Genomic DNA, 72089 nt, shown 5'->3' on the forward strand with positions numbered 1-72089 from the left:
ATTTATAAGTTTCTCACATCAGTAAAATATATTCTTCACAATGAGCAAAAATTTTTCTTGGTTCTTAGGTATTTTTTATTTAGATAATATTAACATAAATAGGATTACAGTGTTTAGAATTCTTTATTGTACTATATAAGGTTAATAGACATTTGAGGTAATACTTTAAAAAATAAATTATATTTTATTTGCTGTTTTATTAAATATATTTTATTGGTGCCCACTTTGACTTAAATTTATGATCATAAGTGGATAGTAAGCAATATGCAGAGGAGAAAAATAAAATATTATAAAATAGATTGACAAGAATTGCAATTAAAATTGTTTCAGTTTTCTTATTTATATTGAATTCTAGTGCTTTTATTGCTCCTGGTTTATGTACCATAAGTCATATAAGAGATAAATTGCATCAAAACATTTATCTGGTTAATTTATTTCTGAAATTTTAAGCAAATATTGACACTGGCATTTAGTCATCAGTCCAATAAAAGCCTTTGCTTTTTCCAAGGAAGATAATTCTTTTTCCATTCCTCTTCTGTATCAAGGAATCATTAAAAAAACTCAATATGATTTCTGTTTTTATTCAGTTGGTGCATATTATATTCTACAGTAGTTATGCTATTTTTCGTCTTGCTCGATTACTCTTCTATTACTTCAGTGCAACCTATAACGTAGTTTTTGTTTCTTTTCTGCCATGTTCTTTCATCAATCAGTTTGGGACGTTCAGTTTTTCTGAGTGCATAATGTCTAAGTTTAGAAGAATTGAAGGTTTTGATCGACAGAGAATCAAAAAGTTTAGGTGACAATAAAGTACCTAGTGTTCATATTAGGCATTTACTTTCAACATCTCAATCCTCAGAAGCTAATGTCCTGAGATTCTTGTAGGCATCTGAGTTTATGTTCCCAAAGAAGCATGTTAAATACTCTCAGGATCACCTGCTGCATGACTATGTTAAACAGCTAAGACTGACAGCATCTTTCTTTTAAGTCCCATTCATATTTACCATATAAATATTTCTTTTTCCAGGTTGCCTTAAACTTGATTATGTTGCCACATATCTGACTTCTGTCTCAACTGGCACTATAGTTCACCTTTGTCAAATTAATGAGCCCTATATGGGTAGTTTTTGAAGACATGGGCTATTTCCCAGATCTATTGGCTGTGTGAACTACATAGTCACCATCAATAGGAAGAGATTACACAGTTATCTGACACATGGCATAAACCTTAGAGATATATAAATGCTGGTTTTACATGTTTTATTATTTTACCTTTCTTATGTTCTGTAGTTAGAAAGTTGCTGATTTTTGATTTTCATCCAATAAAGCTTAGCAAGTTAGCTTTAATAATATACAACAAAGATGATTATTAATCGAATTAATGAAATAATTAGCTATGCAAAAGATTCTAATCAATTTAAAGCACTCTGAAAAATATTGATCTATTAGATGACTGACACCAGAGTAAATATAGCATTTCACGGTATTTAGGATATTTTTAAAAAAGTATTGTTATATGGTATTCCTTCTTTTTCCTCTACTTGTTGCCTCTTCTCCCATCTCCTGTTTGGCAAGTTGTCCTTTTTCATTTTATTTGTAGGATTCTGTGGGGAGAGGGAGTTGAGGAATGATAAGAACCAAATTAACCAGTGAAAATATCCCAGTGAGTAAATAACCCATCCTTATTCCGTGGTAAACTATTGCCTATGCTTTCTGATACCAACGTATTTATCAACAGCAATTTCTGAACCTTTCTCTGTCACAACAACCAACGAATTGCGCTATTTGTGCATCTGGCAGTTTACTGAATGCTCCCAGATTAATAGTGTAACTCATACTATTTGTGCATCTGGGATTGGGATTGTGACCAGACTTACAGTGTAGACATTCTGTTTGTTCATCTGGTACCTTGCCAGCCTTACACTGTCAAATTACTCTAAAATATTATCTGTGAAGGTCTCCCAGGGACTCAGACAGATGGATAATATACCAACAAAGAAAGGGAAAGCCTAGTGGCCCCCAGGCCTGCTACATCTTCAGATAACCCAGAAAGCAAGGAGGTCTCCCTTTACTAAATTTTTCCATGACATTAGACCATCCCCAAAACATTTTCCTATTTTGCATTTCTTCAAGAATAATTTCCAATTACAAACTTAACATAACCTGTACTGATACTGCCCAAGGGACAAAAGGTAAGATGTTATGCTTTAATGGAAATACAAAATGTTTGAAGGATATAGATAATGTCAGGGTGGATGATAATTTTGTGCACCAGACAGATGCACAGTGTAAAATAAAAATGTATAACAGCAGTTCAGGTTGAGAGCACACAGTTAGAAGGGAACAGGCTTTCACAGAAAGAATAATAGGCTTTCACAATGGTCCTGCTGAGCAAGAAGATGATTTAAAGATACTGAAATCACTTAGGAGAGACTACTTGCCTTGCAATTTGGCTTTTCTGAAGATCCCCTACCAAATCTTGAGTCCCATAGAAAGAAAAATTTCTTTCAGACCTTTGGTGCTCCACAAGACATCGATGGCAACTCACATCAACCTTTGAGTACAGCTGTCAAGTTTATGGAGTGGAGGTAAATGAATCAGTAAACCTAAAACACAGTTTTCAATTCTAACTTTAACCACTGTCAATACACAGTGGTTTCTCAGCATGGCATCTTGCAAAACAGCATAGAATCTTTAAAGATACTTTTTAGTATTGATGTTCATTTCTGTAGAGCTGAACTGCAAAAGGCTGCTATAAATGAAAAAAGTATAATTGTAACAATGGCTGCATGAAGTCAGAGAAACAAATCAATGTTAAATTTATGCAAATAAAATAGTTTACATATGTATATAAATAAGGTGAAAGGCATCTCGTTTTCTCTCTTTAAATATATGATAAGTACAAACAATACTTATAACATGCATTCAGTGCAAATCCTTACATCTATATTAAAAAATCAGCAACTTCAACACTAATTTTGCATTCTCTAATTTCAGCACAGTAACATTCCTTTTGAATGCCCGTTCCTTACAATACTGCCTGGTAAATGCGAACAGTGAAATTAAATTAAGTGTCTTAAGGCAGGCAGAGATCCAAATCAGGTCATTCTGCTCCTGCTGACTCCTGTTCTATTCAGCTAGACTGTTTTGGTATGGGAGATGGAAGCAGGAAACAGTTCAGACACTTTTTTTTTAGTGATAATGTTGCCAAGGAAAGCAAGTCAATGAATGGCAATAAAAACTGTACATAGATTTGCACATCAGGTTTTGTACACTTCAAGCTGAAACTCTAAAGTGACTGCTGAGGTTTTGTATAAACATCCTTATTGAGAAGGGATTTGAGGCTTAGCAGAAATCCTGGAAGGTTATTAAGATAGAGATCAGCTGCTGCCCTAGAATACAGAATCCTGAAAAAATCCACATCATCATCTTGATTTTGTAGCATCTGGCTCACATCTTGAATGCCTCTACCACTGTCATTCAGTGAATTGAATACCCTGTGTCAGGAAAATGACCTTTAGAAATAAATATTCAAGGTGTCAGAATGATGAGGGTTGTGAAATAATAATAGGAAAAAAAAAATCAATATAAAAATGTATGCAGCTAATTTTGTCTATTTTAAATAAATGGCAATGAAATTTGGGATTACCTGAAGGTAAGCCTGATAGATCCTAAGGAGTGTAGGAATAACTGTTCCCTATTTAACTGTTCCTGACTATTTAACATCAGCAGTATTGGTATATTTCTTTAAGTTCCTTGGGGCTATGCACAACTGTACCACACTGCTTTTGATACCAGCCTTGCATGTCAAAAGCACTGTTTGGACTATGGTTCCTTAGACTTGTAGAAAAAACTGGATATGTCTTTGCTGTGGGCTGGTATTTTGGCTATGTTGGACACCTTGTTCTTGGCAGTGAAAAGAACAAGCAAAATTTGGAACTTGGTTTTCCTGGCTTCTGGAAATAGTTCAGATGTTTGCAATTTGTTGGTTTCTGGGACCAGACTAGATTAGATCACTGTTATTTAATACTGGCAGCATATCTGTAACTTCTTGCTGGCCAGGATACTGTGTTCTGACCAGAATTCTCCATAGGGGAGAAAAGCTAGAAAAAAAAAAAAAAAGAGAAATACAAATTCTTTTTGCTCCTTTCCCTCTTCCCTTGCCTATTCAAATCAGATTGCACATGAATTTGACTTGAATCTCTCTTAAATGTGATCAAAAAGTATTATGGGGTCATTGCCCCACACTTTGTAGCATTTCAAAACTTTTTGAGTTTAAATTGGAGAGAGTTTAAAAGGGACACCGTTGAATAAGCAGTTATATTTGGTCTGGCTGAGATAATTTTCCTTGTACCATCCCTCATAGTGCTCTGCTTTGCATTGGTATCTAGAAAGGAGATAATAAGACACCAGTGTTTTTGCAACTGTTGAGCAGTGCTCAACAGCATCAGGGCTGTCTCTCCAACTTTTTCCCTTTACCAGTAGGCTGAGGGTGGGTAAAATTTTGGGAGTGTACATAGCCAATACAGTCAACTCAAACTGACCAAAGAGATGTTCCGCTCCATATGATGACTGCTGAGATATAAAAGCTAAGAGAAAATAGGAGGAAGCGGTGGGAGCTTGGGCACTCATGATTTATCTTCGTCTTTCAGAGAAACCACTGTGGGTACTGAAGCCTTACTTCTTGAGAAGAAGATGGACATCATCTGTTGATGGGAAGTAGAAAATAAATCTATTGTTTCCTTTTGCTTCCACATGTGCAAGCTTTGCTTCTTCTTTATTAAACTGCCTTTACCTTGACCCATGAGTTTTTTCCATCTTATTTTCCCTCACCCTGTCCTGCTAAGGAGAGATATGATAGAGCAGCTTGGTAGCCACCTAGAACCCAGCCAAGGTCAATCCTCCAGAGTAATTCTTTGTTATAAGAGTGTAAATGAAACATCATAAATGCCTTTTGACCTCTACAGCTGGTGTTGCAACTGCAGAGTCTCTCATTTTAGAGACTGCAGGAGAGGTTGGGACAGGGAGACAGAGTTGGTAGCAACCAGAAATAATGTGCTATTACATTGACCATGCAGGCCTTTGAGGTCTTCAATATCAAAGGGTGTTGCTTCAGCTTTGGTCACATAAGGTTGTTTTAAGCACTTGACAGATCTTTCTTTTTATAGATTTTAATCTTATTGTATTTTCAAAAAGGCTGTTGGAAGCAATGGTGAAATAAAGGAGTATGTATTAACTTCTACTTGTCGTTGTCAGGACTCTTAAGTGCCAGGGACTCCATTGTGCTAAGTATTAGACAGAAATATAATAAAAGATACTTGCTGCCACAAGGACATTTATAGTCTCAACTAAAAGACATAATAGGCTGGGAATGGGCAAAGGTGTATGAACTCATTTTAAGGCAAGTTGCTTTGTCCACAGTGTCTGGGTGCAATGAACCATCAGCATTGTTCAGCACACACTGCATTCAAAAATCCAGAAGGCTTTCAACATCATCACTGGCATGTCTATACTGCATTGCCTTTGGTAGCAGATTTATGATGGTGGTGAACTCACTGTGGCAGCAGAATTGCTTCTCTGTTTTTTATCTGGCAATTATCCCTAGCCTGGCTTTGCGCCTGACACTACCTTCATCTTCTAGGTAAATGTATATGCTCCAGTACTGTGTACCTCAGGAGGGTGGGGTAGACAGGCAGCAAGATGATATGTGGGAGCAGCAGGTGGACCTCCCATCCCTTCTCCTTTGTGGAGTCAGGGAATGTGCTACTGCTGTCAGACACAGCCATGGACTGAGAAGGGCCAAATATGAGGAAGGAACAGGTTTCCTCGCTGTTTGGCTGTGGACTAGCTTTAAATTCTGCAAGCTACATGGTTTCTCATGGTTATTCTTGCAAGTTGGTAATAATGCAGTGATTGGTGATTGGTTTTGACTGAAAGTTATATTCTCAGCTTGAAGCCATGCTTTGTGTATTTAGTCTTATGTTGCTGACAACTTAGTTGTCTTTATATCACACTTCATGAAACAGAGTACACATATGCTCGAGTTCTGTCTTCTCATATGAGGAGTGAAATTTTTCTGGTGTTCCTTGATAAAAGTGTCAAATTAGCTGTTTTTATCTAAGAATTTTCTCAAGAATTTCAGACAATTTTGGATTGCTCTATACTGATATTTTTTCTGGAAGTAACAAGTTTTCTGTGACAAATGAGTTTTGTTTTCTGTATTTTCTAATGACTATTAAATGTTTATGTTCACCCTGGATCATAATATAAACTGAACAAGATAAAATTGCATTTACAGTATTTTTTTAAATTTGGAACTGTAGTTTGATTTTGGCATAAATTCATCTAAGATTTCCATAGGCTCAATTTGCAGAGTATTTTTGGTGCAAGTGTATTACTTTATAGAGGAAACTAAATGTGATTCTTTTTCAGTTGTATCCCAAAGGTGGTCTAATCTCTAATAAGGGCATATATATTTTTATTTCCTCCTGTCAGTCAGTTGTATATATTGATAAGATCACCCTGATTCTTCTCTTCTCGATGCAGAACAGCCCCAGCTGTTTCAGCCTTGCTCTTCCTGTCAGATGCTCCAGTCCCTTTATCATCGTTGTAGCCCTTAGCTGCACACACTTCAGTTTTTCCATGTCCTTCTTGTACTGAGGAGCCCAGTGCTGAACACAGCAGTTTAGATGTGTCTCCTTGGGACCAAGCAGAGGTGAAGGATCACTTGCCTTGATCTTCTGGGAACACTGTGCCTATGGTAGCCCAGGAGACATTGGCTGCCTTTACCAGAAAGGCACACTGCTGGCTCATGTTCAACTTGTCCATCAAGACACGGAGGTTCCTTTCCTCAGAGCTCCTTTCCAGCCACTCAGTCTCCAGCCTTTCCTGAAGCAAGAGGTCATTACCCCCCAGAGGCAGGATATGTCATTTTCTTTTGCAATCGTTGTTGCATCATCATTTACACTTTGTTTGTAAAATTCTGTGTAACTAGTGATGTTTTAGAATAATTTTTATACCGGCCAGTCTTAGGTTTCTTTACTTTGTTTTACTCTTTACTTCATTTTACTCTTTACTTTGTTTTACTCTTTTCTAGATTACAGAGGTTTTATTCACTCATAATGCTGCAAATGATAAAATTTACAATACTGATTATTCAGTGTAGGTTCTTAGATTGATGTTTCCTAAATAGAAATTATCAATACCTATTGATTTATCAGTAAATTTTCTATATGATAACATCACAACAATTTTTTTTGAATATGTACAAAAAATACTTTAAGTATGAAAACAAAGTATGTATTTTTTCTCTGTAGAAAGTTCTATAGATTATACACTATGTTTTACACACATTTTAAGGGATATTTCACTGGATTATGGTCATCCCTTAAAATATACAGCATGGTTTTCTCATTTTTAACCTTTCTTTCATACTGTCTTTTGAATAACATATATACATACCTAACGGTATTACCGAGCATTTTACAAGCCTGGTGCCCTGAGGCAGTATATTATCACTTAGTTTGAACACATATTGAGCTTTTCCTTTTCTTTGTAGTTCAAGTGCAGGTGTTCTACAGTCTTCACCAAGTTTTTGTCATCCTTCCGGAGAGCTATCTAGGGCTGCTTTTTTATTCCTGAGGGAAAGGTGGAATTGCTACCAACAGTTTTTCTTTTCTTATCTTGACCTGGTGGCTGAGTGGCTTCTGTGATGTTACCTGGTGCCTTTCATCCCCACTCCTGCTGTGAGAGCAATGCTGAGCATCACCTGCAGTGTCTCTCCCCAGTCAGTTGCTTCTGTTCTTTTAGCTGAGTGAGAATAATTACTTCACTGGGACAGCTCCCACTGAAGTCAGGGGAGCTAATAGAATCTCAAAAAGGGAATAGAAGAACAGCTTTGTTTCATGTGAGGTTAAATACGATGAAGTTGAGTCAGTGTGATACTCATTTCAAACAACAGTACTATGACCAAAATCAGCTTCTGGGACAGAATTCTCATTTTATTTGGTCTGTGTATTCCTAGGGATCCATTTCTCTGATACTACTATAATTTGATATTGCAAATAATTTAGATGTGTGTTGATTGGAAGTTCGAAACTACTTGGAAAATAATAGTGGAGAAAAACCTTTTTCTTATTTTCCTTTTACACATTTCTAGTTAGGACTGTCATATATCTTCTTAATTGATTATGAACAAAATGTATATAAACCATCACATTTTTCTTCCCAAAATAAATAATATGAGAGTAAAGTAAAAAAACCCTCCTATTTCAGAAAAAAAAATTAAAATAAGTAAAATAAAAAATATTTTTTTTCCTGTACTCCATCATGTCACCCTCAGATAGAAAGTCTGACAAAGATAAAAAAAAAATAAAAAATGGCACAATGAAAAAAGAAATGTAAAGTTCATTATTCTGATGTCTATTTCCAAGACATATTCAACCCTACTTAAGGAAATATATGGTTTTGCATTGCATTTTCTATTTGAATTGAAATATGAGTGCAATTAATAACTTTTATACTAATTTATTAAATTATTTAAAAAATTAAAATATCTCTACAGATACATAATCATGATTGTATATACCATTACTATATAAAATGATGTACATAGGAGTGTATATATTTGCATAAGTTAATTGGAGTGCACAGATATACAGATATTAAGTAGGAGACTTCTTCACCAAAATCCACAGTGTTTCAAAGCTATCAATGAAAGTAAAAACAGCTAAGGAATGGATTTGTGAGATCAGGTAAACATTATTTTCCTTTTTTTATACTTATCTAGTTGTAATCAGAGTTCAAACTCTCTATGTTAAAATATGTAGAAGAGGAAGAGTAAAAACTACAGAGAATTATTTATTAGCAGTAAAATAACTTGTGTGGATCATAATCCAGAAACAAATATAATCAGACCTTCAAAGGCATCTTTCCCATATCAAAGTTCATAACTCCATGTCCTCTTGAAAGGACACATCACTGTGTGATGCTGCTTTGCTCCTGTCAGGAAGAATGATCTCTGGATCAGATGCCTCAGATTCATTTTATGTGCAACTAACGAATGCTTCAAATTTTTTAATCCAAGTAGACTCATGGACACAGAAGCATACTCTCTGTAAAAGAGGTAGAACAGCACAAAAATATTTCTTCAGTGTTAATATGTTTGATGCCTCACTACATTTGCTCTTCTTAATTCTTGCTTTTCCCTTTAAGTCATTAAAAAACATTTTTTTTTGGTCTCTATAGGAATCATTTAAGAAAATTTAAAGTTAATTTTCTATTAGATACCTATAGGAACCACTCCCAACATTGAATTTTTGCAATGAAATCACTTATTTCTGTATTATTTTTGCCATTACTATAGCAGTTTGGACTTGACCCCCCACCAAGTGCCCAACACCACACCAAAAGCCCTTCCCCCCCCTTTTCTTATGAACACAGTGGAAGGAATTGGAAAGGAAAAGCTACCAAAAAACTGAAATGACAAAACCAAAGCAGTATATATATATATATACATAAATTACATTTTTATACAGTTATAATACTATAAACATATAAAAAGAGAATCCCAAACAGCCCCAAAAAGAAAAAAAAAACAAAACCAAAAACCAAAACCAGATATACACAGTCAATAAAGAGCTAGCAAATGAAATCGCAATACTTTCCTTGAGAAAGCAGAAACATCCCAGCCCACAATCACCGCATCTCTTCTCTTGAACTCGGGGAGAAGGCAGTGGCCTCTCGACAAACCACAGGCCCACACCCCCACAGGTGGAGGAGCCACAGGGAGGCTGCTTTCTCCAAGTCTGCTGGAAGAGAAGAAGGACTCAACCTCCTCTCCCTTCTATTTATATTTCTGCTTACGTAAAGAATAGGATGGAATACTGGGATATGGATACTTCCTTAATTTCAATCTGGTTGCCAGGAAGAGGCCTAAAAACCAAACCATTACAATTACCAAAACTACCTCCATGTACTACTCTAAAAAGAATCATAAAACACATCATTAATAACAGTTTATTGTGATTTCACATTAGAACAGTGAAAAACAGGAGTTCAAATACTTTTTAGATGGACATTTTTCTGCGTGAGCTGGACAATAAATATTAGAAACATGCCAGTAGAAGATTATGAATGTGAAAAACATGCTGAATATGGAGAAAAATCATTAAGTATGTTGAAAAGGTCTTGTGAAATTCCAGTTTAGTTGGATTTTTTTTATTCTTTCTGTTCTTGTTTACTAAGGTCTTGAAACAAATGCTAACTGTAGAATGGTATGAAATTAATAATCCAAGTAACATAAAAGTTTCAACACAAGGTAAATAGCATAATTATACGACACCTGTCAATGTAATTTTCTGTCAATTTTCTTTCTCCATGTGAAGACCAGGACTGGTGTTCAAATAGAACTGCAGAATCATTTAGATTGGAAAAAATGTTTAAGGTCATTAAGTCCAACCATTAACCCAGCACTGACAAGGCCACCACTAAACCATGTCCCTAAGTGCCACATTCATCCATCTTTTAAATACCTCCAGAGATGCTGACTACACCTACCAGTTTCTGGGCAGCCTTTTGCAATGCTTGACAGCCCTTTCTACACAGAAAATTTTCCTAATATCCAACCTAAACCTCTCCTGGTTCAACTTGAGGTTATGTCTTCTCATCACTCACTACTTGGGAGAAGAGGCTGACACCGACCTTGCTACTGCCTTCTTTTAGGTAGCTATGAAGGGTGATAAGGTCCTCCCTGAACAACCACAGTTCCCTCAGCCACTCCTTAAAAGACCATTCATCAGCTTTGTTCCCCTTGTTTGGAATGCACCAGCACCTCAAAACCTGATACATCACTATGTATAGTTTGCTCCAAACCTGATATTTACATTAAAATCTAATTACTGTGAGTAAAAATAAATTTAAAAGAAAAAGGAACATGGAAGCAGTAAATTTTAATCATCCTTAGAGCAGAATCTCTAACTATATAAATTATTATTTTAATGCCCAGGAACAATGCGGCCAGATGGTGTCTTTCTGGTGCCAAGTTATGACTAGAAGCAATATTTGACCAATAGCCTTTGAACTCGCTGTTAAAAGTGAAAGTTTATCTGTGAACCTCTGACACAGCTAGTACTACATCATAAAATTGTTGTAATATGTCTGTTGAATTTAATGTAATGTGGCACTAAACTGGCAAAAAATGACCTTGTTCAGTAGGCAGCAGGTTTGATTTAATCTGTGAGACAATGACAGAGAAGCGGATACAAACATTAAAAATCTTCTTATTCATTTTAGTCCCTGTGAAAGCTGAATTTTATTGTAGAATCAGAAAGTACATACTAAAGCACCTCAAGGAATGGGGGATGTCTCATCTTCTGGCTGCATTAGGACTTACCATCCCCTTTTCACACACTGTACATCTGCCTGAAGAGCAATATTCAGTCATTAGCATGATCAATAACGGCAGGGAAAGTCACTTCCTATTAACATTTGCCTCACTATGCTTATAGTTCTTGTGCCTGTAGATAGTTCTCTTTCTACTGACAAGTCAGTTTGGCATGAATAGTTTCAGGGAATCTTAGCTTTGCCAGTATGCCTTCTTGTAAAGTTAAATGCCTTCTGCTGATCACTTTTTTTTTTTTCATTCATTGACTGCCTTTGCCTTAATTTTTTTTCTTATTATTTCTTTGATAATTTTTTTCTCCTAAAAGTTACTAGCTATTGAAGAAAAAATTTGAGAGATTTGCTTCTGTTATACTAACACCACTCTTGCTATACTAACACGTGGCTCATGTGACAAAGTTGCTGTAATTCTAATGCATTATATTTACCTAGAGGCAAATAAAAATAAGTGGCACTGTTGAGACCCTGGTAAAAATCAAGGGGCAAACAAATAATGCAGATGTCATCATGGGAGTCTACTATAGACCTCCCAGCCAGGATGATGATACTGATGAATTTTTCTTTGAGGAACTAAGATACACTTCCAAATCAAATGTCATTGTCCTTATGAGGGACTTCAACTTGCCAGAAATTAACTGGGAGCATCACACAGCTCATACAGCCTAGGCCAGAAAATTCCTAAGAAACCTGGATGACAACTTTATGGAAGAGGTCCTAAGGAAGCTGACTTGGAACGTTGCCATGCTTAATCTACTGCTTGTCAACAGAGCAGATCTCATGAGCAAAGTGGAGATCAGTGGCCATCTTGGCGATCGAATTTAAAATCTCAGTTGACAGGAGGAAAAGTGCCAGTAAAAACTCGACTCTGGACATGATAAGAGAAGAATTCAGGCTGCTCAGAGAATTAGTATGTGATCCCCTGGGAAAATGTTTTTGCAGGTGCTGGGGTCCATCAGTGCAGGTCACTTTTCAAACCTCACCTCCTAAGGGCACAGAAGGAGGCAACTCACAAGGGTGAGATATCAAGCAGGCAAGGCAGAAGGCAGGCTTGACTGAGCAGGGATCTTTTCTTGGAAATAAGACAAAAAAAGAAGGGATATGCCCAATGGAAACAAGGTCAAGTGACATGGGGAGAATACAGAGATGCTACTTGGTACTGTATAGAGAAAATTCATGAGACCAAAGCTCAACTGGAATTGAAGTTGACCAGAAATGTGGGGAACAATAAAAAGTGTTTTCTCAAATGTATTAATGGAAATAGTATAGAAATATCATTAGCCTGTTAGAGAATGAGGATGGTCACCTCACAAACAGGGACAGAGACAAGGCAGAGGTGGTTAATGCTTTCTTTGCCTCTGCCTTCAACAGAGATGACAGACCAAGGGGGTGTCAGTGCCCTGAGCTGGAGGACCATGACTGCGAGAATGATCAGCTTCCAGTCAACCCTGAAATTGTGCAGGATCAACTGGTGCAGCTGGATCCCTACAAACCTATGAAGCCTGATGGGGTTCACCCCAGAATCCTCAGAGCTGGCAGATGTCATTGTAAAACCTCTCTTGGTAATTTTTGAGCAGTCTTGGGAATCTGAAGAGGTCCCAGATGACTGGGAGTTGGTGAACGTTGTCCTGATTTTCAAGAAGGGCAAGAAGGGAGACCCAGAAACTACAGGCCTGTCAGTCTCACTTCAGTGCTTGGTAAAGTTGTGGAGAAGATTATTCTGGTAGGTATTGAAAAACACCTGAAAGACAATGCAGTCATTGTTCATAGCCAGTATGGCTTCATGAGAGGAAAGTCCTACTTATTAAACCTGATTTCCTTTTATGACAAGGTAACCCCTTTAGTTGACCGAGGGAAGCCAGTTGATATAATCTTTTCGGATTTCAGTAAAGCTTTTGATACTGTCTCTCATAGGATCCTTCTGGACAAAATGTCCAGCACACAACTGGATAAACACATCACGTGGTGGGTGAGCAATTGCCTCACGGGTCAAGGACGGAGAGTAATAGTGAATGGGATAAAACTGAACTGGTGACCTGGCACCACAATATGAGAAAGATATTAAGCTATTAGAGAGTGTCCAAAGAAGGGCAAAGAAGATGGTGAAGGGCCTTCAGGGGAAGCCGTGTGAGAAGTGGCTGAGGTCACTTGGTCTATTCAGTCTGGAGAAGAGAAGACTGAGGGGAGACCTTATTGCAGTCTACAACTTCCTCATAAGGGGAAGAGGAGGGGCAAGCACTGATCTCTTTAGTGACCAGTAACAGGACCCAAAGGAATGGCCTGAAGTTGTATCAGGGGAGATTTAGGTTGGATATTAGAAAAAGATTATTCACCCAGGGGGTGGTTGGGCACTGGAATAGGCTCCCAAGGGAAGTGGTCACAGAACTAAACCTGTCAGAGTTCAACAAGCATTTGGATGATGCTCTCGGGTACATGGTGAGACTCTTGTGGATGGTTCCGTGCAGGGTCAGGAGTTGGACTCAATTATCTTTGTGGGTCCCTTCCAACTCAACATATTCTGTGATTCTGTGAAGTACATTTCTCACTGTGATACCCAATATCACTTGTCTAAGAACTAGTTCTGGATTGTTCTGGATTGGAATACATAATGCAGAGCAAGACGTCTACCTTGTCTATAGTTAGTGGTGAAAAATCAATCTTTTGAGAAACGGTTCATTGCAAAACCTAGTATGCAACAGAAATACTTCAACTGTCAGTAGAAAGTGCTAAAACCGTGTATGATATTCTTCTCAGTAACCATATATATAACAAATAGTAGACCTATAGGTGTGTCTTCTATATCAGACAGAAGGCTCAAAAACTTGTAGTGAATCTAGCTGGATGTTCATCTAAATGCAGCTTTCACATGATGAACAGCCATCACATTTTTGAAATTCTTCTTATTAACTGTTGGGTAACAGGATCGTGGCTTTTGAAAGATCTTATTTATCTCGGGATGCACCCTGTGGAGACAGTTATGGTGTCCAGACCTCAGTTGGCCATATTAAATTATATTTGGAGGTAATAAAAATAGCTGGTCTTTCAGATATTGTTTCAGATATTGTTTGTTTCTTATCTGGAAACAAATTAATGAAGTAAAACAATTAATTCTCTTTTGAATTTCATGTTTTCCCCATTTCGTAGTGTAGAATGATACATTTAAGTGCAGATATCAGTTGAATCCCACCTTTTTTGTCTGTGAATGTTTCCAATTCCTGAATCTGATATTGAAGAATGAAAATAGAAGAGTTTTTGGGAGGGTGAGTAGGAAAACAACCTACCTGTGCTAATTAGTGATGTCATCCTTCATTATTTTCTGAGAAGTTAATTCATTTAAAGGAAACAAAGAATCCTAGAGACTAATGATCAAAATCTAGCAATTTATTGTCCTAAGAAATCTTAAGATATGGACATTTAGAGAGGAATAAGAAGAAAAAAATAAAGAATAAAGAAAGAAAAAAGTAGAAATTAGTATAACATCTTAAAACTAAAAGATAAAAGAGAGGAAGGGAAGGGAAGGGAAGGTTTGAAAAGGGAAGGTTTGGGAAGGTTTGGGAAGGGAAGGTTTAGGAAGGTTTGGGAAGGGAAGGTTTGGGAAGGGAAGGTTTGGGAAGGGCATCAACTATCTCTCTAGGAGGCCTGTTCCAGGGTTTGACCACCATCTCTGTAAAGAAATTCTTCCACATGTCCAGTCTAAACCTTCTCTAGTTCAGCTTTGAACCATTCCCACTCTTCCTGTCTCTGGCTTCCAGGGAGAAGAAATCGCATCCCTTTCACTACTTCCCCACCTCAGGAAGCAATGAGGTCACCCCTCAGCCTCCTTCTCTTCGAAATAAACAAACACAGAGTCCTCAGCTCTCCTCATACGACACTCCTTCCAGCCTTCTCACCAGCTTTGCCATCCTGCCCTGAATGCATTCCAAGACCCATGTTTCGTAAATTGTGGAGTTCTATGCATTTGGATTGCAGCATTCAAGTCAAATTTATTAAGTATATTCAAGAAATATATTCAATAACATATTCACTGGCTTGTGTGTGTGTATGTGTGTTTGTGGGTTTGTAAGAGACTATCATGATAAGGCAGAACAAATTTGTAATCATCATGGATTTGCATGCTACAGCAATAACTAAGAACAAGATCATATGCAAAAATACATGTGTGTGAATGTTTTGTTGATGAAAATAAAAGCTGTATAGAAAAAATATAATAAACAAGAATGAGTACAATGAAAACATTGAGAATCATGTTAATTTTATGTATATTGTATTACACCTATAATTTCAACAGCCCATTCTAAAGCATTACTTCCATTCTCATAGAAAGATAAACTGACGAAATTATGTTTATCTATACAGAAAGAAAGATACTCCACAGTATTAAAACAATATGATTTGCTCCCTTATATGCTCTGTATTATTTTAAGAAATATGAATACTAAAATATTCATATTTTAGTATAAATCTTCTTTATTTTTAGCTGACTAAAGGAGCTTTATGGATTAAAAATTAATCCCTGCAATACACATATTTAGTACGTTCTTTATTAAGTAAAGTGTTTGTGAAGGAAGACATACTCAAGAAGTAGTTCTCTTTCACAGACTGTCAAAGCAACTACAGCATATTCTGAGAATGTTTGAAGAAGGTATAGTATCATTCAAATGAAATATGATTTTTTGCCTAGTCTGATTATCACAAAACTTACCTACTGAATTTTTGAGACATCTGGTTAATTTATCGGCAAAGCTGAAGAACACTTTCATGTGCTGAGTCGGCTAAGTCAGGTTGTATCTACAAAGGAACAGAAAACACCATGTTTTGTTTTCTAATACAGATATGACATAGCAATTTCACAATCCCTCTTATTTCAAGGACATGACATCACATTATCTGTTGCTCTGAGTTACATAGATATTTCTACTCCTGAGCTGGTTTTCACAATATCTTTTTAAAGCATCACCCTGCTGCTATGTGTTAGACACAACTTATTAAAATGTAGGAGGTACTGCCATTAGTGTTCCAGGTGTATATCTGTGTAACACAACTGTATGAGTGTCATCAATAGTTTGTCATTATATTTAGAGTCTGTATCCTTCTATAAAATCATCTCCGGGAGCAAGTGTTCTTTTTCATGGAAACTAAGGCATCAGTAAAGCAAAATGTCTGTTACTTCATTTCTACTTAATACAATACAGTAGATATATTTATTTTATCTCTCAAGACTTCTTTGTATTAGAGAGCCAAGAAATATTTGAAACACTTCAGAAACCTCACTGAGTTCATGTAGCCAAAATATTGATTTGCACCACTGCTTGCTCAAACCTTTTGCATTTTTATAGATATCATGCTTGCTGTTCATGGTAAATAAGCTTGATTATGATTCATTCTCATTATTTTTTTCACTTTCCTTTTCTACTGAGAGTTGTTGTGGTTCTCTTTGGTTGTTTACTCAGTAAGAATGCTCATGATTTAAAGACCTTGATTTTATTTTTCCTGAATAAGTCTTTGAGGATATATAGCTTGGGTAGGCAGTAGGACTATAAATAATCTCTACTATCATTGTCTTAACCACTAAAATTCAAGCATTCAGAAGGAAAAAAGGAAGAAAATGTTGTTTGCAATTTTAGTTTTTATAGTATTATTATGGGAAACTTTTTATTCTTACATTCCTTTGTGAGAATTCATTATCATGTACCAGATACATTTTTCTTTTTCAACCAGACAATTTTTTAGCAATGAAACCACATGGGACTCAACTGGTGAGGGATTGAATTCTCTTATTAAGTCTACTCCCTACCTTCTTGAATAACAGGTAATGAAAAAATAAATATATATTAGAAGAAACCATACAGTATTTACAAACACAGTATTTATGAACACAATATAATTCTCCCCACTTCATATGAAATATAGGTACCAAAGTAAAACGTAAAAAGCTGCATTTATTATGTGTTCCTTTTAAAAAAAAAAACAGGTTAACATAGGGAATTCTTCTTATTATTAATATTATTATTACTAAATATAAAATAATTATAAGAAATACTTATTTTAAAAAATCTGTGAAATTCTGATTCTGTCCTGATTGATCTGTGGTCAATTTTCAGTGTTTTATAGGAAGGCAGGAAATACTTGTTTTAGTAGGAATCAAGTTTTCTGTGCTTGTAAGAAGGAAAGTAGAAGAAAAGAATGATTCTGAATTTGGTACAACCTTACAAAATGCAGTAAATTTTTTCTGTGGACTTCAGTTTAGTATACTTGAATATCAAAAACTATAAAATGTTCTTAGATGCTTTACTCTCTTTACCAAAACAAATCAGTGATATTCATGCAAGTATTTAGCTGTTCAACAAAACTGAATGCAAGACGGGGACAGAAAATCTCATAGGTGAAAGCTTAAATATTTCCTAATCACCAGCATCAAGACAGGTGTAGAAAGGGATTACTGCTGTGTGCTGTGGGAATGAGAACACTAGTTATTGAGTTCTTATTGTGTTTCCCACGTACGTCTTAACTGTAGTCAGAGTTCAGTGATACCATTGACAACCAGCGATCCACTTGAGTTCACAGCTGAGGTTGTTTTCTCATACTCTGAGGAGGACCACCAGATTTGTCCCATATAGGTTTCTATTCCATCCTTCCACAGAGGAGATTGGTAGCAGGTATGGTGAGGATACAATAGTAACATGTACTTCTAATAATATTAATTTCTAGCTAAACTGAATGCTTCTTAGTCTTCCCTCCACAATTTATCACAAAATGACGGATAGTCAGTCAATTCTGATTTCTTTTGAAAGGATTTAAAATCTGGTTCTCAAATAAATATTCATTTTTTAATTCTCTGAAATGCTGACATTTGAGCTTCTATAAGAGATTAGAAGTACATTAAAAGTAAGAAGCACTGTGTTCTATGTTATCTTGTCTTTTTTAATTCTAAATCGCTTGTGGTTTTTTTCATTTTTACATATATTATTATATTTTCTAGTTAAGCTCTGAAATATAAAACAAAAAAACTTTTTAAAAAAATGATTAATGAGTTTCTTTCTGAGTATGCATTTGCTGCCCCTATTGCTTTATTGTCATGAAGGCCAGTGTATTCTAGAATAAAATTACAAAAAACATTTAAACATAAATACATCAGTGTTATGTTATGAAATATTTCATACTGATCATATTATTTCTGTGGCTTTACTTGTTTAATTATACTCAGTGCTGTAAAATATGAAGTCTAGTTAGCACTCCTAACAATTCAGTGCAAATATATCTGCAAAATCATTTGAGAAATACACTTCGATAGTTCTGCAAAAAAAATAAAAAGCTACATATCAAAATTCTGGGTTGTATAATCCTAAATATAACTCTTTAAACAGTAAGACATTTTCACCAGTTTTACTAATAACAAGGTGGACTGGAACAGCTCTGTTTCCAGTAATTCTGTATTTGCCTTTTACCTCAGGTCTATATTTTTATAACTAGGCAAACATTGAATGAATATGAATCCATTAGTTGTTTGAAGAAGAGTAATCTACTCTTACCTACACTGAATTAAAATTTAGGAAACAAACCTCTTTCAAGACTTCCAGACTACACAGTCACACCTCTATCTCATCGAACAAAATCAGTTAAATCTATTATTGTTTAGTCTACAAGACATTTTCCTGCTAGTACATGTTCTATTAATTCACTTGGCCATCTAAAATCTACAATGGATCCTTGGGAAATAAAAAAGCACATATAATCATACATTTTGTACATTATTTTTCATCTATCTTTAAAATCAGCTAGTCAGACAAAAATATTTGTCTCTACTATAGTGCTTGTCTACTTCAACTTCCTCATTAGGATTTTTTACAGGTTTTTTTTTTTTTAGAATGTGCCTCAATGACCAATGATTATGAATACCAGTGCTGAAAAGTAATAGAGTGCAAAAAAGATATGAAGAAAAAGATTTTTTTTGTATCTATTATAGAATTAATAGCACTTAAAAATTCCTAACATGGCTGTCAGAAAAAGCAAATTTTTCTGTAGTTCCACCACCTATCTCTTTATTCCAAAGCACAAATAAATAGAACATTAAATTTAGCTGGAAAATATTTAAGAATAAAGATTGTTTAATATTTGATATGAATTCAGAAAAACAAAATGAAGAATAACAAGATGAATGCATAATAGGAGGAGTAACTATTTCTTCATTGCAAGCGACAGCATCAGGGTACAATCATCTGTGTAAAATGTCCAATTTATTAATAGCTCCAAATTTTGTGATGCCAAACACAGAAATAATTCCTGGATTTAAAAATGCTTACAGGAATGGTCTTGCAATAAAGAAGTAGGAATAGGGAAATCTTACAAAATTTGTGATTGAGAAAACCCTGACATCTTGGAAATCTGTGGTTTTGAGTTTTCTCCAGTCCACAGTTATGATGCAGTCTAATTGGGGGGGGGACAGAAAATAAAATAAAGAACAAACAATCAAATAAAATGCACAAGAGATATTTACTGTCTTTCCTCAGTTGTGCCAAGCCTAGAATCATTATATTTTGTGTTGAAAGAAACAGGAGAAATCGTTATGTTTTGTGTTGAACAAGCAGCAGTTCTGATTTACTTTTATGTAGACACCACATTCATTAAGTCTGGTGTGCAATTAAGACGATGAAAAGGATTCAGTGAGGACATGTCAATTTGTTATTATTGAAGGATGAAGTAGTATTTATGAAAGAACCAATAAAGAGTATGACTGGAAAATAATATTTCAGTTCTTTTCCTTCAGTTTTCACAAGAATGTGTAAAAGGAATCTTGAACCATATCAGCTTTGTTCTCCTTTGTACTGATGTGATCCTGCCAGTCCCAGAGAACATCCAAATTAACAAGGTCTAGAAATAAGTTTGAAGATATAATAATATGTAATTTTCAGGTACTCCACAATAAATACTTTATAATTCCAGGTACTCTGCAGACTGAACTATATGACACAAGCTATTAATTGGAAAGCTAAATGCCCATTAAGTGACACTACACCTAAAACATTTCAGTAAAAGCAATATCCAACCTTCTACTCTTGAAATCAGTGAGTGATGATTGTCAGGTTCCCCACCCAAACCACCTCTCCACCACAGCTTCCCCAGCCTTTTATTTCAGGGCCAGTTCTTCATTTCCAATCACTTTAGAGGACCTTATTTTGACTGAGAAGAGTTTATCCTTTTGAACGAGATGTATCCCATTAGGTTCTGTGGACTTGTAAGGATCAAAAATGCTCAAGATTAACTGATCTACCACCATAGGAAATTTATTCTTCTTCTTGAACCCTATCTCAAGGCACAAACACCTGGAAAACCTTTTTAATAAAGGCTGAGGTAAAGAAGGCCATGAGCACCTCAGCCTCATCTGCACCCACTGTCACAAGGTCACCTACAACTCCTTTTCATGAGGACTCAGTGCCTGACTCAGACCACATCTGTCACCCTGACCTGGGTGACATCATCTGTCTCTCAAGCACAATGTGAGTCAAGGCCTTTTATGTGCCAGGGATCTTGTCAGCTGCCTGGAAGGGAACTTCTAGGCCCCTTCACAGCCACCACCAGCTGCCAAACCTTGTGTTGCATATGCTCTTGTATACCAGTGAAACACCTGTCACCCCTAGAGATGGGCACAGGCCTGATATACTCAGTGTGAAAGTCAGCTATAGTGTATGGCTACCCACCCTTTTCAGGTAAGAGTCATTCTCCTAGGAGGGAAGAGCTGACAAAAAATGTGGGTTGCAGAGACCCTAAGGAGCTTCCAGTGGCAACTGCAAACAGAAATCGTGATTTAGGGGAAAAAAATAAAAAGAAACAAGTAGGTAGGTGAATAAATAAACAAACCAACCCTACAAACAGAGGGAGGAGCATGGGAGTGGGATGTTAAAAAAAGAAGAAATATTAGTCCTGTGACTGAATTCCCTCGGCTCTTGCTTAAATAACAATCTGGAAGAACAAAAAAGTCAAGAATAAATGCCACCCAAATTGCTACACAGAAAAAAAGTGTCAAGCCACTGGAAAACAAAGCAAAACAAAAAAAAAAAAAAAAAAAAAAAAAAAATTTTTGTAATTTTATAAAAATGGCCTTGGATTCTTATATTTTGATAAATGATTTATGCCCAGAAGTCTGTAGTTAGTCCACACTTACCTCTGAGAAAGTTAACTCAGTATTTCATTAGAGGAAACGAAGAGAAAATGGACATTTTAGGGTTTGACTCGTGAACTATTTTGGATATCTGCTTTATGAGATTCCACAGAGGTGCATATTTCATCACTGACTGTAAAGAAGTGATGAACTAAGATGAAGAAATCAGTTATAGACTTTTAATGTTAGATAAGATTACTTCATGATCTCTATCTGGAAGTACCTATACATGTTCTGTCCCACATTTGTTACAGCTAAAAAAACCAGACAAGCCCCACTTCAGTAATACATGGAAACTCTGTAGGTTGTTTTTATAGCCATATAGTAATTGCTTTTTCCAGCAGATGAGGAGAGATAATAAAATTTTCTGATACATTTTTCCACTATCTTCTGGAGAGTTCTGAAAATTATAGAAGTCTCTGTGACTTCTGTGCTGTTCTGACTAGCTTATCAAATTGAAGATTTTGTCACATTGTATAGGGGCTATAATGAACTCCTAATTGAACCAACAGATCATTCTCAAACTAAAAAACATACAAAGCAGCTTTTGAAGTGAATGGGCTGGCTGCAAACACTCTGATCTGCCTGCATTTTATCAGAGAAAATAATGATGTCAAAACCTGTGGTGAATCTTTTTTAAGAAACATCATTTATTCACAGGTCACACAGACAGCAACCAATTTTTAATGCATCTGTGAATAAAAAAAGAGTACCCTGTAGGCAACACATCATAATTTGTTGTAGACTTGGAACTGGCAATGAAAAGCCTGCCCTATATTCATGCCCTGTTCATTTGAAATCCACAGTTTAAAGCAATTGAAAGCTACGGGAATGGAGAAGCAAGGCAACATTTCTTCTTTCCTTGCTTATACCTGCAAAGTTGCTGACATTTTTGCTGGTTGGCTACTCAAGTTTTAATCATCAGTGGATTTAAAAAGACTACAGATGCATCTGTTTCAGAAAACTTCTATAACATTTCACTCTGTGTGTAAGGCATTAGGTTCCTAAAAATTCACTATCAGGATATTTCTGGCCAATTTTTCTTCAAAACAGTAGATTTCAGCACCTAAATGCACAGTATGTTCTAGATGTTTCATCTACTATATTGCTATTTGTGTATGAGCAACAATGGAAATTTACTCTTTCCTACAAGAAATGTGAAATTTCTGGTAAAATTTTCACTTTTTTCTCATACATTTCCAGAACAATTTTTTTTTTCTGATAACAGAGTCTATTTCAGAAAGCTTTAACCAAAATAACCCCAAAAACCCCAAACAAACAAAAAACAAAACAAAAACCGACCAACCAACCAACCAACCAACCAAAAAAAACCACCAACAACAAAAAAACCCAAAAAAACCCACCAAACCAACAAAACAAAAAACCCCCAAACTCCTCAAAAAGTCCCAACAAACCAGTTAGATATGGCTTCTTATTAGAGAAACCCAAAGTATTATCTTCACTGAGTGATAAATACATGTCTTCACTGAATCAGCATAGTATCACTTCCTTTCTAGTCTAAGGAATAGAAGCACATGAATAATGATCAGCTACTGATGTAATTCAGTCTCATCCGAAGGATGTATCCTAGTGAAAGAGGAGTTGAAGTTGTCTCAGAGAAAACAAGGGAGAGATGTTAGGGAGTACAAGACACAGTGATGTCAAAAAGCAAGCTACATGGTTGTAGGGCAACTTAGTATTTTTCATAAATCAGCAATAACTATTTTAAATGTAAAGAAAATGTTCTTATTATTTACGATGCTAAACAATATACATCAAACAGAAGACACTACTCAACAGGAAGAAAAAGACATCTACATCCATTGGCTAAAAGGCATGTCTACAAAAAGTGGGACCTAAGGAAAGAATTGCTATCTTTAGAACCATAAGCCGCAAAAACCTTCCCTAGATGTCGCATAAAAGCCTCCTTAGTTTCAAAGAAAATTTATAATAAACATCTGAATGCTAACAAGTACTTTGTTCCTACAGTGTTTGCCAGAATCATTCAGCTTATCTTCCTTAAGTTGCTCAAACTGCTTCCAGCCAAACTAGCAGATCAATTTCTGACAAAGCCAATGGCAGCTGTGAGTACTGCTACATTTATTTAGTACTGTACCTTGTTTATTCAGATCTTGGCTCAGTTTTCTTGTCTGGATGGAGACAAATACATACAGACCTCTTGTCCCAAGTGAATGACATCCACTGGGGGGAGAAAGAATGGAAGGTAGAGTCATCCTAAGGTGTAAACCAAAATACATTCTGAAAGAGACCGTACATTAATCCTCAGGAGGTCTCATGCCAGATACTTTAAGTCCATTTTGCAACTCTGTATCACATACCTGCAGAGTCAAACTCTCCTAAGTCGTTATATAGGCACAAATGATCCCTCAGCATATGAATTTTAAGAGCAAGGTTAGGACAGCATACCCAAACAGAAATGTAGCTCAGACATTTCTGTGTGTGCAAAACACTCTGACCTTCCAAAAACATCAAAGGAAACATTCACAGCTTCCTTGTGGGGCTATTTTATTTTATACCATGTCATAAAACAGCAGGCAGTTCTCTGTAGTAAATGTTGGGAGCACCAACTAGGGGTTAAAGGAGTCTTAATTTCAGTTATTTCTTGTCCTAAAGTAGTTCTGCATTTTAATATTTTGTAATTCAGATTATATTGTATTAAAGGATATTTTCTGTAGATAAATCATCCCAAAATGAAAGAATTAATGGAAATCCTAATTTTTCTCATAAATGAGTGCTTTAAACATGAGGTGAAGTGTCACATTACACTTGATTTTTTTTTCTTAAGAACATAAAATTTTCTAGCTACATATCCCTTTAGTAGCAGAGCTGAGGGTACCTTGTTTCACAAGACGATAGCATACCTACAGTTTCTTTCTTCCAGGAGTTTAGCAACATCTAGGTACCTCCACAATATTTCTAAGGTGTTTACAAAAGGTGATTGAGAAAAGAGAGTTTATAAGTATTTATAAGGGAGTTTATATTTATAACTAATATATAATTGTGCATGCATAATTTATACTGCAAGTTCATAAACTTGCAGTTCATAAAAGGTTGTGAACTAAGAATTTAGTATCTGAGCAAAAGAAAGGTGTCTTGAAATGAAATTCTACTTTATGACCTCCCCAGATCTGAGAAGAGAAAAAAAGTTATTTTTAATACTTATGTTTTTAAAAGAGTGGTTTAAACACTGTGTAGGAGCAAGCAGGAAGCAAGCTAACATCACATAGTACAGCCTGAATAAGAAGGAGGCATTCCTTGTCAGTAATAATGCTCCAAAGACATAATGGAGCACAAAGGTGGCCTCCTTGAGAGCCATCAGGATATTTTCTACTGTCCAACTTAATAGATTCAGCTGATACTTCGACTGTGGTGTATTAGACAGGGGCTTATCTTTGAAACCCTGTGTTGGAAGTTCAGGAGTGTACATAGGACAGACATCTAAAAGATGAGGACTGGAATCAGTATGAAAATGGTTAGGGCCTAAATCTATTGCTGCATTTTAGATATGTTTCCTTTTTTAAAGAAAAATAAAACAAGAATGTTTCTGTGCTGGGTTCTAATGGGTGTTCACTGATTCAAAAAGCATAGTTCATAAAATAAGTTAGAAGACGAGATGATTGCCAATACAAATTCATTATAAACTGTATTTCTATTTTTACTTTAATGAAAGAATGAGCAGATCTGATATACATAATCAGAGGGATAACCTTGTATGTTGATAAAAAACTATCTAAAAATAGATATAATTTCTAACTCCATTACTATATTTTCCCCCTTTTATTTAAATAAAAAGTGTTATTTAAACATAGGATGTCTATTCAGCTGACCAGCTTCCAGGCTGGTGTGACCAGCTGCAAGAACTCTGTATGGGCAGAGGACTCCAGCAGGTCCAGGTGTCTATATTCTGTCTTCTGATCTGGCCTTTATACAGAGCTGTTGCAGACATGTGTGGATGTGTTTTTTCAAGGGATTCTTGCTCTCTCTAAGGTAAATGTAAGTTAACAGAGTTAACAGTCTCACTAGATTAACACTAGATATATTTTTACACTGATATACCTATAAATATGGTGTATTAAGTAGGATGAATACAATAGATCGTAACTTCACTAATTATATGTGGATTTGCATATATGTGAGACATCAGGTGAGCATGCATAATTGAATGGGTACATAAAATTTCTATAAATAAGAATTGATGCAGATTCTGGTTCCACAGAATTCAGTCACTAGAATCCACTCACATACAAAAACTGAAATAAGATGCCAGTTTGCCAGTTTCTTTCAATATCTGTCACATAGGAACGTAGAGATGAGGTAGCCCCAAGGACAGAAACGTGCTAATCAATAACATAAAATCTCAGATTCACTTGCTAAACAGGATGGGCATAGTAGGTGGATAGTGATTTCTGTTCTGCCATAAACATACACACAAACATGAACACACTTGTCCTATAGAAAACATGTTGGCACTGATCACAACATCCAGACGAGTTGTGACCAGGTGCAGAAACTCTGTTTGGGCAGAGGATTCCAGCATGGCCAAGTGTGTATGTCTTGTGTGCCCACCTGACCTTTACACAGAGCAGTGTCAGACTTTTGTGGATATATTTCCCCAGGCGACTGTTGCTTTAACTATATATGGCTTTCTAAGTTAAATCATTGGTATAAGCCACTAAGAGTTTTGTTGTTTTGTTTTGTTTTGTTTTTGATAGTCACTCTAAACTATCATTCCTTTTATTATTTAATTTGAATTAGCTGTTATTACATAGGTTATTATAAGCTTCTTGTCTCCTACGCCCAAGAATCTATATGGATTAAAGTTGTTAAGAGTTCATTTGTATTTCTTTGTTTCTTTCCTGTGCATCCCTAGAAAATGTATTCTAATGTTTTTGGGTAAACCACATCTCACCTATAATCATTATCTGTGTTTTGTTTCTTTTCCCAATACATATCAGAATCACCTCATAGGTTATACCTGGGCAGAGGTAGTCAAGGTCTTACTTGTCTCAGCAGTGCTTCTGAGTAATCTTTCTTCCATGAAGTCTCACAGTAGAACAAGAATAATATAAAAGTAACTCTTTTATACTGTTTTTGCTGCTTCCAACTATATAAACACTCAGAAAACACATTTTCTAGTTATATAAAAGCTTAATTCTGGGTTTAGCAGCAGTGAATGAATAATTTTGTGCATTTTCTTTGTTTTAATGCAGACCAATTTTTGTTGGTTATTAATAGCTCTTAGAGGGCCACCAAACTTCAGTTTTCTCACTGAAATTCTGAAAAGTATCCTAAGGACCAAAGAAGGTTCTCATACATAATTGCCACCAAGAAATGCCAGGCAGTCTGGCTTCTACAATGTATTAATAAATTTCAGTAAGCAATCTCCATTTATCAGCAAAAAAGATAAGTCTGATTACACTATATGGTTAAGGAATGCAAGCTCAATTTAGCTTCCAAATCATATGAATATAGAATCTGTAAAATACAGGCAGGTTAGTCAAATCTAGGAAGATCTAGTAGTCAAATATAGTCAAATCTGGAAGCCCAGCTAAAATAAAGAGTTCACTCTTTGTGGAAAACTCTGAGGAATATGGTTTGTTCTTGAACTTTACACATGGATCAGTTTGGAATAACTGAAAAAAAATGGGAAATACTTTCGTATATTGTACGGAAGTAAATTGAAACAACAAACTAGAATATAATTATTACCTCAAGGTCAGAAAAAAAGCAAAGGTAGCAAAATAATTTACTAATCTTGGTAAAATGCTCAAATTTTCAAAGCACTGTAAAAATACTAATTCTTATGTCAACGAATGCTGAATGTGCACATTGTTTTCATTACTTTACTGTTGCTTTATCATGTTTCCTGTAATAAGCTGCAATACTTGTTCTAAAAATCTTTTTAAGCTTTGAAGAAGGAGCAGAGGATTTAACTCCTACCAGGAAACTGAATATTCTGGCCTAAATGACACACTGTTTTAACTTGCTAGAGCAAAATTATGATTCCTCATGCACATGATGTAGCTATCCAACAGACGTTAAGGCAGAGCAAAGCTTGGATTTCCATTACTTAACATACCAAAAAGATCTCCAATTACATTACTTGTAGTCTACAATAAAATAAGTATATCAAAGATGCTGAATCATACATTGCAAAATCAGTTCGGTCTTTAGATTAAAAAAAAAAAAAGGAAAGAAAACAAAATTTTGATAATGAAGTCATCCTTAAACAATGATTTAAATTCATGTCAGTTATTATCATGTTCATAGATACCAAATTTTTCTAAAGAAGAGTAGTAAATATGAAATGCGATTGATATATGTTTGAATATATTAAGTAAATGAGTTACTATTTACAAAGTTTTGTCCTAAAACATTTTCAAAAATATATTATAAAGTAAATAACAAATGAAGGATTCAGGGAAAATATTTAGCAAATTTATTCAAGAAAGTGTTCCCAATCTTCCACATGTTTGAAAGAAATTGAGGGATAATAACTCTGTACTGCAATTCTAGCAGTAGTACAGATGTTCAGCTAAGCTCAGACTATAAGTTCAGTTTTGTTATTATTGCTGTTATTACCTGTATCTCACAGTTTTATAATCAGTTCATACTGAGAAAAATCAATGTTATCTGTCAACACACACACTTTTCCTATAAAACGAGTCAGCAGTCTCTTAAACCTCCTTTTGATAGTCAATCTCTATCCTAAATTTCCTACTAAAAAATATTTAATTGCAGCCAAAGTTTTAAATCACTCATAACAACTAATTTGGATGAAATTCATACATATGTTGAGATATCTTGCTTTTGCTGCTTGAGGTAACATAATCTAATTGCTATCAATCCAAAGCCTGTGAGATTTAAATCATTCAGCTTAGCTTTTCATCTTATCTGATCATCAATATTTTACGGTTTTGTCAGCAGCTGGTAATTTACTTACTTTTCACTGAGATAATGTTTTCTTTTTTTCCTTCCCTCTTTTCCCCTCTTTTTTGTTATCTCACTCTTCCGCGTTGTTTCTCACCTCTATTTGTGTCTCATTAGATTTATGGCATCTTCTGTAGGGGCAAAGACATTAAACCTGAAGCAAGGAACTGTATGCTTTCAAAGTTATTTTAAATGTGTTTTTACAGAGGGAAGCTGCAAAGATGAACTGCCTTTCTCCCCAGTAGAAACAAAATTCCTCAGCCATGCTAGATGACAGTGATAAAAAATTGCAAAAAGAGGAAAGCTATTTGCAGGAAAACTTCTGGCAGGAATACTCTCCTCTTGTGATTCATATCTTCAAGGAAACCAAATAAATCCAGCAATGCACAGGAGACACTAGGATATTAGCAATGCTATAGTTGCATGTAGTATAAGCAATTTAACATCAGTTTATACTTATTAAAGACTTTTAAAAGCATAGATATTTAGATTTTATAGTAAAGAATATGCTGAAGTTCATTTTATACTTAAAAGAATGTGAAAGGAAAGGTGTTTCCTTTTCTTCTGTGTGTTAAAACTACACACCTAGGATAATAATAAGGTACAAATCACATTCAAAGACATCTCTTTTGCACAGATATTGTACATAAGACAAAAAAGCATAAATTAACCTATCAATAAATTACCACTTCCCTTCACAAAAAGCACATGAAGACTTTAGGTACCATAAGACAAATTTTTCCTAGATGCCAAATATGCTACCAAGTATCCTGTTGGTTCTTCTTCCCAGTATTTTTCAGATAACCTATGGGATTGATGAGGGGAAAAATACTTATAAGAGTAAGGAAAAAAGGTCTATTTGAGTGCAAGGTGAAGAGATGTTCTGCAGGTTCTTCCAGGGGACTAACATGGCTCCTGACCCCAGATCCTGATTCTCAGGTGAGGAGTGCTTCTCCAATAAGGAGCAGCAATCTTTTTTCATCTATACACATACTTTATAGCTGTTACATTTACTGTCCATCTGCATCTTTTACAGCCAAGAGAAATCCCTGTGTTTTTACATCCAGGTGTCAAGATGATGAATTGTCTTTCAACATTCGCTTTACGTAGTTGCAGGCTATTAATCCAGAACTAAGAAGGATTACAAGTCCTGTAAGTAATAAGGACTAAAAATTCTGAAAACTTGTCTAAGGCAGTAAAGGTAGACTCTCATCATGTTTTTGTTAATATGTTTTAATGGTAGTGTAAGTTCTCTACTATGATACCAGCATGAGTACTCAAAAGTCAAATTGATTAAATACTGCAAAGGAAGTCATAATGGACTTATTATTCATAATGAACATGTAGCATAAATTGTTTAATAGAAAACTTTATTTTTTCCTAGAAAATCTATTAAACTTTATTTTTTCCTAGACAATCTATTGTAAAATAAGTGCTGAGAAAAATTCTCACAACATGCTACATTTCCTGTCTAATGTAGTAGGATAGGATAATTCAGTTTGGAAGGGACCTCAGAAAGCCCTAGTTCACCTAAAGCAGGACCAGCTGTAGGGGCAGAGGGCTCAGGGCTTTGTTCATCTGAAAAGCTCCAAGATTGGAGGATTTCAGGGACAAGAGGTGGAGAATGATGATGGATGGACAGGATGGAGAACACATAACCTTTTGAAGGCTGGGATGTTCCAGTGCTCCATTATGTTTATGGTGGTGTTTTTTCACTCTTTTATCTAGGCAAGTAATCTCTTTAATGCATGACTTGCCTCTCATTCTTTCACTATGAGCCTCAGTAAAAAGACAAATCCATCTCAATTATAACTTTATAGATGATGAGGAGCTGCTGTTTGGTGCTCCCAAGGCCATCTTTTCTCCAGGTGAAGCAGTCCAGCTCCCTCAGCCTCTCTTTATGAGTCATGTGCTGGAGCTGCTTGATGGTTCCCAGCTGAGCTAATTAAAATTTATCAGCATCCATCTTGAACTGGTGGGCTCTGGACTGGATACTGCATTTCCAGTGCAGTCTAACATGTGATATGTAAAGGGGAGTAACAATGTAAAAGAGAAATTGTACTGTCTCCCTGTTGATAACACCCAGGGTGCTGTTGTCTTTACTGCCAGGCCATGATGCTGCCACCTCAACCCCAAAGCCCTTTTCAGCAGAGCTTCTTCCTAGTCAGTCACTCTTCAGTCTGTTTCACTACAAGGAATTAATCCCTCCTCAATTCTTCCTCCGGATATGTTATAAAGATAACAGAAACCACGTAATAGACTTCTGAGGAACTCCACTAGGAAATAGAGACTTTCAAGTATTGATAAGATAAAGGTAAATGACATCCATGGCTCTCTCTTTATGTCCAGATACAGTCAATTCAGGTCATTTCATCGTGGAAGGCAGTGAGATTGATTAGGTGTGATTTAGCCTTGGTACCTCCACGCTAGCTCTTCCAGTCACCTGCTCCCTCATGTGTTCAGAAATGTGTTCCAAGAGTATTTTCTCCATAATTTTCTCAGGGACTGAAGTGAGAATGACCAGTTTGTATTTCCTATTTCCTCAGCCTGACCTTCTTGCCCTTGTCTGAAGATGAATAGAACATTTGTCTACCTGCAGTCACCAGGAATACAGCCTGAAAGCTGTGACCTTTCAAAGACATTAAAAAACCCAACCTTTCAATGATAGCAGCCAGCGCGCTCTGCAACTTCAGGTTCATCCTTTTTGATATACATATATGTGTATATTATTCTGAAGGAAGTTCACTCAGCTGCTTGATTGCAATTTCTCTAATTTCTCTGTTTTTTCATTGGAAATTTATCATCTTCTCATACGGAACTAAAGAAGGAGATCCCAATCTGAAGTTTCATGGATGCAGAACTCATTTCTCCATAATCAAGCTAAGTGAAATGATCACGTAAAAGGAAAATGATGGCATATGTTGATTACTTCATTATTGTTGTATTCATTGTATTAACGATCAAACAAAGATTCTATTTTCCCGAGCATTTTAAAATGCAGGAGCAGTCCTGTCCTGAAGAGGGGAAAACTGTATTTTTACAAGGTATCTCTGCAAGACATCAAGAGTATGAAAGAGTATAAAATATGCCATTATATAAGTAGCATACAGAGATCATGAAGCTGTACTAGATATTCTAAGGATCTATGATGAAAGATAAGAATGTAGAGAAAATCATACTTTCCTTGTTCTCAGGGGCTCAGTATAAAGATGTTTGTATAAATGTGTATCAAATACTTGGTGCAGGCATACAGGTGTTGGATTCATTTACATCAAGCTTTCAATATCAAATGCTATAATGACAAAAGAGCTGGTAATGCATAAACCATCTTGGATTAGAAAAAAAAGAGACCTGTCTTTTCAGTGTTTTCAGGTTCAGTGGTTTACAAACACAACTATTCCAAACACTCCCAAGCTTAGCTGTGTGGACAGCTCTTGCCTTTTCTGTCTGTGATGCTTCTTTTTTCCTCTGGACAAACATGCTTTGTATTCTAATGGTTAGAACAAGTCCCTGATTGTTGGAAATTCATGAATGTTACTGAGTTTCTGTATGAAAGATATATATTCTGATGTGGTTACTGTGCATATGCATATACATATTTTTTTTCTCTTGCTATGTTTTGAAACAAGAATGAGAAAACTCTGTGAGGAATCCCATCCCATAGGTTGCTAACTTCAGATATAAATTGATCTAGAAATAATTCCACATCTTATAAGAATCTGAGACACTAATATTAGAATACATTACACTCATGTTTATACAACTATACATGCATATTTGTGTATATAATAGATATTTATAATTTATATATTTCTATATGCATGCACATACATATGCATTTTCACTCTTCCATTTTATTCTTTTTTAAGTCTCTAGGCAGATGAGGAAATACACGTGTTCTGTTTAATTGCTGTATAACTGAACATTCTGAATTACTATTTACTTACTCTTAGTCTGGAAAGATATACTCTGATTCAGTAACTAACCAAGGGATCTGACTCCAGCTAAGCTCTCCATAGCTATGATGAGCAAAAGCCAAATTCAACTGCAGTTTCTCTATAGAGATTAAAAAAAAAGAAAAAAGAAAAGAGAAAGAAACTTCTAAGCTGTTTCTGCCTAATTTGGCTAATGTGTTCCTCATGATGTATATCACATCTGTATGGAGAGAGCAAAATAAAATCATTCCTCAGGCAACTGGAATGGTTTGTTGTTGCATTGACTGATCAATCCATATTGCTGAAGAGAGCAGGGAAATGGGATTATAATCAAATAACCTTGTTCCTTATAAATAGAAGTGTTAATTAGCATTTTAATTGTGGGACTTGTGCACTGCGAATGGCATGTTATATTGTTCTCAGCAGCACAGCACTGTTTTATTTTGAAGTGCCCAATAAGTTAACATTAAATTTAATGGCTTGCTCTTCTCATTATGCTTATTAGTTTATGGAAAAAAAAATGAACAAAAGATATGGATAGCTCAGGGCAAAACACATTCTCCCATCTTGTAGAACAGCAAACTTCTCTTACATTTGATATATACTGTGAGAACTCAGGAACTATTCCAGTCTTTGGGTGAAACACGGTGTCTTCCTTCTTTACCTGACAGTTCTATGCTTTTCTAGAGAGGGTCTAATTCATGTCTCAAAAACCTCCTCTCAGAAGTCTGATTCCAACCAAACACAGAACAACTTCAGTTCAATGTACCTACCCCTTAAATCATGCATCTAGATACAGTGTTTCATGTGAGGATCTACACTGAGAAATTACACCAAACAGGACTCCTTAGAAGAAATCAACCACTGTGTGGATGAGTTGTTTGGTTAGTTGGTTTGGTTTCGTTTGGTTTGGTTTGGGGGAGGGTTAATTATTTTTTTTTTTTTCCAGCTTCTGAGATCTTACAATAGAAACACAAAGAGTATAGATGAAAAGAACAGAATGCTTACTCCCAACAGCTGAGGTCATGTTGCTGAAAAGAGGTTGGGGTCATTTACAGTAAAATATTTGCCAAAATTATTATCAAATAAAACATTGCTAAATCTGTTTGACTTAGTAGGCTTTGGTGTATAAGTAAGGGTTCTGCTTCCATTTATTGAGATATATCTGCCTTAGCCTGAGAGTTGGCACATATTTCAACTAATGTTACAGCACTCCCTTCCAACAAACATAATGGATTAGAGTCAAATGAATCTATACAACCTATGAATGATGAAGATAAACAAAGGTAAACCTTGTCCTACCTTGATTGCAGTGAACTTCACTGTACTGACCTCATACTAACAACTATGAAATAAGTTTGTGAAAGAGAAGTAATTGGAATTCACAGGGACACTTAGATCATTGAATGGTTCGGTAACCTTGGCATTAATTTATAAATTGCTTTTGCTTTCAAAATACCACGCACAGAAGAGAGACTATTCAAGTAGCTTAGGGAATACAGCTGCCTTCACCCACACTCTTTATTTAAAAAGATCTGACCTTGCTGTGATGAGAACCTGCCATTAAGGTTACTAAAAATCTGAGAAAGGACAACAAGGATTAAAAACTCTTATATAATTGTGAGACAATGTATGTGCTAATTTATTTTCTCAGAAAATAAATGTCTATTAGGCTCTAGCAAGCTTTTTATTCAACTCCTTTAGACTGTGCAAAAAGAAAACAATGTCTTACCGGACTGTTAAAAGATACCTTGCTGTTACTTACATGTTACAGCCAGAAATAAAAAAGAAAGCAAGTGTGGAAAAGCACTGATTCTAACAAAGGAAAGTTTGGAAAAGACATCAAGGAGGTGGCCAGCTACAGATGCAGCACCCTCAGAAACTTTGTTTACTTAACAAAAAGTCTCTTTTACTGGAAAACAAAAAAAGAACATAATTTAAGGAGTAAAAGTAGAATGGAGATATAGACTGGAAAGAACCTCTGCAGGTCACCTATCCAACCTTGTTCAATATACAGTCAAATTCAGTGTTAGAACAGAGTACTCAAGGCCTTGTCCATTCAAGACTTATATTGCAAGATTTCCATAGATCCTTCCAGACTAGGACTTCCCGGAACTTTTCTCTGGTTGTATGGAAATAGTAATTTCCCGTATCTTTTATTACTGCATTCTTCATCCTCCTGAGCTTTGGCCTAGTTTCTTTAGTTTTCCTTTTCTGTATTTACAGGTGCTTTTCTTGCAGACTCTCACATTCCATATCAAATCTAACTCCATCCCTTCACACATGAGTAAAGTCTCTGTGTTCTTCTTATGCGACAAATCCTAGAATTCACCTTCTATGAATTTCTTTTTCACATCTCAACCCAGTCAGGATTTGCCTGTACAACCTACCCTTCTGCTACTCCTGCTCAACTTCTACATAGCAGAATGGTCCCCTTCTGTGCTCTGATGAGACTGCCCAGCAAGATCAGGCAGGTTTCCTGTGTCCTTTCACCCTGCAGGCAGCCTCCCATGGAATTCCAACAACTGGTTCCCTGGAAAACCTTCAGCTCTTCTGAAATTGGGGATTGTAATTCTACTTGCTCATCTCATTTCTCTTATGATCTTAAATTATCCACCTTCCAGTAGCAGATGCTGAAGTAGCTGAGGCTGCTAGTGATTATTCCTAATCAACAGAAGTAATTTCTTAGCCATCTCACTGAGTTTGTGTATCAAGAAACTAATAAGCACAATCCAGATATTTACCACTTTGCTTGTACCCAACAATTTTGCCTAGCCAGTAAATATAATAATGGTTATGCAAGGGACAGAGACTGTAATCATGAGACACTGGTTGTTGAAAAACAACTTCTTCCACTTTTTTGGAGGGACTTGCCAACATTTCACTGACAGTATTATGTTCTCTAGTTTTCAAGCCATAAACCATTGATCAGTTCACAACCCTTCCTAGAACAAAGATCCATGAATTCAGATTTCTTTTCTGTGTAAGAAATAACCCCCACTTCTCAGCTTTTCTGCTACCTGTATCCGTCCATGGCAGTGCTTCAGTTATTTAAGCGCTATCATCATGTCTTTTTGGATGCTGTTCTTTCCCAGCTATCACCAGGGCATTATGCCCTTTATGTAAGAGCACATCTGCAGTGAAAAAGTCATTCTCATTTAGGCAGAAGTAACGACTTTCCATCCTCTGCCTAACCACACATAGATGTTGGCCAACTCTCCTTCTACACAATGTTCTGGAAGTTCTACTGTAAATAAGGATAAACATTCTGTATGTAATCAATCTGGAAATTTAAAGTAGTAAAGAAATATAATTTGGATCTCTAATTTGAAGCTTAATGCCAATAAAACAAGTAAGCAAAAATCCAAAGTAGTGAAATCCACAAAAAGCAAAATAATTTATGAAACCTTCTTGGACCATACAGAATACGTGCACAGAATGCTATCTCATTGTACCAAATGTGCACTAGTTGGGTGGTTACTTAAAGGGAGAATTCAGTGGATTTTTTTTCTTATATTATGAGATTAATATACTGTAATATATGGAAGTAGAAATAAACTTCTGTTTAAATGAGAATATATAGTAGTCACACATGAACAGTAATTGAAATGCATATAGATAACTATATGATATATAGTGAGTATTGTGAAATATGCATTTGACAAAACACAAAGAACAATACGGGCATTATTTAGGAAAATTATTCTACATAATAGTAGTATAGCTAATGAGAGGTTTTATTTCCTTTTATTAGGAAAAATCTGCATTACCAAACCTCTTATTGATCTATGACCTAGAATTTTAATAAAAAACAATATTACTGAAATAGAACGTAATGTTTTCATCTCAGATATAGTACCATACTTGAAAATCAAAGCAAATTATCAGTAGAAAACTTCAGTACAAGCAATATGAGGTGTTTGTCACCAGGAAAGTGAGATTCAAATTTTATTAGATTTTTTTAGTTAATATTCAAATGTGTTTGAAAATAAGTTCACTTCTTGAAGTAAAATGATAAACAAACAAACAAACAGTCAAACAAACAAATGTAGGGATTTATTTCCAAACTGTGGTAATTCCTTTTCCATCAGTTCAAGTTAAAGAAAAATATTTCCTTTTTTGTTTGTTTCTGAATCTCACTTGTAATTTTGCTACCTTTCATCATTTTTTCTAATAACCATTGATATTTCTTTTCTTTATGGAACATTTAAACATTTTACTCTTGTACAAGCCTACATTTTTACATCTTTGACATATTTCTATTTTTTTTTGTTTTATTCTATCAAATAAAACAACCTTCTGTGGAGGTAGGAAGGTGTTTGATCAGATCAGACCTCAATCTGATTATGTAATTTCATTCTTGCTGTGCAAGACAAGGTGTGGAGCAGGTACAAAGCAATTATGCAATTAATTGCATGCTGGATGTCAAGATGAATATATATGTAGAAATGTCAAAGAAAATCTATAACTTAAATAAAAAAAAATCAACACTACATTAATGTGTAAAAATTGAAGTCAGGTTTGCAAGATGTATCGAGTTATTCTTTCACTTTGCTCAACCCTGCATGGGTTTTGATGGAGGTTGGTGTTTGGTACCATAAAGAAGAATAAGAAAAAAAAAGATAACAATGTCATCAACCATGCCATAAAAAACCAGTGAAATACATGGGTTTATCTATTTTGAAGAGATGCTCATCTTCTAATATGCTTCAGCTGCTTCATACTGAAAGGTAATAGTTTCTTTTCTGTGTAAAGTGAGTTGCCTGCAAAAACATATTTTCTCCTGGAGGGCAGGTTAGACAGAAATCAGTCATCAGTAATAAAAAAAAGGCTTCTAGAGCTTTGTCACCAGGAATGACTACTCCAAGTCTCCTTCAGCCCTATGTGTCAGTCTCTGAGGGTGTTCTGAGTGTCAGTCTCTGAGGGTGTTCTGACCCTGCAGACACATCAGATCTCAACCATCCCACCACCAGGGCTTTACTGGGCAATTACAGACCTCTAACATAACCCTGGTCATAATCTCCATGGCCATGCTCTGCTTCTCACTCCCTCCTGAGGGACAGCCAAACCTCATTAGTTAAATGTCACCACCAAAATGAAGAAATTTTCCTATGGCTTTTAGAAATGTCTCATCACTAAATATAACATTTTTTATGCTACTGATCATAAAGGAGGACTTGGCATCTCTCAGGTAGATGGAGATCTCTAAGGTGTCAAAACAGCTGTCAGTTTTTTGGTTTCTAAAGACCACAGGCTGAAGATCAAATGATCCGGAGGTTTACTTTGACTATTACCAGAAAAAGCTAAAAACATAACTGCCATAAAGCTGTCACTCTGAATCATCCTACTTTGTGAAAAGTCAGAAACCAGCACAAAATTTTCACAAAGATCTTATAAAGATGCTTATTCTGATACAGCATTCATTAACAGTGCATGTAAATGAAGATATAAAAAATACATTGTCCTTCACTGCTAGTTATTCAGCTGAGATAGCCTCATTCTCATCCCTTTAGTGCCCAGGGATCTCACCTGATAAAGACTTATGAATAATCTTACAAGTACATGGAGCCAAACAGGCTTCTTTCACTATTTGAAAGGAAAACAAACTACTGCCTAGGCCCTTCTTCATTCATCATGTAATTTGTGGCACACAGATAGGCTGTAGTCTAGATTTGTCCAAAATCTTTGCATGTCTATGAAGGAACTACTTCATAAATAGGGTAAGAATATAACATTTCATATACCCTATAAATAAGTTAAATATAAAGGTAAGGTAAAAAAGGCAAATGTAAAATAATATCACTGATTTGGTCTTTAGCTCAGGTTTGCTGGATGTTGGATGCAAAGTAAATTGAAAGTCTAAACTGGGGTGAATAGGCATGACTGCACTTTTATTGGTCTTAAGCCTGCAAGGCAGCCATAATAAATGTCTTGCATTTTCCACTCTCAGTTCTGCTTTTTGCCTGACCATCAAAGATTAAATTTAAGAGGATGTTTTCCACTTCAATTATCTTTCTGTAGAGATTGTTTCAGGCCTTAAGTAAGAGTATCATGTTATACCTGCAAGCACTGTCGCTTGGTAGTGATAACCATAAACCATCTCTTGACAAGATTATAGAAAAATTTCCTAAGTAAAGGCTTGGTAGACCAAGTTCTTGAGGTGTTAAAAACTAAAATTTGCTAGACCAAATTCTGAAAAATACAGTGACTGTTAAGACTTTAACTGACAAGAAAATAAGGTACCTGCCATAAATTTATTGTTAAAATATCAAGTTATTGTTATAATTGTAGTAAATCCTTTCTAATTATACATCTGTTTTGGTTTTGTGGATAGGGAAAAATCTCCTAGAATTATTATCTGAGCATGCTCTTCTATATTTACAGTTCTTCATTTATGAACAAATAGTATATTTTATTTAAAAGGCTAGTGAGAAAATTTACATTTCCTTTGCAAAGCTGTCATATGTATTTTGAAATTAAATGGGAAAAATGAAATACTTGTACTTGAAACATTTACTGTATAATCAGATCAAGCACAGGATGTACTGTGCTGAAAAGTATTACCTCCACACTAGAACCACCAAAAATGTGAATAGAAGCAACCTAATACCTGTTAAAAAAAAGTAAGGATTTATAAAGGTTAATGTGTTGCACAGTAGCTATTTGGATAGTTATTATTTTATGAATATGAGAATAATGTCATCCTCTGTCATTGATTATTCCAAAAGTCTGATTTATACAATGTTGTTACTGGAAGTTGAATAGTATCTTTTCAAAATTAAATTTTACTACAGTGACTACTGAACCATGGTAGGAGTCTCCTTTGCTATTTAGGTTTTCTGTAATGGTTTAATATTTTATATTCATTTTGTATGAATGAGATGAGATACAGAAAGTATCATATACAGCATAACACAACAGAGGCATCTGCTTTCTTACCTGACATACTTGGCATTCTTTAGTGAAACCTTCTGTCCAATAAAATTATATTTGAAGCATTTTTCTACCTCTTAATATTATTCCCAGAGGGAATACTTTTATAGTCATACTTTTAGCAGTACATAGCAGCCTGTATTTTCACAATATTTGGTTGATGTCTTTTAAATGAGAGATTTTTGAACAGGTATAGACCCATGCAGGAATGGCTTCTGAGGAAAAGACTCCTACGTAATGAATTTCTTTTCAGAATTTTTTATTTATTTTGCAGGATCCTTTACTTGTGAAATCATACCTATTTGTCACTGGAAAAAAAAGTGACATTGTTTTAAGGTGCAATATCAAGAAGGAGAGGACAAATTTCTGTCTTCATTGTTGCCATTGAGTGATCATATACATTTGACCATCACTTCATTGAATCTAAAGAAATTTTCAGATCTAGTGCTTCAGCATGTGCATATTAATAGATCTTTTATACCGGTTTGTGGTACAATCTGTCTGTAAATACTAATAAAAAGTGTTACTTATACAGTTATTGGTTGCTATTTAATTATTTTAATTCATTTATTCGTTGAAATACATAATTTTCTCTGTTTCAGCGACTGGAAGCTGTATTTTTTTCTTATTCACAAGCAATCTATATTTTAGAACTGGAATAGTGTCAGTCAAAGTCCCATGACTGGAATATTCTTTTATTTTTCATTTGAAGATGTTGGTCTTCTCTTGAAGTAACAATCTACCTTTTTTTAAAAAGTGTTGAAGTTTTGTAGTTATCTTAAAAACCAAGAAAGCATTATTTTTGGTCTTAGTTATAGTTTGACTTTGTGTTTTCCCATTGAGAAAAACATGTATTTTTGAATGACGATATGTTTTAGATTTGGCTAGCAGTGTTAGTCTCTGCAAGTTCTCAGTTTCCACATCCCAATATTTGTATTGTAAAATACTGTATTGTATTGAACTAATTTTTGTCTTGGGATAAAAACTCAGAACTTTAATAGTTGTTTCCTACTTCACTGTTACATGACTGCTGCAGTTTAATGATGTTAAAAACATCATCAACTTCACCTTAAAAGAAGGCCATAAAGAGTAAAAATATCATTTACTTCAGACAAACAGCATAAGTAATTCAGGTTTTAAAAAATACAGTGAAGCATATCAGTCAGCATAGCTTGAAATACAAATGCACATAAAGAACTGGCCTGGTTGTGGCCAGGACAGGGTTAATTTTTTGCAGTAACCTGATGGGGACATGGTTAGGACATGGATGTTATTCTATTCCACCTCACTGTTATTGCTGGGCGTGGGCAGAAGGGTTGCCTTCTGATTGAGCAAGTGTGATGGATGGAGGGGTTGGATAACGCTGGTCTGGAACTGGAGGGAGCAGTCAGGGTGGTGTGCATGCGGTTGGATTGAGCTCCATGGTGAGCTTTTCTCCATGTGAATCTCCCTCTCTTTTGTACACTTTTGTTATTAATATTGTTTCTATCACTTTTCCTTTTCTCATCTCATTGTAATTTCCAGTAAATTTTTCATATCTCAACCTGTGATCTTTACATTTGTGCCTCCAGTTTTCCTCTCCAGCCTGCCACAGTGCAGGAGGGGAAGGTGAATGGACCAAGTAACATAGTTTGGAGACTTTCAGCTGCAACACTAAAATGAGGAGTACCATTCCTAAACCACAACAAGAAGTAAAAGAAAAAAACATTTAAAGGTGACAAACTGAAAGTGGCTTAGTCCATGCAAAGGTTTCCTTTAAAATGGTATTTTTCTTATTCATAATGTTTTCCTTTAGTTCATTTATGCAAAAATGAAAATTGATTATGACTTATTCTAATTGTGCCTGTCCCCCAGTCATCAGGGAAACAGAAATTTAAAATAAATGCATGACCTCAAGGAATACACAGTGAGAAAGAAGGGCAGTTTTACTAGTAGCTTTCTTGCAAAGCTGTCATTGATTGATTGTCTTTCTGTATGTCTCCTGGCAAAAATCAATGCTTTCCTTTAAGTAATGCAGTCTTTGGAGAAAGAGAATACATGTTTTGAATATTATAAGATTCTACCTAGCTGATGGCATCCCCACGAATGACAATTTATTGCTAAATTTCTGATCTATAGGACAAAGATTTGTGGCTGTGAAAGTAAATGTCATTTTAAATTATTGTTGCTATTATATGTGTATTGAGTACTATATGTGCGTGTTCTTATGTGAAGACATTTTTCATTGGTTTGAAAAGGATTGGGATGTGATTGGTCCATGAGTTACTTTACTGTCTTGTGAAGCACTGAAATATTTCCTCATCAGAAGAAGACTAAGGACCTCTCTAGCTAGCACTTGAACATTTGCTTATTCAGTTAGCAGTTTTATTGTTTGTTTTCTTTGAGTTTTTTCACAGTATGCATTTTAATAGAATTATATTCTTGTGAAACATCAACAAAAATTCGATGGAATATTGATACATATGCCAAAATATGGTAGAGAAATTTGTATGTCAAATTTTTAGAAAGAAAGCACTAGCTTGAATCCACAGATTGATAGAGTAGCATGCTCATTCACTGCATGTCATTGAAATGAAGAGTGATGGAAGTTAAGCAAATAAATAATTTTCAACCTGTTTTTTGTTTATTTAAAACACATTACCTAGTGGTTTATCACTGGAAAAATATTTATCCTAGGATTAATATCTATATCTGAGAGTCAACTGAAACTAGACATATAGTAGGGATATTACAAACAAATTTGTGTATTAGGGGTAGAAGATTTGAATGATACATTTATGGCTAAGTACTGTTAAAAAACAAACAAACAAAAAAACAAAGAGTAAAAAGAGTAAAGCTAGAAATAGTCCTGCAATATACAAATGTGCAATTTTTTGACATCAGATCTTACTTTTGAGGGTTTATTTTCTGTCCCTATTATCCTTTTTCTGGCAATAGGATATGTTAAAGTACTGTATAATTTTCCTCATAAATTCAATCATAAACGAAGAGGACCAGGTGTACTTTGAGCTAAAACTAAAACTTTGTATTCCCTTCTAGAGAAGGACTCTTGTTGGATACACTTTGAGTCATACACTTTCCCGTTGTGGGAATATAAACCAATTAGAATTTCTTGTTAGACTAATTAATATTTTAAGAATGTAATGAAAATATAACAGTGACTCATTATGAGTCAAAATACAAACATCCAATTCTACCATGAACTATTATTAATACAATCAAGTCCAGCAACAAAACTGTTTGCTGTTTTTCTTTGATGTTAGATTTTCATTCCCTCCTTGGCTTTTCTGCTGTTCCTGAGCTGGCAGAGGCAGGGGTGGCCCCCTTCAGATGACACAATGGTATGAATATTCATCACTAAAGTTCCTCTCCCTGTTTGTAGCTATAACACAAACCCTTTTTAATGCTTACATCTTTAAAAAATTGTCCACATACTTTATTTTTCAAGTATATTTTTTTAATATTTTAACCGGACACCTTCTAAGACCTACACATAAAAATAGCAATTGAGGAGCTGAAATAACACCCTCCCAGTCCTCCACCATCAGACCAAAAATTTCTATCTTAGTAATCAGGTGTCAGTTTGCCATCTATAGAAATTTTCGCAAGTAAATGCTTCACTGTTCAGCTAAACTTTACAACTCACAGAATGGTCTAAGCTGCTTTATGGAGAACTGTAAAGGTATACTCCAGAGAGAATCTGAACAAATATTTATATCCACATCTAAACAACTCTTTCTTTGGGAAAGTGCTTGAAATTTTTGGCGCTAAAATATCAGAGGTGTTGTTCTGGACAGGAACATTAGAAGCACTGCAAAAATCCATTCCTCTTGAAGCTGTGAGGTGAAACATAGATACTGTGAAATATCTGGAAAACAAATCTGTTTTACTATGAGAGGTATGCAGCATTCATCAATTCATTTTCCAGTGCCAACTTCTATATAACTCAGAAATTATGACGCTATCGTTCATTGTTCCTTCACAGATGATAATGGAATAATAAATTCAGCCACCGATGCTAAATGCTTACACGATGGAATCTGCCCAAATCCTGAATCAGCTGAGCTAACATCTGTTAAACTTCAGGCACAGGATAAATTTCTTAAAATATAAAAAAATATAACTCTGCGTATACTTGGAATAAGTTTGCATTTTATATACTTCCTTAGTCAGACCAATATTTCTACTTAAAATTGAACCACACAATACTACTTGCAGTCACACAATACTACTTGTAGTCTTGTTTAAGATGCTCAATGAAAAATAAAATGCTTAAGGTTCAGTCACTGTTATTTTTCTCCCGTTTGAGTTATGTTCATTGATCCTTTTTAAAACTCCCTGAAAGCAGGTGATAGTGATGCATTCTTTGTCAAACAATAGAGCTGCATATCTCTTAACATAAGCCATTTTTAGAGAAAACAGGCACAAAATACTTGCAATGCATATATTGTGTCCTTTACTGAAATATAATAATCTTTATAGATTAAAAAAATTTGAGAAACCAACTTGTTTCTCTATGGTCATGTCATAGTGAAATAGTAATTTCATTTGGATTACAACTTCATCTTTTGATAGTGTTTCCTTTATACCAGTAATAAGGTCTATTGTATACAGTGTTTTACACAGCCAATCATCTTTTCAGAATCTTACTTTATAACATTAATGGGATGTTGATTTACTTAACCATCAGCTACAGTAACTGTAGGTAAAATAATTGAGTGAAGGAGTTGATATCTCTGTTGGCAGCCATGGGTGGTGCCACCATAATTGCTAAGAAGTAAGTGACCTCTGTGAAGATGAGTCATCTAATGGCAACACACCTTACTCCTTCCCTGAACCAATAATTCCATTTTGCATAGCACCCTGCCTTTTATCAAACATTCAGGAAACAGATTTCAGGTTTTGGCAGCCCCTGATGGACAAACAAATACAGCAACTTTTTCCGACTCCTGACTTCTACCAGAGCATTGTATTAAGAGAAGCTGTAAAATATCTTCTGACAACTATAATATTTATCATGAATATTCCTGATATAATAAGAATAATTAAAATTATTCCTCTCAAGTAACTTCAGTAATTTTCATCAGGTATTGCAAGACTAAGTTTACATGACATATTTTGGTTATATGACTATTTTTATGAGACTATAAATTTTAGAGCCAGGATGAAAATATTCAAATCCAGTGGACAGTGGAACATGAATTAGTTTTCATCACTACTCTACAAGATTGAATTTGAAAATCACAGAATTCAAGAATGACAACAGGAGAATTCACTGTTGCCTTTCTCTCAGTAGAAATATCCAACTGAAGTGCTTTAGAGTCTTGAAAGTATAATTAGATGGTAGAATAAAGCAAATAAAATCAACAGAAAGCATAAAGGAACCAACATAAAACAGATTAGTCTATCATGTTCAATTTATCAAAGAAAAGAAAATAGTATTATAGGATTGTAACAGTCATTGATGTAAAGTTCGCAATAAAGTGAATATAACTAGGATTAGTGGAACAAAATTGCTATCAAAATAGGATATTTCCTAGTTCTCTGTTAAAGACAGAGGATATTTTTCCAAAAGTTGAAAAGAATATTTGTCAATTTACAGTACTACTCTGACTCATATAATCAAAGGACATTTTTTAAAGGCATAAGGATTGTATGTACTGATAGATTTGCATTGCCTGTTGCACCATTTGATCATGATATGCTAAAGAAAAGTGGCAAGTAACCATGTGTGTAGCAAGACAAAAGGTTAAAATTTTTTGGATGAAATTTGGAGGTCTGAAAAGTTTTCCAAATCCTGTGTACCATCTGTGTAAATTTACATTAGGAAATGAAGATAGAAAATTAATACCCAGATTTTAAGAAACAGTACTAAATCAAATGTAGAGGTCACCTAAGTTCAAAGTCTCCGCATTAGAAAAACTATCTGTCTTCCCAGAACCCTGTTAGAATTAATCAAAATTGTCTGACTTAAACTTTATTGAAAGGAACAGTTGCATAGACACACAAAGCACGGAAAACATCAGCCCAAACAAATGTTTTTTGAATACTATACACACATATTTTTATTATAATATAATATTACTGAAGTCCGTTTACTTTGTTTACTTTCTCTGAAGGCCTCCTAATAGATGTAATTGAGCACATTGCAGAGAAAACTACAGAAACTAATAAAAAAGTTAAATCTATTTGATTTTATTTATATATACGAACTGAACTATGTAAAAATAATGGCAATGTCATCAGAGATCAGTTACAGGAATGGTACCGACAAATAAGGACTATCTGTCACCAACACCAAAAAAATAATAAATTCTTAACTGGAACATTTAGTTTGATTTTCATCAAGTATCCTTGATTAGTCATGAGATTTTCTTTTCATTGTGAATATTTAGTTAACTCTAAATCAAAATTCCCTCTTCTTTCCTTTCCCTGTAGGAAGTAACCTATATGGTGCTAAGAAATTATGTTTTTCCCTTTGTTGATAAAAATCTAATTGTTTCTTCTCTTCTGCTCCTTCTTTAGCCATTCTGAGAAACAAATTTTATAGCAAATCTGCCAACTGTCCTGCTGCCTTTGACAACATTAGTTGGTATTCACATTATACAGTTTGTTTGCTTGTTGGCTTACGGATTCTGTGATTTTTTCGAGCTTTAGTCATAAAGAACTCCTACAAAAACCTGTTCCACAAAATCCCTAGATAACTTTTCATTTAACAAGACAGCCTGTACACTTGGCTGCTAGTAATGCTCTTCTCACTACAATTAAAGTTCATACGGTTAGAATTTAGGTCTTAGATTTAGAATATAAATCTAATAATTACTGAAAAAGCTCTGAGAAATATAATTTTTATTCTAGAATAATGTAATAGCTGAACTGAGTAAATAACTTTCTAAGTGAAAAAGTGTCACAAGAAGCTTCAGTAGTTTTATTTTTCAGTAGAGTCCAACTGATAGTATCATCTTTTCTCAATTTCTCAATTTTATCTGCACTGACAGATATATTTAGAATTCCTTGGACTGACTTTCTACCTCCCCTCACCCGATTGACCTTAATTTCTGCTGTTAAGAGCTATGTTTAGGGAGTCATAATTATATATGTGCTCATGTCATAAAAAATGTGATATCTGGATATGTGGTAAATATGAAAAATGTCCTACTTTCTGTGCAATGTACCTGTGGGAAATAAAATCTGTACACTCTCTAGAGAATTTTACAGTCAGAATTGTGTGTGATCATTCTTACTACACAAAACTTCCCTTTAGAAGACTGTTTTCAGCTACACGTAAAATTGTATCAATATCTAATTATTCTGAATATGATTTTCCAGGCATGATATCTCCGTAGGTTCAATTTAGTAAAGTGCAGGGAAAAGTGGTTGAACTACTTCCAAGAACAAAAATGAGCAAACAAATTAGGTACAAGCAAAATACACCAAATGAATCTAACTCTACCATGGCTTGGAGCAGGGGTAGAAAGCTTTGCAGAGGGATAAAATACCTATCAAGAATGGTTCGTTTATTTTGATGGTGAGAAAAGATATTATGTAAAATTTTAACACTGAGTACATTAGCAACTTGCTGTAATGCAGCAATCGAACTGTCTTAAAACTGCTAGCAAGACAAGATCTGAGACCAAGATTTAGGATCTAACTGAGATTTTCCCTGAAGTTTCTGTCCTACTAAATAGCTGGTACTGCACTAAGACAACAGAACGTTTTTTCTGTGCCTTGTGTATATTTGGTTTCCGGTATATAAGCTCAACTTGCTTTTACAAAGGATAAGAATCAAATCAAGAAGAGGATAACAATTTTTTAGATAACCACAAGAAACCTTAACTGAAGGTGATAGCATAGAAAACTGCACTGCTGGAAATAGTAAAAAAGTCAGAGGAGAAAATGACATGTATATGGGGGATGAAGACCATGGAAATTTTAAAATAAGGAGAGTAGAGATCGGTGCTTTTTCTTAAAAGAAACAGGGGTGAAATAAAACAGAAGGAAATTATTAATATCCTGGAAGTTAAATGAGAATGTTATCTCATGAAGGGAATAAGAAAGAGTACACAGAGGAATGGAAAGAAAAACCAGGAACCACCTGGAAACAAACAAACAAACAAACAAACAAAACTTTAGATAACTTAAGGGCATAAGAAATTAAATACATGGGTACAGAAATGTAGGAATCACCAACTAAAGAATGATTTCAGCTACTAGAATAGTTACTGTGGGGACACTCTTTGCTTCAGCATAGATATCCAGGTAGGAAATGACAGATAGATGCTGATGTTGGGCCTGAAACAAGTACTAACACATTAACACCACTAACAGTGATGCTGGGTGGTTTGATCCATCCATCTAGGTGTTTTCCTGCTAGCCACAGAAAGCACCCAGTCACCTGCACTCTACCATGACCACATATTTGATACATGAAGCGTGGTTAGAAAAAGAGGTGTGGTTTATTGTCCTGATTTAGACTGTGGTGATCAATCACATCATTGCCAACTCTGAGCAGCACTGACCACAAGGTTTGGATAGCTTTTTATTTCATTTCCCACTGCTTATCCTCTTCTTTCCTGCTTTTTGTCTCCTCTTTCTACATTCCACTATCCTTCCAAGTAACCAACAGCTCTAATAATATTTTCCCCTTTGGTTCAAATTTTCTTACATCTGCATGAAAATTGATATTTTTTTGTACCATCACCTTGGCAAATTTGACTCTGTAAAGTATTATTGACATGCTACTAAATTTGGTCATATCTGATATAAGCCCCTTAAATTTCTGTGAAATCAAGCCTATTCGTCATGATGCTATCTTGGAATGATAGAATGATTGAGGCTGGAAAGGACCCCTGGAGATCATGTGATCTCACTGCTCCAATGGGGTCACCTAGAGCTTGTTGTCCAACACTATGTCAAGATGGCTTTTGAATATCTCCGAGCATGGAGACTCCACTTCTCTGGGCAACTTGTTTTAATAGTCAGTCACTTTCACAGTGAAAAAGTATTTCCTGTTGTTCAGAGGGACCCTCCTTTATTTTCGTTTGTGCCTACAGCCTCTGGTGCTGTCAGTGAGCACCACTGGCTTCATTTTCTTTACGTTCTCCAGGGCTGATTTTGGCTGGGGTAGAGTTAAGTATCTTCATAGTAGCTCTTGTGGGGATGTGTTTTGGACTGGTGCTGGAAGCCATTTCTTACATGGTCATCTGTCACATGCAGCAATTTCTCAAGTCATGTCCAATACTTTTGTGTGTTAGCTTAAACTCTGGCCAGGGGTATAGTCCTCTGCCTGTAGCCCTAACACATCTGGTGCCATTTCAGCACTATAGAGTATCCAAAGCACCTATGTGAGCCTGACAATTCATTTTCCAGATGAGTGAGTCTCAGTTGATCAATAGATTTCCTCAATCAGCTGAACTGCTGCCCAGATTCCATGAGCAACTTAACTTGGTGATTTGATTCACTTGCCTAATCAGAGGCATATAGTGTCCTGTGAGATTCCCTACTATATGCACAACATCTGTGTTATCTGGCACATACAACAGAAAAGAAAGGTGAGACAGAATATCTAAGTCACTCTTGAACGGGACCAGTAAGCCAGAAAAAGACAACTTGAAAGGTGTTTTAGAGAGTTTAATGGCATCCGAATTTATATTTTATTCATATTATTCACATTCATGGTTGAACTTACATTCTCCCTAAGTTTCATAAACCTACCTTATTTACACCTAAATCTATATCTTAATCTTGACTCACATTCTGCCTGAAGAATAGGATTGAGACTCCTAAACAGGGGCATGTATCATCATTTCGGATACAAAATATTCTCTCTAGTTTCTATGTGCTGCTCCAGTAGGTTTCAGATTTATTTTAGGTGTTGTATTACATTTGTAATCAGAATTTTAACCTGAGAGTTCCCTTGATAGCTTGAAGTATGCCAGTTTTATAGTCATAATACAGTGTTTCACATCCGTGTCTTGTCCTTTACTTCTCTTCTATTAAAAATAACTGACATTATAACCAATACTGATCTAATTGTTCACCAGCCTTAAAATTTGCCTATACAAAACACGCACGAATATTTTTCTGAATGAGCAATTTTTCTCAAATGCTCTTTTGCCTTTTTGGGTTTTTTTAATTATACTAGTTCCTACTTAGTCATAATGGCATTTTTTCCAGCCATAGGTTACACAGGCAATATTTGAATTAGTAGCCACTTAAGATTCCAGTGTGCATTGAATTATTTAAAGCAATATATTTTTTCACTGAACATACATATATGTGAAAGCTTCATTTTTGTATGTGTATAAAGAAAGGTTTACTGTGCCACAACATTCATGCAACAGACAAAATTCTTGAGGACTTAGGCACATAAACCAGCAACCTGAACATCAAAAACTTGTGGCTTTTGAGATAATTCCCTCTAGAATAACACATAACCTCCAGCAATTGGTGTAGGAGGCAGAACTACAGCATTTCTGTGCCATGTCATTTCTTTTAACCCAAATCTTAAACAAGATGTTTATAATTAAGCAAACAAACTCCACCCATAAATCTGGGCAGTTACCAATTTTCTAGCTTTGTGGATGTTTTTACACAACAGTAAAAACATTAGATATGTCTTAGATTTGCTTGAATTAATGATACGAGGTTGTATTAAATGTCTATTAGATTTAAGTTTGATCAGTGCTTAAGTCTCTGAATTGGCTGTACACCCGACAGTTCTGAAACAGAAGCTGAGTGTTAATATATCACTAAAACTTAACTAATATGTCTTAACTTTCATTGGATTCTGCTTACAGACTATTCACTTTAGAGATTTTAACTGGCTAATGCACAGTTTGAAGAGCAAGTTTACATATTTCTGCCATCTATCACATAGAGACGCTTTGAATTCCTGTGACAAATATAGACATCTAAACTGTGACATATGTTTAGCTAATCTGGTCATTTAGAATGTCTTTACAGTTAAAAGGAGACATATCACATAATTAATTTCATCCAGATGTCATAACTTGAAAGAGATATTAAATGTGTCTTAAAGGAATTTGTTTCTCTCCATTGACTAGCTCAGGTTACTGCTACTCTCCGTTGAATAACTGGCATATCCAGGCTTCAATTCATTTTTATGCACAAGCATCTCTGCCTTTTTAGGTAGCCTAAGTTATTCAAGCAGCTGGATTGCCCTAGCAGATGTGATCCTACTTCTGCGTTGTTTTGCATCATCAGTTGAAGACAAGGCTGGGAAATTTTGAAACAGTTAAAACAGGTGTTCTTATTTTTAGGCAACTAAATTCTTCCACTTGAATGAGAATCAGCTTCTGATTGAAACAAGTAAGTTCAAATATCTGCAATGTAGATACCTAGGTGTGAGCTGCAGATGTAGGATCTATTTAGTTGCTTATGCTTAGGTGACTAATGGAATGTGAAATATCCTACAATATGCAAACCGATTGTCAGATGCCACTTAAAAGTAACTTGCATTTCCCAGATGTCTCAGATCATAGACGATATCCCTTGAGGATATGCTGATTCTGCAGCGTCTTAGATGGTACCAAAGGGCCTTGCTGCTTCAGAACACCTTGTTGTCCACCTGCTCTGGGGTGACTTTACCTGATGGAGATCCTCTAGGTTGCCTCGGGAAAATCTTCTCTCACATTCCATGTCTGCCTCACCACAGCAAGGGAGTTTCACCTGGTGTTTGAAAGCAGTTAAAGATTTACACCACATTTAGCTTGCATGATGATCTCAAGAAAATAAACAGCAAGCTGGCTAATGGAAGCTGGCTAAATTGTTGTAGGAAAATAATAGGAAATGCATTTTCTCATACTGTATACTAGTAATCAAGAAAGCTTATATATATATGTTCAGGAAGGAACATAGCACAATAAATTATTTCTTCAGAGGTGGTCTTTTTCAATCAGAAAGCTCTGAAATTAAAAACAAAACCCAAGCAAACAAACAAAAACAACCCCCAACCCAGAATTTCAGTTTTCAATATTTTGAGCATTTGACTCTCTTCGAACCTATTTTAAGAATTGAAAAAAATGCCAATAAACAGAACTGAACTGAACTGTTTCAGTGATTTAAGAATCAAACTTAAGATTTTGAAATATATACTACAGGTAAACAATGACCAAAGAAGCACAGTTTATAAAGCATCTTATAAATAGGTTGTAAACAAATTAATAGAGTTGTTTAAAGTTGATATATGTAAGTATAATTGAGCATAATCAAACAAAATGAGAAAGCAAAATTAAGACTGAATAAGGAAATATTTGCTAACACTCATATTTATTAGACAGCTTCTCAAGGGAAATTAAAGAATAATGAATGTTTGAGTGGTTTAAAACTCAAGTGGACAAAGCAATGCAGGTACACCTGAATTAAGGTAGTTACAGGGTATCCTAACGTATTCAAATGAAGACAATTTTGTGAGCAAAGAAAATTTAAGAGGAGTGAAGGTAGTTAGAGGTGTCCTTCACACTGTTATCCAAGGAAGCACTGGTTCAGGCACTTCATAATTACGTCCTTATTTGAATTCATTTTTTTATTACTCCAATTTATAAATTCCAGATATGAAAGCAAATTGTGAAGCAAATGCTTAATTGCAAATACATGTTTATTTCACAAAAGTAAAACTAATTTAACACAAACTTAAACTGCAGTAGTATCTGTAATAATATCAGATTTCAGCGTTTCTACAATTCAATTAAAATTTTAAGTTCTGAATTAATCAGGAGAAGCAATTAACAGAAATTTTAGTCTTTTTTCTAACAAAACAAAGCTGTATTCTGGCTTTGGGAAAAAAAAAACAACCACAAAACAAGAAAACTCAGAACAAAACAAACCCCAAACCAAACCACAGATTAAATACATGATACATTCCTTAAAAAATACTCTATCTTTGTAAAAAACTGGGAACTTAAGTGTTGGGTTTTTTTTTTAGTTCTCTGACAGCAATTTAGCAGACCATTTTAAACTAAAAAATAGAAGCTAAAGAAAATTATATCAGTTCACAAAATCTCTCTGTTAATAACAGAGAGAAAATTAATTTTCTTTTTTTGTTATCCAGTTTAACATAAATGTCCCACACACAGGTAAAAGTAAATAGTAAAATTTCTACTCAATTTAGGATTTCTGTTTGCATATCCATGTTTATCATCACAGCAAGTCAGTTAATAAAGTGGTCATTTTCCATATGATAAATAAATGTATGAGAATTTTCAATACAAAGAATTTTTCAATTTCCAAAGTTGTTGAGGTATATTCATACTAGCAAAAATTATTCTATTTAATTAAAATATACCTATTTAAATTCACTGATAAGACAAGGATGAGAAAGTTACAGGAGAACTAAAAAACTATTTTTTCTCATGTCTTCTAAAATAAAAATAATTCCATAGAAAAACATTTGAACATGGCTTTTGTGTGCAAGATATGAACATATACTATTTAGGTTCTGCTTGGAAAGGAATAGTAATTGTACCCTTCTAAAATAAAAAAAATAATTAAACAACTGAGAAAAAATGAACAGTGGAACTGAAAAAGTGGGAACTGGAATTGCAGATACTTATCTGGGAAAGCCATAGAACTTTTGTGTTATCCATATATGTTGGCAGACTAAAGAAATTTATGGAGAGGAGACGTTACAAAAGAAATAAAACTTTAGGGTTTTTAAATTCTGAACTTATAAGTCTTTCAGAAAGGAAGGTTCTGAATAGATAATTGGTAACATTTTTTTATTCTAGACAAAAGAATGGAGTCTATAGAGATATTCAGAGGTCTGTAGTGTAATTTAAATCCAAGTGAGCAATCCCTTAAAATAAATCCTGTTTAATTATTCATTACCTGGGACTTCATGGGAAACTAAATTTCTGCCTGTAATATTATAATTCTTTTATAATGTTTCTATTGTTTTGTCTGCTTGTTTTGGGTAGCACACCAGAAATATTTGTATACAAATTCTTCAGAGAAGGCATTTGTTACATACAGATCTTCCATTTCTAAAGAAAATGTGACAGCATAAGTAGAGATAAAAGCTAAACAGCAGTATTTTTTTCCCTTTTATAGATGTCTTTTAAAGGGAAAGAATTAAAAACTTCTCTCTATTTTTAGGTATTTATGGAATAGTTATTGAACTAGTTATTGTTGGTTATTGAACTAGTTGAGTAGGTTTTAGCTTTCCAAATATGCCCGTTTCAAGACAAGTAAAAGAAAAAATCAAGAAATATCTGTGCTCCTCCTCTTTGGTGTCTCTTATTGGCTAACTTTTCTCTACTGGGCTATATGGGATCCACCCAAGAGTACTGATGGAGCTGTCAGAAGAGCTTGCCAAGCTACTTTTAATTATTTACCAGCAGTCCTGGATAACCAGGGAGATCCTGGTTGTCTGGAGATTAGCAAATGTGAGACCCATGTACAATAAGTTCTGGAAGGAGGATCCTAAGAACAACAGGCCTGCCAGGGAGACTTCGGTTCTGGGGAGGTTATGGAGTAGATCACCTTGAGTGGCCACTCTGTGGTATGTAAAGGACAACCGAGGATCACTCCCAGCCAACACAGGTTTATGAAAGACAGGTCCTGCTTGACTGACCTCATGTTCCTCTGTAACGAAGTGACATGCTTAGTGGATGAGAAAAAGGCTGTAGATTTAGTCTAGCTGGACTTTAGTAAAGCCCTTGGCACTGTCTCTCACAGCATTCCCTTGGAGAAACTGACTGTCCATGGCTTGGATTGGTACACTATTCACTGGTGAAAGACTGTCTGGATTGCTGGGCCCCAGAGAGTGGTGGACAATGAGGTTACATCCAGCTGACAGGTGGTCACATTTGCTGTTCCCCAGGGCTCAGTATTTGGGACAGCCCTATTCAATATCTTTAACTATGATCTGGATGAGGCGGTCAAGTGCCTATTCAGTAAGTTTGCAGATGATACTAAACTAGGTGGCAGTGTTGATCTGCTGGAGGGTAGGAAGGCTTTGCAGAGGAATCTGGACAGGCTGGCTGGATGGGCCAAGGCCAGTGCTACAAGGTTCAACAAGGCAAAGTACTAGGTCCTGCACTTGGGCTGCAACCACCCCATGCAATGCTACAGGCTTGGGAAAGAGTGGCTGTAAAGCTGTTTATTAGGTTGTGTGAGACAATGCATTGTTATATTGGCTCAGAACAACTCTTATTGTGTGTGTATGGGGGAGGGACAGGTCAAACCTCACGGAGGTGAGGTGATGACCTCTCCCACACCCCAGCCCCTGCAAGCATGCTGGGACAACCCCAAGGCAGCTGTCACTCAAAGGCAGCTGGTAGCGCACCCACCCCATGCCCACTCGTACCCCTAATCCCGCCTCTATTTATCTGGCACAGTGGGACCACCATCCTCCACCCTGCCCTGGAGTCCCAGAGTGTCCCCTGGGCCAGGAATCCCACCTGGGAGGGGTGGCCGCAGGAGGGACAAAGCAATAAAAGCAGCAACATGTGCTCTCCATGTTTGACCTACCACCTGGCCACATGGAAACTAGACTCTCACAGGACTCTAGTGGTAGCTATGATCTTCTCTTTGTCTCTTGCTTTCTTTACTCCTTTTTCTTCTCTTAATCTCCTTCCTCAGTATTTCGGGTAACATGATTCTATGATTAAAAGACACAGTGAACTGATACTTTAGGTATCCAAATAAATACAAATCTGTAGATTTAAAATAAAGTGCAGTTAAAACAAAGTGGGTGTGTATGCAGATTCTAAACATGAAGTAGGTCTTGAACTCTGTGAAAGCAGTCAGTCTGGCTTATAAAGCCGATACATCTTTAAAGTCCCATGAAATACCTGCTTTCAAGAACACTTAATGGCAGTAGTGCACTCAGGTTATGGACACAAACTCCTTTTCTGATGTTCTAAAAGCACAACCCTTGTAACCAAAGGCTTTTTGTTATTATTCTTCTCTTTCTACCTGATAAATGAAATAGGATTAAAAAGATTGAAAAAGCATAAAAGAATATAAATTCCTTTACCTTGTATTCTAATATTCATTCTAATAGTCTTTGAAATTCTAATCGGCTTCATGCCTTCAAGACAGAGTTAGGTAGGAGAAATCACATAAAAGGAATTATAAGTCACATGAGACAGTGTCAAACCTCCTCAGTATGCATTCCTGTGCTAAGACAATCCTCCAGGCATCTGGTAAAGAAAGTATTCTTTCCATCACACTTTATAAAATTCACCAAGTAATTAGGAATACTCCAAATTTACAATAATTGCAACCGAAAAGAAGTACTGAAGCAAAACTTTCAGAATCTAAAATTTCTGGATAATAGATGGAAGGTGAAAGGCACTGTGGAGGTTCTCAATTTACTTAGATGGGAAAGCCTCTTTCTGATAATAAAATAGGTAACAAATATGAAACATTGAAAAAATTCATAACTGGAGTAAAGATAAGACTGAACCTGGAAATACAAGTTCCTGTATCAACTTAATTTAAATATTTTTTCTGAATAGTTCTCAGAAGATTTGGCAGGTTGATGCTTGGAGAAGAGAGAATGGAATGAGAATCTCTCCAGTTTAATGTGTTGGGGTTTTTCTAATGACGGTTGGTCTGCATTAACATATTTATTATAGACATTGGCATCCCAGTTCAGAAAATGGCATCACATAACAAATACAGCAATAAATAAGGAAAACTAGGAGACTACTTCTTGTCACAGAGATATTGAAGCAGTCTAAACACTAGTTTTACTGAGATACTCAGAACAGACTGTAGGGCAAGCAACAATGTGAAGCAAAGTACTGCCACCAGTAGAAGATTCCATGGAAATAAGAACACCAGGATAAATAAGTTAGAATATGTGAGGGTGTCCACTCAGAATCCAAGAATATTATCAGGCTTGAGAGAACTGGTACCAGTCTCTAAGCTGTAGATTGAATGTTATAGAAGAAAAAACACCAAGTCCTGCACCTGGAATGGAACTCTTGGAACAGTAAAGCCTGGGGTATGACAGTGAAACCTCTTTTTAGAGAGTGACCTCGGGCCCCGGTGAATGTGAATCGGCAGTGTGCCAATGTGATTAAGGCAAACTACACACTGTACTGTATTAGTTAGCAGAAGTGTAGCTGAGATATTGAGGAAAGTGGTTATTCAGCATTGGTGGGGCCACGTATAAGATATTGTTCATAGCCCTGCTCTCCCTATACAAGAGAGATGTTGGCAAACTGGAGTTAAGTCCAATGTAGGACACTTCAGAGTTTCCAGACTCTGTTGTGGTGCAAATGGTTTTTTTATAGCTAACACTGATTTATGCTTGGAAAAAACATATTTTCATAAACATTTATTATATAGATTTATGGAAATAAAAAAGTGTTTTGTATACACAAGGTAGTACACTGGCTAAGCTGTCTTAGCCTCATGTGCACTTGTTATCATTATTCGTGGGAAGGAAGGGACTATTTTACTTTGCCATTTAAAGTGAACAGAGCTGGTGAAAGCAAACCAACTGTAGCTCTACTTTCAATATTAATGTAAAGGCTTATCATCAAATCCATTATTCATATGAGAGTTTCATTAGCAGAACTTCTCCAAAGAAAATTGGGTGCTTGGCAGAATGGTTTACAGTTTGGAAAATATGAAACAAGGACACAACATATGGATTTAATGTCAAAGAATGAGACAATGCTCCACATTGTCAATTTTCTTTTCCCTTGAAGATAAGTGTGCATATATGTGTCTGTATAAATTAGAAAGATACATAGATTTTTTTTTTGTGAGTTTTCTTGGGGGATTTCTTAAGTTATCTGTTCTTTTGAGAAATTTTCTATTATTTGTGAATTGACTACAATTTAATTGTGTTGTGGGAAATATTTTGTGTTATAAACTAGGAAATAAATATTCGTTTTTTCTCAGTGCAATTTGCAAAAATGGTATATGATTTCCTTAAACTATTCAACTGTGTAGCACAAACACTTACCGTCCTTATTCTCCTCTGTAGCTTTTCCTTTCAAATAGTCTGAAAGACAAGGAACTGTTGCCTACGGGAAATCAGGAGATAATTTTCATTATCACTGGAAAATTTGCTCATGAACTTGTCCTTAGGTAAAATATTTTCAACTATTTATCCTTTGAGGTGCAAATATCAGTAACATTCTGTATTAGAAAGAAACAACAAACACTATCACAGATAGTAGTATATGGCACTGTGCCATATAGTGGATTTTGATTTTCTCTTTTCACCAAGTCAGTATATATTCTCCTGAAATGCTCTTCTTTGCTCTTTCCTTTGACTTATTCCATTACTAATGAAAGTGTTATTCTTCAAAGTCATTTACCAAGACATATCATTGTAGCAAAAAGTGTTTCTTTGGCCTGTTCTTTGATTATTTCCAGTCTTGAAACGTGACAGAGCAGTTCATCACCAGATAAAATGAACATACTGTGCTGAAATGACACGAGATACAAAATAGGTAGAAAAATAAATGACCTATCACCAACAAATCAAATCACAGCAAAACAAAACAAAACAGAAAAAACCAAACAACTCATACACTATAAAAGATACTGGGAATTTTTAAACCAGAATTATTTAAAAAAGCTCTGTCTCTTCCATTTCAGTATAAGTAGAAATATTGCTAGGAATTCCTTTTGGTCACATAGTATCTTTATTTCTGGATTATTGCTGATACCTTAAATGTTCTTAAAAAACTTTAACAACTATTTGATTTCAAATACATGCAATGAAAGTCTCAGTTCTATAAATTTTAAATTAATTGATGTTAAATTCAGGTAAGCTACTCTTAAATGCTCAACTTACATTTTTGCTTGATATTCAATAAAGCTTGATTTAGAATCAAGCATTTTCTTATACACCTTAATTAGACTCTATAATATTTTTTTGTTTATTTCCAACTTTTTTATCTATAAGAGTTTCAATATATCTTTTTTTTGTACATAGTTCAAGGATAAGATGTTTACATACTGATGTCCTAAATTTTGTTAACACTCTTCATTTTTTTAATTAAAATTGATTTATAAATCCAAAAAATAGTCAATCTCGGTCATTCAGAACCATTTGCAAATGATCCTAGACAAAACTCTTGGAAATCCATTTATGGGCAATGAATTCCAGAAACCTCTAAAATTTTGTGCTATAAGCAAAGTCTTCATAGCTGTCAAAGACGTCTTAATTCTTCAAAGCAAGATAGAAAAGAAGTGGAAAAAATGTAGTTCTCAGTGTAATGAAAAACTGAAGAATTGGGCTAGACTTGTTGCAGTTATGTATAAAGATTCTGAGTGTTTTAACTTTCTGAATGTACAGCTTGTGCACTGTGACACTTAGTACATAGGTAAATAGTGTTGTATGCATACACCATAAGCAACGGATAGTCTTACATTATTTCCCACTTAACTTTTCTTTCAGAATTTCCTAGCATTTAATTTCTTAAGTATAAATCTAGGAAGAGGGGGAACAGGGGGCTTCTGTGTTTCAAAAATTCTGTCCAGGTTCATTTAGCTCAGTTTCTGTCTTGACTACATCATAAACAACTTAGACCATTAAGGCAATTTAATCCTCATGGGAAGCAGTGATGCATAATTTTCCTGTTGTTTAGTAAGTTCTACCTAGTGAGATCCAATATAAATTTCTTTTAATTGCCACTTTATATGTAGCATGAATAACACAGCTGAAAAGAGTTCTTAAAAAGAAATTGAGATTATATATCATCTAGACAACTTGTTTCAAAAAAATCTCATTTTAGATTTCTCTTTTTTTTTTTCTGATTCTTCAACAGTAAAAGAAATTGGCCAATAATTTTCAGTACATAAAAAAAAAAATTAACCTGGGGATCCATGAGGATTCTTTGACGTACTATTTGACCTGTAAGAAATTTTTTTTTTTCTGTCAGATTGTTGAGGAAAAACTCTGTCCTAAGAAGTTAGGCCCAGGTGTTATGCTGTAGGACATATTTTGCATGTCCTTTTAGCTTTAAGAGGTAAACAGAGAGACAGTCATATAGAAGTGCGCCAGCTTTTCTCTTGTTCCCTCTTTCCCCATTACACATTTTTAGAAAAGACGGGTGACTAATATCTGTGCTTCAGAGAGATTACAGTGCATACAATAAAATGCAGAAGAAGAAGTAAAAACAGTAGTTCTTTTACATACTTCAAGTTCAATGCAGTAATCACTACGAGATGTTAGCATCCTGGTCTCGAGCAAAGCAGGTATGGTATTTTGGTCTCAAGAAATTCTGAAGATACACTTTTGTTATTTTTTTTTATTTTTTGTTATTTTTTGTTATACCACAAAATAGTGGTATAAACAGAAATATCTACAAATCCCTACAAAAGGACTATGCATAATGATAAATGTTTTTAACTTGGTCTTAGAATTTTGAGACATTTCCTATGATTCCAAACTCTGCTGGCAAAGAGTTAAATATAGGATATGGAGAATGTCTGCAATTTTCAATTTAATTTCATTCAAAAGGAGACAGTCTCTGTGTCTATTGGCTGTACAAAACAGCTCTTCCAGATGTTTCCTTTAGTTGTTATTGAAGTAGGCAAAGCAAGCTAAGTCTCAGCATGCTGCTTATGAAGATAGGGATACAGAAATAGCATTTTCTTATCAAGTCAGAATGACCTAAATAAACTGTTCCAGACAATATTCCAGATGCTACTTAAAACAGGAGTAGATACTCATCACAATAAAAGTCCTTGTCCTCTGTGTACAAATTTATTTAGGGTATATAGCTCTGAAGGAGAGTCTAATTTAATGAATTTTAAAGTTCATGTTATTTTGAAAGATTTGTCCCCAACTTTTACTGATAGTTTCCTTTTATCCTACCCCCCCTTCAAATAAGGACTTACCAAGAATATTTAAGATGGATATTAAATTAAGTTACCAAATAAGAATTTAATTTATAATTAATAGTGAAGTTGTTCTGTGCTAATTTAGTTACAGCATATTTTTAGATAAATATTGGGAGGTTATTTTGCTAAGTAGGCTCTTTCTTGCTAATTTTCCAGTCTGAACTTTTTTTTTTCACATCAGCAGCTTCACAAATAACCTTGAGGGACCTTAATTTCCTTTATCTTTTTTTGACAAATAGCAGTTCTTTCCTACTCCCATATCCCAGTGATTATTCTCAAACAAGAACAGGCAACTCTCTGAACAAGATAATAACATGATGTTTCAGGTTCTTGTGTAACCTTATGGGTTTTCTTTGCACATTAATAAGTCATTCTATGTTTTAACCTGTTTAAAACCTAAGAATGGAGTTTTCCATGTTTGTATGAATCAAGGCTAAGGTTAGAATATGCTTTTAAGAATCCTTTGATGCTGTAGTTCAAATCTCATGATTAGAAAGGGTATGATGAGTAACAATAAACAGAGTACATGTGACAACAGAAGCTGGAAGTTCAAAGTACCTTACTTAAACATAGTTCATTCCATATTTCCATGTTGTTTATTATATGTTCACAACTGGACTAATTCAGATGTTACCTGTCTGAATACTTGCTTTAATTAACTTCAGTAAGAAAAGAATGAATCTTCATTAAGAATGGAATTAACTGAGTAGGAGTGGAAGGGAAGAAAGAAGGAAAGGTCCACAATTAACCAGCTGCTAGGGAGTAAGGATTAAAACAAAGAGCTAGAAAAAGTTATATTCCTGTACATTTTATTCACCATATAATTTCACCCAGATTCCTCAACATTCTCCGTTTACTCTGATATCTCCATAAAGTCTGGAAACTTTAAGCCTAACTGATACAGTTAAACTAATGCAAAATCAATATATGTTGTAATTTTACTTTCTTATACATTTCTTTTTTTCTGGATTTAGTTGTAAATATGCTTCTCTAGGCTGATTAATGAGATTATTTATCTGAAGATTATGAATTCTCTAGCATAGTTATGTCCCTTTCTCTGATTTTGTGACATCTGTCTTAGGATGGAATGACGCTCCTGGAAAATCTTCTTTCTTTCTTTCTCAAAAGGAAGCTAGATGATTAGCAGTCACTATATGCCAAAATTAAATAAGTGTCTATAGCTACTTCTCACTTCTTCACTACAATTCCTTTTTCTATTCCTGGGAAGAGTTTTTATCGCTTGCAGTCTATATTCCCATCACATCTAATCCAAACAACGTTTGCTTCCACAGAGCTTTCTTCTTTCTTGATTCTTATCCCTAAATAGACAGATATGTTTCTCAAGTTTGCAAATTAAATGGCAATTACAACATTTTTCCTTGTTGCTCTTCCCCTTTTACAGACTCTTGGTAAGATGGTTGTAACAGTCATTGTATAGAAGCAAATAAAAGATCATGAATCAGTACGAGGTACTGTAACAGAGAAAACGTAGAAGAGGAGCATTGTCCAACCACTGAGGTGTTTACAGAGAGAAGGCACATGGGTGTTGGGTGGAGCTCTGTTGCCACTGAGATTTACAGTAGCCCTACAGCAGCAACGGAGTGCATATGAGAGCAGACAGTCTGAGCCTGAACCTTGGCATCCCAAATATGCAAATGTAAATGCAAAATTATGGTTAAGTCTCAAACCATTTTTACACTCATTACATTCAAAATGGGTAATTTTTGTAATGAGATCTTGCAGCTATTTAGTCACTGATCATTTTTCCAGTTTTAATTAATTCTAGTTTCAAAAGACGAAGTTCTGAATATGCATGAATAGGAAATGAGGTTTGCCTTAGCTTGGTTTACAGCAATAGTTTATATGTCAATGGTTATAGAGAATTAATCCTCCCTCAGCAAGTTTATAGTACTGTAGGCTGAAAACATGATCCAGAGCAAGGCTGTGTGTTTCCTCTAGAGATGATTGGTACTTTTCATTTTCCTTTGAGGATTCTCTAAGCCTTCCAGGATTAGCCCTTTACTTTGAGCTTCTTCTTATGTATTATGAATACTCTATTAAGAAACGAAAACAGAGATCGAACACCATACTGTTGATATTATGTCACTCATATTTGATTTTACTATAGTTACCGTCTTGCCAATGATGGCTGTAATGGATTATGATTTTCAGTATTGTCTATAGTCCAGTCTGCCAAACAGTGCATGCATGTTTCTCAAAGGTTAGCCCAACAGTCTACAGTCACTCAGCAGGCAAAGGAAATTTTGTTTCAACCAACTAGCTCAGTGATCAAAGAAAGAATCATCTATCTTTACATGATAATTTTCACAGCTATCAAATACACACTTCTCTTCCAGAAAAAGAAAAAAATAAGGGCATTGACCTATGTAAAGGAAAAAATCCTATTCTCTAAGTAGGGCAATGACAGTGATCCTCTGTGTTCCAGGAACACAAGATTAAGATATTGATAGAGGTTTCACTGTCTCTGGCTTTCTTTAAGGAAAGACTTTCTATCCCTTCACACTGCAAGGACAGCTTTGATAAGCACATTTTGAACTTTCTGAGTATGTGAATTCAGAGGCATCACCCGACATGTTCATCCCCTGCCGGAATGTACTTTTGAAGTTCAACTATAATGGTAAGTTTCATTCCCATGTCTCAAAATACAAAACAAATTACAGAACACTGCATGAACAGAATTTAAATTAATGGATGAAAGGATACAAATCCCACTTGGTGCCTGGAGAAATGAAATCTCATCTTGAATGTGTTTTGTTTACTATTGCTGTCCTTACATATGTAGTTTTAGTAGTATTTATACTATCTCAGTATACAAGATAATTCTTGCACAGAAAGTGAGATACAGCCTTCCTCTAAGAAGTTCCAAAAACTACCTTATATAGAATAAAAGTATTTAAAATTATAAATATGATAATATGACAAGAAAGAACTATGGCGATTCTTTTTACTATGGCAACTCTTTATATTCAGAAAAGTGGATTTTAAAAAGTATTCTAAATAGAGATTATTTTTCTACTCTGTTGTTCTCTTCCAGTACCACACCCTACATTGAAAATCAGACATTTCCTTGCTTCCTTCAGGGGTTGTATTCCAGTACAGAGCAATCTAATCCAAGGAAAAAACACAATATGAATCTTACATGTGTTGAATTCTACTCTAAACATTGGTTCTATTGCTGAGCTTTGCTTCTGTTAACAGAGAACAGCAGTGTCCCCATTTCTAACCCTTGGCTGGGCACAGTATGTCCTGAAATTCTTTCTATGCGTGTGGGCAGGAAAAAAAGAAGAGTGAGTGCCTATCTTCTAAGGAATGTCATGTATTCTTTCCTGCACAGCAAACTGGTTGCCCTAGATGGTATATAAAAAACCTCTACTCACCTAACTTTCTACTCTCTTTCCAATATATTTCCCCCAGAGAAACATTCCTCTGTAAAAAAGATAAGCATTTTTAAATTATAGAGATTCATATAATTAGAAAAGTAGTGAGACGTCATTGTCTTCAAAAACAATATTAATATTGTCAGAAGAAGAATCTTATTCCAAAATGTTAGGGTTTTTTAAGAGCAAGAATAAAAGACAAATAGGCTGAGGCAGGTATTAAAAATTTTTTTCACATCTCCTTTTTAAAAAAAAAAAACCCAAAACTATATTTGCTGTTGGGCAGGCTTATGAGACTATACATTGCATCATTTTTGTTCCTGTCTGTAGAGTAGTTGGAAGGTCTAGCATATCTGGAAAGGACATGGCATTTTCTTTCTCCAAAGGATGTGGCAATATCACTGTGGGCTGGTGAAATAGAATCACTTTAATGCCTAATAGTATGATAAAAAATTAATAGAAATGGTGGCTATGAAGATATGGTTTACAACTGAAAATAATAACTGCCCTGAAAGATAGTTTTTGTATAGACTCAATAGTTGTAACAGTCAAGAAACAGTCAAGGAACAAATCATAAGGTATTTATGTCATTCTTGACAATTCCCTTCCTCTGTTAATTCTTGTATGCATCTTTGCCTTCAGCCATCCTGTAATATTTATTTGGCAAAAAAACAACCCAATTTCTACAACCATTCATGATATTGTTTACGTGCATTCATTTTTAAAGTGCTTCTTACCCAGCCCTTACAAAAGTTATCATCTGAAAAAAAGAATGATCTGGAGATCTTAAGCCCAGAATTTTATTTGAATTCTCTGTTAAAGGTTTGTTCACATATTTCTCAAATGGATATGACTGAGGGAGACAGACATGATGAAACTCTAGCCAGAAAAAATGGCATTTTGCTTTAACTAATGGGCCAAATCTCTTAGCAGAACTTTTTATTTCTGACTCAGTCATACATAAAGCGGAGAGTTCTTAGTAGAGAGCTGGTACTTTGCTTTATGGTTCAGAAAATAGTTTCATTGTGTCAGCTTGAATGACAGATATATTCAGAATTGGAACTACTGGAAGCAGATTTACTTATGCGACTTTTAAACCTACAATAACTCTGGTCCTATCATACCTCCCCAGAGAGCTGAGGGAGATTAAAAAAGTTAGTGATAACAGATAATGATAACAGTAACATTTCACTGTCTTGCATTATTATATTGGGGAAGGCTACTTAGACATCCTGAATTTGAGTCTAGTCTGTGTAATAGCAGTCTTTCATTCAGGGTTACTATAAGTCCAGATAAGCTCAATTAGGAAATAATTAACTGAAACAACTGGTCATATACTGGGCTGCTGGAAGAGTACATTTAATTCTAAGGTTTAAAATAGCTGATGTGAACAAGGCACTGTTTTTACTTGGCTCTACGTGAAAGACAGGGGTCACAAAGAGGAACATAGGTTAGGAAGAAGAGCTAGAGGATATGTAACTGACTGAAAAAGACAAGAGAAGATTTTTAGATGAAGCGGATAAGTTTATATCTAGAAAAACAAATTCTGGTGTGCAATTTTCACTTTTTTTTTTAAATTATTTTAAGGAGTTAATTTACACACTCTTCATTAATAACTATGGTTTCACAAATTCTTAAATTTATTTTTTTCTTTCTACGTTTTTGTTTCTTTCCTTTTCCTTATAAAGGATAATCCTGGAGCCCAAGATTTTGACCAGTTTTACTAATAAATCTGTAATAGCATTGATTCTATACATAGTAAAAATAGATGTAGAATAAAAATGGTAAATAATTATAATATTAAGACTAGCTTACAAATCAGAATATACTTAAAACTCTGGTTAAAAGTTGAGGATTGGAGAAAGAGATAATTTTTATTTTAATCTTTTTATTTTTAACTAGATGTAGGAAATTCCAATTTTAAATCTGTATAAATGTTTATATAGGTAGAATTTTAATATGGAATCTTCAGTCAAAATTCTGGTACTTCAGGGTTTTCTGTCAGATCATCCTATTTTCTCCTTAGAAATTTGCAAAAGAATTTTATCCCCCCTGGTGCAAACATGCACACACATACACACACACATGCACACACATCCTACTGCTGTGTCCTTAGAATATTTGTTTTGTATGCTAGAGAATATAAAAACTTTTTTATGATAAATTTTCTGTAATTCTTCAGCTAGTATTATGAGAGACTTCTGATACTCCATGAAAAATAACATAACAAAAAAATAAGTATTTCCTCTTAATTTTTGTTCATTTTCTGAGGGACTTTTACTAGAAGTTCACTTACTCTTCTATCTTCTGATATACTTAGTCTATTTGTAATTATTTGACCTTTTTTCTGTTCAATGGTGACATGAAAATGCAACCTCAACCTATCATGAGATTTGACTTTTTAAAACCCAGAGACATATCCAATAAGAGAGAATGTTACATGAACCTAGTTGCTGTGCATCCTGGTGGGGCAGTGCCTTAGATAACATTCTTCTGGAGACACTGCCTGCAGACTTGCTGTTTTCACTGGAAAAATAACATGCTTTATTCTGGGTTTATTAACAGCTAGAAAATCCATTAGGCTTTCAGGGCTAATGGCTTTAGGAGAAGAATTTAAACTCCTGGCTTCGTGCTATTAGGAAATGCCATTTGAATTTTTAGTATTATTTGCACACACACTTACGGCTACAGCATTGACAGGTACCCAGGTTCTTCTAGTCGCTCTGTCCTTCAGGCCAGTTACCTGAGCTGTCATGCAGACAGGATATAGGTCCCACAGCAAAACATTTTAATTCATTAAAAAAGTTTGAGTACAGCTAGTATCAGCAAATCTACTACCAAAAAGTTAGTGCTGTTTGAAATGAAATTTTAATAGAACAAATTAGTTCTCAGCATATTACGAAGTACCTTTAACTAAAACTTTATTTTTGAGACACATGTAAGAAGTGTCAAAGGAAGTACTTTCATTTTATTATTATTATAGACCATTATTATTAAATAATACCAATGTTAATGGGTATTAATTAATGACATTTTTAAAATACGTAGGGAGATTACCATGTTTCAAATACAGTGATACCAGATCACTGCCGGTATCATTGGCGTCTCCAAAACATAAATGGGAAACAGCTGTCTGGGAAATAATAATGATAATAATATTTTTCCTTTTCTTTTTCCTATTACCCCCAAGTAACTACTGAAGAAATCAGATTTCTGTTTGAAACACAAGACAGGAAGATATATGTGAGGTACTTAGAAAATCAAATGGGATTTGTTATTCGTGGAATGTAGTTCTCGCTAGAGAACACAATTTGTTCGTAAAGATTACCTCTGTAAAAAGCCAACTGTTCCCAGAATTTTGTTTATGCTCAAACAGAAAACACATTTAATGAATAAAGCCATTAGTTCCTGGTTTTTATTATTTAAAGATTAAAAATCTAATTGAAAAATCACTATTAGTCTAGATCTAATTATTACAAAAAAAGGGCAAATAGTAATACTTACAATATTTCCCTCCAGAGATGATCTCTATAGTAATAATCATACAATTAAAGTTGTAACTTACATATTTATAGTTGCTATTCCTTTTCTTGAGGTTGTCCTCACCCTTCCATTACTCTCCCAGGTCTTAAAGCCAGTAGTTTCAGCTGCTGAAGAGTGCAGAAACATGCTTCTAGGGTTCTTCATCAGATAATATTGATGTACTATTTTTTTTCCACACTTTAGGATCAACTTGGTGTCACTTTCATGTGTTTGTTAACAGATGTTTTTACATTTTTGCTTCTTCTTCACTGGCTTCCACCTTACCTTTGTCCTTTGTATATTCTAGATACTATTTCTTCTTTACCTTTGTTGCCACTAAAATCAATTTTTTTTCACCTTAATTTATAATTTTTTAACTGGTATTTTATTAATCACTTTTATCTGTGAGCCTTCCAGTCCCAAACCTACATCCCATGTTTTATCACTCTATGTCTGTACTTCTCTACCCCTGCATTCTTTGTCTCATCTTCTCAAGGCCTTTTCTATCGTATGTACTAGGGGAGTATTTCTGTATACTACGTCATTGTGTAAAGAGTTGTAAATATCACCCATAGATTAAACGCTTATTACAGCTGTAAAACTATGGTATCTTCATGAGAATAAACAAAAAACCCCCAGAAATTAGCTATAGTTACCTGTTCAGATAGAGAAATCAGTGCCATGCTTATACAAAGCAAAATAAAACTACAGACATATAAAGAAAAGTTCAGAGTAAACCTGACAAGATTCCGTCCTCGGGCCTTGGAAACTCAGTGCAACACTTATGACCTTTCACTAGCAGTGAAGGTAATACAGGGCTATGGAACACGTAGTCTACATGTCACTAAATTTTCATTTAAGTCCTTTCAGGAAAAAAAGAACTTTTTCAGGACATTTATGTGGTGAATTTTACACAATGAAAAACTAACCTGTCTCAAAATAATTTCTATGTCATCCTTCTTGTTAGGAGATCTCAAGCAAATGGGTACTTTTTTTCCCCAAGGGAAGAAGAATTAATGAAAGAAATAACTCACCACAGATGAAAACTGGAAAATCAGTAGGAATATTTGTACAGCTTTTGATTATTCCAAAATGGAAAGCTGATAAAATAAAGAAAAAATAAAAACTAATTTCTATTTAAAACACTCAAGTACCTTGACAGATGACATAGATATTAGTTACTCCGTTGCTGAAAAACTAATTTCAATATCTGAAGCATTACTTCTGAGGTATGGTAATTTTATACACCTATACTACTGTAAAGTTAAAAAAGAAGCTTCTAGGGTGATGGTAAGAGAGTTCTGAATTTTATTTTTAATCTGGGTTTAAAAAGTCCTAAGATTATTTGTCCAGGGGGAGAACGGGCAGAGATTGCTAACCTGTTAGATATGTTTAATAAGAAGATGGTCATGCGTTACTAATTTGTTTAATTTTCACGGGGAAATGACAATGAGACTTTAAATTAGCAAAGCTGTATATATAATTGACTTAGACTTCTGTACATCCCATGGTACACAGCAGTGCATAAAATATTTAGAAACAAAAGACTAGGATGTGAGATCCTTTGGATTAAGTTCTTAACTGAGTAACTGAATTCATATCAGAGTGAAATAGAAATTGTATCCAGATAAAGCAGGGATAAAGACATAGGCTCCATGCAACTGTGATTGACGGAAAACTTCAGTCATACTGCACAGTGTAGAGAATGAAGGACCAGGAGGATATGGACATAACAATCCCACTTATCCATTTAATAGAAAAGATGAAGGAAAATGGAAAGTAAAGCGTCAGAGTAAAATGGACACAGGTGAAAACCAGTAAATATAGAGTGAGGTTTGACTGACCAAAATTGTGCCCAGAAAACTCGAAAATATGTTGACCTTATTCTGCTGATGGGATAGGGACTTTTTTCCACTGAATTTAGTGACAGATAGTACTAATGGCAGTCTTATTACTCCTTTCCATTTTATCTCCAAAATTCTATATTATCTAGCTCAAATTCTGTCACAAACATGTTAATCTGTTCTGGCTACATGTCTACCCTTTGTAACAGGCTTTGTCTATTGCCTTTTTCTGTCATGTTATTTTTTGAATCAAGAAGACACTCTGCATATGCAGTACTGTATTGTATTAAGATAAAATGAGGTATAATGTACCCAAAAAAAGTATTTATGCAGAGTGGTACCTCACAGAAGAATGAGAAGACAGAATCAGGACTTATCACAAAGACAGTATTGGCAATTAAAAGCTTTCATGAGTTAAGAGACAAAAATGGGGAAAGGACAAGATGAAAAATGATAAATATTTCATTGACATGCACACTGATATTCAGGCAGAAAAAAGTTGAGACAGTTGTTATTTTCTTCTTTATTATTTTCGTTCTTTTTGTAGATTCTCTACTAGTGATGCTAGCACGATGAAAACTATGAGAAAGTCATCTGGTCTTGTAGGAATAAGCTCAAAATCATCACATTACTACCACTATTTATGCATACTTTAACTAATTCTAAAGTGTCTTGTTGATCTGAAGCATTATTACAGTACTTTTATATCTAAGAATTTGGGTAGCAGAAGTACCTCTTATACCTGCGAAGTCTAGTGCTGTTAAATCCTTTGAACATTACACCTCTTGGATGGTCCAATGCAGTCCTTTAGAAACATAGACAATCATAATTTACCCATATATTTCTCAAATATTATTTTAAAGTTAGACTTTTAAATTCATTTTAGCTGTTACAATATTCCTTTAATTTCCATCCTAAATGTGTATTCACAGACATATTAGGTTTTTCCTATATCAGCTTTATTTTCAAGTAGCTTTTCACTCATGCTTTTGTGAAAAGGAATATTAAAAAAACCTTTGCTTAAATAAATTGAATATTCAAATTATATAAATACTGAAATAATCCAACTCTACTGCCATTTTATTTTTTCTCTCTTCCTCTGTTTCACTTTTTAATCTCTGATTGGTCTAGGCAATTTATTATTAATTAACTCAAAATAATTAATTAACTAATTAATTAATTAACTAATTAATTAATTAACTCAAATTAACTAAATATACTGGCAAAAATCTCAGTATATTTTCCTATGAATTTTTTTTAGACATGGGATTATAACCAGAAGTCAGTGTGAAATAGAATTTCACTTTGAGAAAGGATAAGTTATGGATATGCGTCCCTAAAATCTTTTTGTTAGAAACAGATTTTTTTTAATTTGTGTTCTTTCACAGGGAGAAAGGCAAATCTGTAGTGAGTCAAAGGTTTTTCATAGAAGTGTGAACAGTATGAGCCATGCCTCATCTGCAGTGGCTGCCTGATTAATGTAGAATGGATTGTTTATAATTTTATTCTGGTGGATATGGCTTTTGGAAGGAAGGCTATTCTAATCTCTCTTGTCTGGGCAGATACATTTATAAATAACAATGTCTGTATCAAACATTGCTCAGCCTTAATGAACTAGGGAGTTACAAGAAAGGTTAGGATATTTGTAGGCACTTCAGTTTTGGAGTACTTAGCTATCTGTTTTGTCTTTACTTTACAATGCATTTTCTTATATTTGTGCTGATATTTGATATACAAGGCATTATATTCTCCCATTTTCTATATCTAAAAGCCCAAATAAGTAATATTGAGTTTTTAAGTCTAGAAGTAAGGGAAGGAACGTCTGAGGACCAAGTAGACAAATATTTGATTGCTCATTTGATAATAACCAGGTATGAATATCTCTTATTCACTGCTACCGTATCAAGAAGACAGAAGTTATATTTGTAGTACTTAATGAAAGTCAACATTTTATTTGACAGAAGGTATATATTGGGTTTTTTTGGTTGTGCTTTTAAGGTTTCATTTGTTTGGTTTTATTTTTAATTTCTGCTACTTTAACACTAAAAAGGGAGAGAGGGGAAAGGCAGATGAATTTTGGAAATATTTAAAAACCAGTTCTAATTACCACTATTACAGTCTGTCAGTAGGCATTGAGAAAGTCTAGACCTGTATGCCCATGTTTTTATTTTTTGCCATTTAACTGGATTCTTTCAAATAAAATCTGGTAAGTAATTGTTTGTTTTCTTTCTTTTTCAATTCCTGCAAGAAATAAATAGGTTATTTGAAAGAAAGATGAGGTCAGTATTTGGTTAGCCATATTAAAAGGAAAGTTATAGTTCACCATGGAAATGAAAGGAATATAAAGATTTCTTTCTTGGGGAGAAGAATTTTCATTATTCCAGTTTTCATTTGATATTGTCATTAACAACACAGATCACGGAAGAATGCACTGTGCAGATGAAATGCACAGATTGGAATTGTCCAGTGCCTCGAGTCTACATTCAGTTGGGAGTCCTATATTCATCATGGAGCATTGTACTACCAGAACAACTGTGGATCAAATTAAGTGTTCAGAGGAAACAGGAATGGAAAAAAAAGACTCAAAGACTTCATAAGAAAAAATGTATAAACTTACACTTCTTGTAAAAGAGAAGATTATATGATAAAGCACTTAAAACATACATGTCCTAAAATAAAGGTTAAAAATTGGTTCTATATGTTAATGGCAAACGGTCAGATGCAGTGTGTTTAGACTATAACAATGAAGTCAGGCTCACGTTATATGTTAGGGCATTTTAGTGATATTAGAGAAAGCAGATTACCAGAACAAAATGCCCAGACAAGGTATGCTGTCTAGCATTCTGCCAAAAAAAATTAAAGGCTGTCAGATATAAGATGAAAAGAGATGTATGAAATAAGAATATCAATAGTGGGAGGTGGCAGTAACATAGATGATCTCTTTGTTTCTTTCAATCATATGAGTCTAAATATAACTTCACTATAGTCTTCATGGGGATAGAATGATTTCTAGATTAAGTTTTGGGAGATACAGCTGTCTTACAATGTATTGTGAAATTTGGATAACTCACTTAGCTAGTGCATCGAAATCAGGTAACTGGTTGACACAGCA

The sequence above is a fragment of the Lepidothrix coronata genome, unplaced genomic scaffold (genome assembly GCF_001604755.1).
Source record: "Lepidothrix coronata isolate B3197 unplaced genomic scaffold, Lepidothrix_coronata-1.0 Scaffold155, whole genome shotgun sequence".
Lineage (NCBI taxonomy): Eukaryota > Metazoa > Chordata > Aves > Passeriformes > Pipridae > Lepidothrix > Lepidothrix coronata.